The sequence below is a fragment of the Panthera onca genome, chromosome C1, assembly GCF_046562875.1.
Source record: "Panthera onca isolate mPanOnc1 chromosome C1, mPanOnc1 haplotype 2, whole genome shotgun sequence".
NCBI classification, from domain to species: domain Eukaryota; kingdom Metazoa; phylum Chordata; class Mammalia; order Carnivora; family Felidae; genus Panthera; species Panthera onca.
In genome coordinates this window covers 218764633-218836412 of record NC_138346.1, presented here as the reverse complement: position 1 = coordinate 218836412, position 71780 = coordinate 218764633, and the positions used below count along the sequence as shown (strand labels likewise).

The following is a 71780-nucleotide window of genomic DNA, read 5'->3' as shown; positions in this document are numbered from 1 at the left end:
TTTGTGCGTGATATAAAGGGTTAATGTAAAAATAGAAGTTCTCAAGGCATTATAGAGTTCTTCTTGGGTTCCCATGGAAACCGAGCAGTGCAAATATGTGAAGAATTTTTTTTTTTTTTTAAGTTGGCCAAAAATTTCATCCTCCGAAGATTCGGGGTCATTCTGCCTTATGGTCTGGGGAAGGTTTTTTTTTTTTTTAAAGATGTGTAAGAAATTAATAAAACTCTCTTCACCTATCCCTACCCTCCCACACGCATTCAAGCCACGAAATCTTTTTTTTTCCTTAAGTGTCCAACAGAAAGGGTCTTTTGGTGCCATTTCCCATACAACCCTTTGAGGGGTTAAAAAAAAATCCTTTTGAGACAAAGTTTCTTTCCTCCAATCTCAGCAAGGGGAAAGAAGATTAGTTCTCTCCTTCAGCTTCAAGCAATTTGGAACCAGGCTGGTCACCGGACCCTAAGCTGACGGCGGAGACAACATCCCTCGGGGGCATCCAGAACAAACATTCTGAGAGACCAGAGCCCCGAGTCAGGGCTGCATTTTGCTGCTCTGTCTCCCGGTCAGACAGATGGCACTTGGTCAACGGAAACCTCTTCAGGACATCGCTGTTGCAGCTGGAGAGTAGAAAAGACATAAAATGAGGGCTTTTGTCCTCGTTGCCTGATTTCTTTAGAGGGTGTTAGTTCTCCGCAGTTTGTATGGCCCAGCTCATGCAGGTTGCTGAGCAGCCCCCGCAGCTCCCTGGCAGGGACGCTGGTGCAGGCCTGAACCCCAGAACGTCATTTCCCCTGCTGTATCCCCGCCTCACAGTGCCTGGCGGACCCCCCTCCCAGGCCAAAGACAGGCTCCTGGGCTGTGTTATGGCTCCAGGCATCCCACGGCCGCCTACCCCCCCAGGAGAACTGCCCTCTGCCGTCGGAAGCCATATGATAAGGAGGTGATACCTACTCCAGGACTGATAGGTACGGGGACAGGGGCGGACCCTGAGTCAGGCCAAGGCCATACTCCATCTTCCTGTTCAGATCAACCTACACTGTGTCACTCCCTTCTCTCTCTTTCAGGTTTCTCCTGACTACTCCGGCCTGAGTTACCAATCCTTGCCTCAGGCTCTGTTTCTAGGGAATCCGAACTGCTGATAACCCTCTTAACATGGATTATTTTATTTATTTTTTATTTTTTTTTAACGTTTATTTATTTTTGAGACAGAGACAGAGCATGAATGGGGGAGGGTCAGAGAGAGGGAGACCCAGAATCTGAAACAGGCTCCAGGCTCTGAGCTGTCAGCACAGAGCCTGATGCGGGGCTCGAACTCGCGGACCGTGAGATCATGACCTGAGCCGAAGTCAGACACTTAACCAACTGAGCCACCCAGGCGCCCCAATGTGGATTATTTAAAAGGTAAGGAATGAGGAGCGCCTTCTATCTGGGTTAATTGTGTGTCCCCAAAAGACACCAAAGTCTTACTTGCAGGTACCTGTCAGTGTGACCTTATTTGGAAGCAGGGTCTTTGAAGATACCATCCAGTCGGGATGAGGTCACTGAAATGAACCCTAGCCTGGTGTCCTTTGGGCAGAGTCTCCTTCCTTGACTGCATTTCAGCTAGGTTCCTCTGACCCCCCTTTGAATAAGGCCTTGACCTTGAACCTCCATCCTGTCCTTGGCCCGCCCAACCCAGCTGAAGCAAGGATTCTGCTAGGTCAACTTAGCAAGAATCCCCTACCCTTGGTGTCCCTCTTAGTGATTTTCCATCCACCGACCCCTCCACCTGCTTTGTGCCTATAAATCCCCAGCTGTCTTTGCTGTACTTGGAGTTGAGGTCAGTCTCCGCCCCCTGTTGCAACGGTCTTCAACGAATCCTTCCTTACTATTTCAACAAGTGTCAGAATAATTTTTTTCTTGAATGAAACAACTTCTTTCAAGGGGACATTTGGATACACACGAAAACACAGGGAGAACACGGTGTGAACATGGAGCTGGAGAGCCGGGCAATATTACCCACAAGCCCAGCAACGTTGGAGATGCCAGAAAGCCACCAGGTGCGGGAGAGAAGCAGGGGGTAAATTCTCCCTCAGAGTCGCCAGAAAGAACCAGCCAACCTTGAGCTCAGACTCCCAGCCTCCACAACTGGGGCAGAACAACTTTCTCCTGAAGCTGCCTTGCCTGTGGGACTTTGTCTGTTTGTTACAGGGGATCCGGGAAACTAACACACCCCCACCCTTGCATCCTTGGCATTGCACGCAGCACCTGCCCCACTCATGCTCCCGGGAAGCTGGGACTCAGGGAGTCTGCTCAAGGACCAAGTTCACTCTCAGGATATGGGTATGGAGCACAGATGCTCGGGGAGGGCTGAGGTTGCATGGAGCAAAAGTCCTGGGCGGGAGAAGGAGTTGCTGACTAATCCACAACAGAGCCAGGCGGAGGTCCTCTCTGCGGCAGGATTCTCAGACCTTCCACACTGGGCGGCCACACCTGTGGGACTCTCACGTGCCCGGGCCGTCACGGGGAGTGCCTCCCCTGCCAGACTTTCACATTCACGTACTTTGCTGCTGGAAGAGGCAGCTTTCTGCAGGATAAGTCATCACTGGGCCTTTTTAATGCACTTTTCCCCATGAACAACAATGCTTCACTGGATGTCAGTCATCAGGCAAACGTAATTGGATTGGGAAAACGCTTTATTGTGAGTTAAGTTGACTGATGGGGAAATGTCAGTTTTATTAACAATCTTCCTTCAGATGATAATTTTGTACCCATAAAGATGAATGAGGAAAGAGCTACAGAAGGCGTCACCTTGGAAGATGGCGCCGTTTTAATCAAGTCTGCGTCTCCTTCCTTTCTTCTTCTGTCTTTAAATATTTTCCCTCTCTACGGGGAATTATTTGCGTGTGGTTTGGCTGTGGCTGGGAATACCAGAGAAGGCTGTCTGGCCTCAAGCCAGTCCACTGTACATTCTCCGGGGGCTGTGTGGGCTTGACGGGCACAGGCTCACGCCGAGAGTCTGAAGATGGCGGAGGGAATGGCACTCGGTGTTAGCAGCTTGGCTCACGGGACCCCAATCTGCCCCTCACGAATGTTATCTTCTGGGGAGCGTGCTGTCTGTAGGTACATGGTTTTCACACTGGCTTCCAGCTCCCTCTTCCTATTTTTGTTGCCTCATGGAAACTGCTGGAGGCTCTGGGCATCTCCTCTCACCTGGCCTCTTGCAAGGCCTCCTGCCTCTCCAGGTACACCTTCCTCTCAAAGTGGTTTGGCCCTGCTATTAAAGGTGACACTGTATGACACTTCTCAACGTCTAGAGGTTCCTAACTCCCCCCAGAATCACATCCAAACCTCCCCCTGGCCTTCAAGACCCTCGTGCTTCACTGCTGCCTTCTTCTGTGCTCCAAAGCCTCTGAGCCTTTGCCTTTCTGTTCCCTGCCCTACACCCCCCCCCCCCCCCACCGCGGAGCTGTGTCCCCTACAGGGTTCTTGGCTCACTCCCTTGGTTTGTAGATGCGTTTTGAAATATCACTTATGGACACGCCTTCCCTACCTCCTGCTTTCTCTCTTCCCTCCTCTGCAACAGCCTTCTCTCTTCTTACCTTGTGCTATTTTCTTACCTGTACCTAATCACCACTGAGCGTTCTTGTATTGATTTCTTATTCATTTAAATGTCTTGTGTGTTCTCGAACATTCCATGAGGGGAGAGACTTTGCCTCTGTGCCCAGGGCTTGGGCAGTTCACTGCAGGTTTCTGTGATGAATTAGTTTATGTACCCGAGCAGCCATTATAGACCTTATGTTGCTCTAGAGGTGTTTCTTAGAGTGATGAGAAACATACTTCTTCAGGGGGACTTGCTTCTTGGAAAACACCTGTCCATTTCCACAGGAGACTGTGCAGGTGTTTGTGATATTGGGAAATGCAGCCCCTCTGCATGTTGGTTCTAGGTCTGTCCCTTCTCCAGCCCTGAGGGTGAGGGCAAGGGACTCCATTCTCTGGGCCTCATGGGCTGTTGGCCTCAAGAACTGCCAACCCCATGTTGTTGTCCTTGCTGATCAGAGGGTTTTGGTGGCTTGCTGAGACTGACACATCTTACATTTGGTGGGGTTCAGGCTTAAACACGGAACAATCTGTCATTCTGGTGTTCAATTATGCAATCATCCTTGAGTGTGTTGGACAGAATATGTGTGCGCATGTGTGCATGGGCACATGTGCCTGACCCCGCGAGTCAGGGAGGCAGGAAGCAAGCGGGATTCTGTCCCTGCATAGAATCAAGTCATAGGAGAACCCCATGTAGGCAGACACCACTTGATGAGCCCAGAGTAGAACCCACAGAGCATTTGAGACAGGGTGTGGGTTTCCAGGGGGGCACACAGCACATTTCACCTAGATTGGTGATATTCCTTGTTTTAAGATAACCGCCAGGTTCGTTACCATATGCATTTGCATGTATGAAGTTTGCCTGTAGAAAGGGTAACTGGGCTACAGTCAGCGACGTGAACCGGCCACAATGGTCACAGTCCTAACCACCTTGAGAAGCGATTCAGCCCTTTGGTTGCAGGCACCCAGGCACCCAGGCACCCCTGGGCCCTTCAGCTTTTACCCGTGCAAGCACCCCCAGCAGGAGGGTCTGAAGTGATTACGTTGAAGTCCAGACGTCACTCACGGCGTTGGATGCTGAAATCAATACCCTTGCCAGGCACACTTTCTGGCCAGATGGCTCGAGCCTCTGGCCTGCAAGCAGAGAGCCCGAGGGCGAAAGCGGACTGGCTTCATCTTCCTTTTTATTTTCAGGGCATGCGCTGGGTTTGCTGGCTCCTCAGGCGTGATGGCAAACTGCTTGCTCTCTTCCTTTCTGTAGGATCACACACCCTTGCCATGGCTAGTGACCCCCGTGCCCTCCCAGGAGAGGCGTGCTCTACACCGTGCTGGTGTGGGATGTGGCCGTGTTGCACATGTGGTCAAGGGCATCTGAGCAGATTCAGGGGTTATTGTGTCAAGCTTTCAGGGGCACATGAGTTTCCAGCGCTGCTCTAGCTCTGCCCCGGTGCCAGGAGACCCATCAGGGAAGGAAAAGACACAGGAAAGGAAGGCATGCTGGCCCCAAAAGGGAAAGAAGCCAGTCTGGCTTTCTGAGCCCCTGAGAGCTGGGTTGTTTGTTATTGCAGACTTTCCTAGTGAGAACTGGCTAATGTGGCCGTCTTGTGCCCATGTCCTCATTTGGAACATGAAGTCTGAAAAACCCTCCTGTGAAGGTGCTCTGGCCCCATGAAGATCCAGGCTACGGGGTCTTTACAGAGACGCAATGACCGGAATCCACAACTAAGACCGAGCACCCCTGCTATTTGCTGAGATGCGGACAGCTTCAATAATTAGGTGCCCAGTGCACATTTCTCAGCCTGAATGTTTATGGAGTGTCACATACCCTATAAAGAGACTGTCACAATCTGTGGCATATGTGTTGGAATGTTGGCAGGACAGAATGATCAGAAACCAAGCATAGAAACAACCCCATTTGCTGGCTTTCTTCCTGGCGAGATCTTGGGACCTGTCCAACCCGGCCCGTCTTAGTTCAGACGTTGGTGTGGCGCACAATGACAGACGTGCCAAAGTCACTGTCACCTGTCACCTCACCCTGTCCTCCTCACACCCCTGGCAGGTGGGTAGGGCAGATCGCATTCCCAGTTTAGACTCGAGGGACTGGGGATGAGGAAGAATGAGTGGCTTTATGCAATCCAGGAGACCGTGGAGCTCTGGCAGAACTCTGTTTGTGGGTTATAAATTCCACATTATTTATATTATGTCCGTGCTTCTCAACGTGTGTTCTGCAGAGAGCTTCTTACACAGATTATAAAAGTTGTTCCCTGAGTACAGGACATATGTTTAAAAGTATGGGGAAAGCTAGGCTGCTTGAAACAGGGTTTTGTCACCGTGGGGCTTCTCAGAGCCTTCCCGGGCTTTGGTGTGTGTGGATCTCAGAGGAAGGGGCTGCCACACTCTGGCTGCTTGAATGTGGGTCTCAACTCTTACTCCCCCGCAGTACTGTCCTATGTCAGTGTGGCAGGTGTCATGCATGTCCCTTCTGTGGCCATGTGACTCGCTTTGTTTGTCCCACGAGATATTCCAGGACATGAACAAGTAGAGTCTGAAATGTGTTGGGACATGCGGGTTAGACCGGGACCCAGCCAGCTTAGAGTCCAGCCCAGCTGAGGCCAGGCTGGACTGGCCAAACTCGGCCTGACCTGTGGACACGTGGGCAGCAGATGCCGCTGAGCTTGAGTTCTGGGTGGCAGTCCATGCAGATTGCTACAGCAGTAGGTGGGGAGAGTGCAGTGTTTCTCTCTTCTTTGACCATGGAACCCTTGGTTCACTGAGTGGTTACAGAACAGGCTTGCAAGAAATCCTGCAATCCACCCTGGGGCTCTGCCAGGAAAAGTGTTCAAACCTGCTGGCCTCAATGCAGAACATTTTGAGGGCTTCTCAGCTTGCTGGCATCCCAGTGGCATGAGTACGGGGGCATGAGGTATCCTGGTAACACTGTGAAATGTTGGGGCACGATGTTATCTCCTGCCACCTCTCCTAAGGGCTTTTCACATCTTCCTGCTGTAAGCCTGCCATGGGGCGGGTCTCCATGACATCAGGACAGCCAGCAGAGAGGTGGCCACCCGCCTGCCACCGTGGTGCCCCCCAGTCCTGATGAGATCTGACCAGACAGTTGGCATCTTCCAAATTTATGGGGAAGTCTTTATTCCAGCAAAAGGCAAGTGTTTTCTTTCTTTAGCCAGGGTAAGAAATCATGGAAGAAACCCCAATAATTCAGAACAGATGAAGTCTGACCTATCTAAAATTTGTAATCCATCAACACTGCCCCTCCCCTGGTGACTTTTTCCCTTCTGGCTCAGAGGGAGGTCATTCTTCAAACACTCAAAGCACCTTCAGACTGGCTGTGTCCCCAGCTTTGGAGAAGGGCAGGTTGGGTTGGAAGACTGAGCAGGAAGAACAATGATGTCACTGCCGTTGTGTCCCCGTCCTTAACGAGGCAGGGAGCATTGACCCCCTGCACCCACAGTATCAATCCTGCATTCTGTTGTGAAGAATCTGTGGGATGTTGGAAAGAGGGCGGGGAGACCTGGATGCTTTATCCTGAGAACAACGTTGTGACGTAAGCACAGCCAGCTGGCTTCTCCTTGTGCTTATCCCCCGTTAAGACCCAGAGAGAGGGGCGCCTGGGTGGCTCACTCCATTATGCGTCTGACTTCGGGTCAGGTCATGATCTCGAGGTCTGTGGGTTCAAGCCCTGTGTTAAGATCTGTGCAGACAGGTTGGGGCTTGGAGCCTGCTTTGGATTCTGTGTCTCCCTCTCTCTGTCCTACCCCACACATCCTCTCTCTCTCTTTCAAAAATGAATAAACATTAAAGAATTTTTAAAAAAAGACCCAGAGAGAATAAGAACATGGACATGAGGGGCCGTGATGGGCACAGAGCATCCACAGAAGCTGGTGAAGAGTCTCATGTACAAATCCTTCAAAATGGATTTGTCCTGTCTTAAGAAAAGGCACTGTAAGATAAGTCTAGTGTTTCTGGGTAGGCTCTGAAATAAACAAACATGAGTGGGTTATTCTCCAAATCGCGGATAGCATTGCTTAAAGTCTGAGAAATCTAAAATGAGGGAAATGCAAGGTGCAGAACAGATAAATGTTTGGCACTTGCCAACTTGCAAGGGAGTATGTGATAAATACATAAACCAGAGCAAATCCAGCCCCCTCCCTGCTTGTGTAAATAAAGTTTTATTTAAACACAGCCATGTTCATTCATTTCTGGACCATCTGTGGCTGCATTCATGTTACAATGGTGAGCTAATTGCCACAGAGACCACTTGGCCTACAAAGTCTAAAATGTTTACCATCTTGTCCTTTGCAGAAAAAGTTGCTGACCCTTGATATAAACCAGTTCCTAAATAGAACTCCTGTACCTGAAGTGGGCTTCTAAGAGACATGGGATCTCTGAGGTCCATGTCAAGAAAGTCAGCTCACCAAACTTCTCACCATCTGCTCTCCCAAACTGGGTATGAAGCTGAGCCATGAATGAGGGAGCTGATTGAATCATAGCAGGTGCTATGGTGACCCCACCCTGTGGCCTCAGTCTAGCCAGGGACAGTTTCCAGAGAGCAGGAGCAAAGGGTCATTATGCCCCCAGGAGTAACCCTCAGCTCATGGCAGTGGTGGATGGTCCTCAGACAAGGTCCCTGTGGTTTCCCAGAGGCCCCTCTGCAGGACTGAGCCCCACAGTAGAAGCCACGCATTATCATACACTTTCTTTGGCTCTTGTCCTCCCCGTCTCTCCATTTCCCCACCTGTGCTTCTTGGTTTGCCTGGCAGGTCAACTATCAGTTCCTAAGACCTGTCTTGGGGTAACCAACCTAAGACACTAGTATTTCCTAGGCATTTACTCTGAGCCAGGTTGTGGGGAAATTGCTCTCATGGGAATATTGTGTGTTTTATTTTTGCTCTGCAAACCTTCACCCTGAAAACATCTCGGGGGTGGGGGAGCCAGTTGAAGGCAGAGTAACAGACAGCAGTGGGGGCAGATAGGGGTTTGCCAAAGCCTGAAACTTGTTCAATTTTCAATACCCTCTCTATTTAGAATAAGAAAATTGATCATGAAAAATTATAACATTTGAAAAGCTGATAAATGCAACAAACATCACAAAACTGGATCAATAATGTAGTTGTGTTACATAACCCCCTGACCCAGCTCTGGCTTGGTGTCCCCATGTGACAACTCCCTGTGGGATGCCTTGGCCCAGTGGGCTGTTGGAGGAGTCTGGGAGCCATTGCTCCATAGGGACACTTTTATGGGATGAGTCATGCCCCCCCAATTCATATGTTGAAGTCATTTAATATAGAGCTGATTAAGGTAAAATGAGATCAGTTAGGGTGGGTTTTAATCCAGTAAGACTGGTGTCCTTCTAAGATGAGGAGATCAAGACACAGACAAGCACAGAGGGATGACTGCATGAGGACATGGAGAGGACAGCCATCCACACGCCAAGGAGAGAGGCTCAGGAGGACCCAGCCCTGTGGACACCTGGACATTGGGCCTCCAGCCTCTAGAACTATGAGAAAATCGCTTTGTGCATTTTAAGCCACTCCGTTTGTGGTTACAGCAGTCGTGGCAAACTAATATTCCAGCAACAAGTACACAATATGGGGAAGTGAGTGCTCTGTGAGATCTGGTCACCAGAACAAAGTACAGGTCTCCCCAACACAGCATCCCCTTGATGGATTCCCAGCCATGGTCCCCCCATCGAGACCTGAGGCAGGGTCAAGGGTGTGACGAGGAACTTGGATGGAAAGAGGCAGCCGAGAGGGACCCAAAGCTTTACCTTCATTGGCTCGCTGGCAAATCCATCAGCCATCCCAGCTCAGAGGCCACCTCAGCCATTGCATTTTCACGAGACCTTGGTCCTTGAAGGACTAGTCCCAAGCAGACACCACAGTGGGATGCTCTGCTTCCTTCCCAAGGCGTCACCCAGGCAGATGCCAAACACAGTGTAGCGTGTCCCCCAGTTCTGGACAGCGTCTCAGACCCAGTCAGCTCTAACCACACACCTGCTTACGATCCTCAGGGGTCCCCCGAGAACACTTCAATTCTGTCCAAGACTCAGACTATTTACGGGATCCTTCAAAGATGACAGATGCTAGACAACCTACAGAATTATAGAAATATAGGTACTGTCACCTGTACGAAATGAAGGGGAAGAATAATTTTTAAAAATGAGTGGAAAGAAAGGTCAGAAATCCAAAAGCACAGGAATAAAAAAATAACAATAGCCCACCTATTAGCATTCCACAAAGCACTTTCCCAGGCTAAGGGCATAAACAGATTTCAGAAGGCTTTGCTTAAATTCACTGGGCTTGGGAGACTATTATAATAACCTTATTCTGTAATCTCCCTTCCACAGGCTTAGAGAGATCAGATAACTGCTCATCATTGGACATAGCTCATTGAGAGACAGAGCTTTTTACTTTAAATGTCCTCCCCACATTCCTGTAGCAGGCTCTGTGGTGCGATCCATGGGACAGGGGAGCAGAGGGAAAAGTCAGTGGGCAGAGGGCTGACTCCAAGGAGGATGTGCCCAGAACATGGGAGTTGAGGGACGTGAATTGAACAGGAGCCCCAGGGCTTGACCCATATAGGTTCTCATCAGTAAGCTGGTTGTCAAATATCTTTTGGGATGTGAGCATTGTCCCATGGGTGCTCTGTGCCAACTTCTGACGAGAGACTCATTCCTCCCTGGATGATCCCATGTACTTAGTAGCCTATCACCCCCACAGCCAGATGGCTTACTCCAGACCCCTCTGCCCATTTGAATTTCCATGTGGATGACTCCCAGGCAGCAGACTTCTCAATGCCTCACCATGTCCTTCCCACTCATCCCCATAGGGCATCTACCACCTTCTCCTTCTCCAGTGGGCTCCATGCTGGGAAATGACAACCCACCCAGGGGCTCGTTCAGAAACCTGGGAAGTACCCTTGATTCCTTTATCTCCCATATCCCATACACCTGACCGGCCTTCAGATCTTGCTGATTCTACCTCCAATTATGTCTCTGTGATGACTTAACTTCTTTCCGTCTTCACAGCCAGCCGCCGGAGTAAGTTTGATATTTGTCGTTAAATATGCATGAATCTTTGCCAAGAGCACATCGTTGTTTGATCATGCGCTATAAATTTCCTTTTGTTTCTTCCTGTCCCTCCCTCCTGGAATGTCAGTGTTTAAGACCTCTGACTACATTGCCTGCAACTGAGGACTCCCACCATCATTTACTTATCTGTTCCTCTCATGATGGACATCTAGTTTTCTTCCAAATCCCACTACCACAGACAACTTCTCAGTGACAGACTTCTGAGACCTTACTCCTGGTGTGGGATGGCTGGGTCATAGGTGACCCCTTTTCCATTGGGTGGTTTATCTCCTTGATTTGTAGAAGTTTATACTGGTCTGATATGAGCTGTTTGGTGGCTGCAGTGTGGTAGACTGAGTCCACTCCGGCTGATGTAACAGAACACCATAGACGAGGACACTGATAAACAACAGACATGTTTTCCTCACCGTCATGGAGGCTGGAAATCTAAGATCAAGGTGCCAGCAGATTTGGGGTCTTTTTGACGACTGTCTTCTGTGTCCTCACTTGGTGAAAAGAGCAAGGGAGTTCTCTAGGGTCTCTTCTATTGAGGGCACTAATCCCATCCATGAGGGCTCTTCCCTCTTGACTGAATCACCCCAAAGCTGCCAACTCCAAACACCATCACTTCCAGAGTTAGGTTTGAACATACGAATCTTGGGGAGAAAACAATCATTTGGTCTATACAGCGGACTAAATGTGTTCCTCCCAAATTCATATGTTGAAACCCTAACATTCAGTGTGGCTATATTTGGAGATGGGGCCATTAAGGAAGTAATTAAAGTTAAGTGAGGTCTAAGGGATGGGGCCTGATGGTAGGTTAGTGTCCTAATAAAAAGAAACTCTCACATTGACACCGAGCTCTCTCCCTTCTTTCCTCTCTCTCTCTCTCTCTCCCTCCCTCCTTCCCTTCCTCCCTGCCTCCCTCCCTCCATGCATGCACACACACCAAGGAAAGGCCATGTGAGGACTTAAGTAAGAAAGCAGCCATCTACAAGCCAGGAAGGGGGCTTTCACCAGAAAGTGACCACGCAGGCCCCTTGATCTTAGACTTCCAGCACCCAGAACCATAAGAAAATAAATTGTTGTTATTTAAGTTCTCCAATCCCTGCTATTTTGCTATGGTAGCACGAGCAGACTAAAGTAAGTGGGTTACAAATATCTTATATTCCCACTTTTATGATGGCATCGATTATAAGATTATTTTATAAGGCAGTATTCTAAGAAATTTCTTACTTGAATGCATCCAAATATATCGATCTCTTCCTTTATGGTTTGTCATTTGCATCTTGTTTAAAAAAATCCTTACTGATTGATGTCATATAGATATTCTCTCATGTTTGTTTATTTGTTTTTAGAAATTGCATTATTGGGTTTTCATACTCAGGTGTTTAATCCACTTCAAATTCATTTTTGTGTACATGTCACAAAGGAACTCTTCTTCCCCCCAGACCGACGAGTTCTTCCCACTGGAGAAAACTCCACTTGGGGACCCTCCACGTTCTTCCACCCTTGATGTCCTCCGCCACAGGGAGAGGTGGGTAGGCTGTGCCTGATAGGCAAGTCTGGGGAGCAGCCCGGTTCAGCAACTTCCTTCTGGATCTACTGAGTTATTTCCTGCACACTCTGTGCTCTTCCCTGCATATCCATCTGTAACCAGAGGGAGGCCTGTCCTGTCCAGAGGTCTCTGCAACTGGATGGGAGGCCTGTCCACGCCTGGCTGCAGGGGCAGAACTGTTTGTTCTGCACATGCTGCATGATAGCCCTTAGCAATAACAAAGGTGCTATTCTAGCCTTTAAAAAGCTAGGCTCCCTAGTTTGCTTTCTATCTTGTTGTGTTCAGAAGCCAGGAGAGAAAAGAGGGGCTGCTATTGTGTCCTCTCAAAGATCCCCACGGTTGAAGGGAAGCAGTCGTGTGTTGCTGGAATTACATCATCTTCTCTCTTGGCATCGTGACAAGACCCTTCCTACCCGGTGGAAGGTGGGGGTGCTTCTGCCCTGTGCCAGCTTCCCAGCAGCTGGCAGGCTTGTTCCTGGGTTCTGTCCTCTGCACCATGTCTCACAGTGACGGGAACGTTGATCTGTGCATCCAGAGAGAGCCATTCCCAACCTTGTCCTCTTTCCCTTCTGAGAATGTTCTTGACTTTTCCCACTCTTGACTCCTCCTTAGAAATTACACTCTAGGTTCATTAGGTTCTCTGAAAAACCCTGTGTTTTTGTTGAAATTGCCTTGACTTTATAGATTAATTTGGGGAGGATTGACAATTTTTATGACAGTCTATCTTTCTTCTCTATTTATTTAGGGTTGCTGTCATGTCCTTGACCAACAAAAGTTAGTTATCTTTGTGAACATCTTGCACATCCTTTGCGGGATGTATTCTCAATACCTTCTAATTTTTTTCCCCATTGTCGATGATTTTTCTTTAAAAGCATTATGTCTGGTTATTGTTTGTTACTGGACTAAAGGCACACTGCCAATTTTGAGGGATGAACCTCAGAACAAGAAGCTGTACAGAGGTCTCTCACTTATACTCTGAGTTGATCTCTGTTCTCCGGAGCTTTCTGTGTGCCGGTCACCACTATGAATAATGATGGGTTTTGTTTCTTCCTTTCCAATCCTTGTCACATTTGTTTCTTTTTCTTGTGTTACTGTGCTGGTCAGGACTTCCAGCCCAGTGTTGAATACTGATATTCTGAGTTCTGATAAATATACTCAATCACGGTGCCTTTTGTGACTCACTGTGTATGCACATGTGTGTACATTCACACACAACTCAATTCTGTGACCAGTACCCAGATGCATGTGTAAACACACATACACTTGCTCTCAACCTTGCTTCCCCTGGCTACATGTGATTCATTCTGATATTTTCTATTCTCTTCTATTCTGCTCTGCCCTATCCTACCCTACCTTACCCTTCCCTACCCTACTGTACCCTAACCTACTCTATCCTACTTTATCCTACCCTACCCTACCTTGTCCCACCTTACCATACCCTGCCTGACTCCATCTTACTCTACCCTACCTTGTCCCACCCTACCATACCCTGCCCAACCCCATCCTACTCCACCCTACCTTGTCCCACCCTACCATACCCTGCCCGACCCCATCCTACTCTACCCTACCTTGTCCCACCCTACCATACCCTGCCCGACCCCGTCCTACTCTACCCTACCTTGTCCCACCCTACCATACCCTGCCCGACCCCGTCCTACTCTACCCTACCTTGTCCCACCCTACCATACCCTGCCCGACCCCGTCCTACTCTACCCTACCTTGTCCCACCCTACCATACCCTGCCTGACCCCGTCCTACTCTACCCTACCTTGTCCCACCCTACCACACCCTGCCCGACCCCGTCCTACTCTACCCTACCTTGTCCCACCCTACCATACCCTGCCCGACCCCGTCCTACTCTACCCTACCTTGTCCCACCCTACCATACCCTGCCCGACCCCGTCCTACTCTACCCTACCTTGTCCCACCCTACCACACCCTGCCCGACCCCATCCTACTCTACCCTACCTTGTCCCACCCTACCACACCCTGCCCGACCCCGTCCTACTCTACCCTACCTTGTCCCACCCTACCATACCCTGCCCGACCCCGTCCTACTCTACCCTACCTTGTCCCACCCTACCACACCCTGCCCGACCCCGTCCTACTCTACCCTATCCTATCCAATTCTCTTTCATTAGTATTTTCACCAAAATGACCTCACAATACTAAAATGCATGACAGTCCACAGTTTAAAAGCAAGACATTATTTTAGAAGGTTTGCAGGACCAAGTAGGAAACATTTTATTTTATTGCTTAATGATGAATGAGGTCAGGTGTGAAGTATGAGAAAGAGGGGGTTAGGGATGACCACAGACATCTGGACAAGTGGCCTTGTTACCTCCTGAAATGGGCACTGGAAGAGGCATGTGCTGGGGAGGCAGGAGGTCAGCAGTGTGAAGGACCCATCAGACCCCCAAGTGGAGGGCTGAGGCAGCTGGATACAGCAGCCCAGGAGATGAGGGGCACAGGCCCTGGTTCCTCCCAGGGTGTCTGTCCCTTCATCCATCTCTGTCATGTTAATGAAGGTTAATGAGCCTCCAAGGGTCCTGGGTTACTGATCAGACACTTGTCTTTACCACGGTTTTCTATTTCCTTTGAGCTTGCTCTGGACGGGCGAGGAGGGAGTGTCCCTCCAGGGCGGGTTTGGGTTTGCTGGTCTCAAACGTTGTAAAGACATCATAAGGCCATGTTGATAAGTCCTGACACCTGAACACAGCTCCAAGTGAGTTTTTGCTCATACGGATTTTTTTTTCATTCTGAATCCAGGCAGAGGCATCTGAACTTCCTCACCTCTCCTCATACACATGGGAGTTCCTTCCATCTCCGAGGTTGCAACAATTAACAGATTTTTATTTAGGGTCTTCCTTCCAGTTCCCCCAATTTGCATGGGTTTTCAGCCTCATCTGCTGCTGACTTCTTGGTGTTAAAGCTGAAGCTTGTATTTCCAAGTCCACCTGTCCCCCTCACCTGCCCCCTCACCTGTCCACCTCACCTGTCCACCTCACCTGTCCCCCTCACCTGTCCCCCTCACCTGCCCCCCTCACCTGCCTGCTTCACCCAGAAACATCAGCCTTAGCTAGGGGCTTGTCACTCTGGCTTGCAAATCTCTTGTGATGCCTGAAACCAAGGGTGTTTCTTTTCTTAGAATCTTAGAGATGCACTTAAAATACATTTTGTTATATTTTATCCAGTATATCTGGGATTAATTCTTGGGTTTTTTTTTTTACTAAGGTCTGGATGTTTGTGTCCCTCTGCTTGGAGGTGTGGCCTCCGAGAAGTGATTAGGTCATGGAGGTGGAACGCTCATGAATGGGATTCGTGTCCTTATACATAGAGACCCCAAAGAGCTCCCTCACCCCTTCTGCCGTGTGAGGACACCGTGAGACGATGGCCTTCAGGAGACACCAAAGCGTAGACTTCCAGCCTCCAGAACCGCAAGAAACAAATGTCTGTGCTTTATGAGCCAGCTGGTTGTGGTGCTCTGTCACACAGATGAACTAAGGCATATCTCGTCTGCCATCTTGACAGCATCCCAAGTCCTCCAGAGTGATCTTGCCACACACACACACACACACACACACACACACACACATGACTACGTACAAAGGTTTTCCCTTTTTTTCCCTTTGCCCTTAGGATAAGGTCCCAGGTCTTCAAGTGAGACCCTCCCTCTTGCCTCCCACCCCCCGTCAACCTTCTCATTCTTTCTGCTTCTGCCTCCCAGGACCTCCAAACCTCTAGATGTCTGTGGACCCTTCTCATCTCCAGCTTCTCATCCTTGCTCTTCCCTCCACCTCTAGCTCTAGCCTCACCTCCCGTATCTGGTCCTTCACCCGGTTAAGCTTGTTCATTCCTTACATCCCGTCTGGGTATCCTTTCCTCGGGAGAACCCTACATGTTCCCCAAGACTGACATGGTTCCAGTTTCTCCTGTTATATATAGACTTGCACCACACTCGGCACCTTTCCCAGAGCGCCTAACACAAATTATTTAATAGTAATTTGTATATGTAGTAGTTAGTGTTATAGCATGTATCTGTGATAAGGGTGTGATAGTCAGTGATTTAAAGTCTGTCTCGCCCACCAGACTCCAAACTCCAGAAAGGCAGGGCCATCTCATTCTTTGCTGGATCACCATGCCTGGCACTGTGGCAGGTACTCTGAAGGCTGGTGACACGTTGAATATGTGTGTGCATGAGGGACTGAACGAAATGCAAAGCTGAGTGAGTTTTTCTTGCCTAAAACCTTTCCTCTGCATCACCATCCACAGGATCCAGTCGGAGACACTTAACATGGCATGTAGATCAAAGCTTCATTGAGATACAATTCACATATTGTCAAGTGAACAAGCATATCCAGTGTCTTTTAGTGAAGTTAGGGAGTTGTGCCACCATAACCACTATTTAATTTTGGAATATTCTCATCACCCCCAAAGGAGCTGTGTACCCATTAGCAAGCATTCCCCAGTCCCCTAGAACCCACCAGCTTACTTTGTTTTCTTATGGATTTTCCAGTTCTGGACATTTCATGTAAATGGAACCATAAAATATATGCTTTGTTGTCTGTCTGAGTTTTTTTTTTTTTTTTTTTTCACTTAGCATAATGTTTTCAAACATGTTTCCTCCATGTTGTACCTGGGATCATTGCATTCCTTTTTATGGCTGAATAATAGTTTACTGTGTGAATGTAAGACACTTCGTTTGTGCATTCATTGGTGATGGACATTTGGGCTCTTCCCACCTTGGGGATCTTGTGAACAGTATTGCTGTAGATAGTAGAAAGCTTTGGATTCAAATCTGCCTCACCTCTTACCCTTCTGATGTGTAAGACGGTGACACCCCCAAACTCTCTTCAAGTAACACAAAACAGCAGATCACCACCGAAGGTGATGGAGTGTGTTAGGTTCCTCCTGTTTCATTTTGTGAGATTGTTGGTAGAGGTCATGTTAGTAAATTAATGGTTACTGTCTGTCTGCTCAGTTATAGCCTTATTCGCTACCAGATGAAGAGTTAAGAGGTTTGTAATTAGATATTAAACTACTAACAAATTAAATGGAAATGATGAGATCTATTATTAATAAAGAAGAATCCAGGATAGTGTACAAGAAGCGTTAGAGCTAGAGAAGTGGATGTGTGTGTATTTGTGTGTGCGTGCAGGCACACACACACATATTTTCTTATTATATATTTATTTATTTATTTTACTGAAAATCTATGCTTTCCAGCAGCACCAGACTATAGGCAGTGCTTTCCTCACTCTGGAACTTTCTCAGCTCTGGAACTTTAACATTGCCGTCCCTGCTGCTAGAAGGTTGCACTCTGGATTCTTCTCTTCTTGACTAACTCCTCTTCCTCCAGGAAGCCTTCTTTGCTTACTTCCATGGCACTGGAATTTCCCCTGCCACGGTGCTTGTGTTTTCTCCTGCCTCCCCACCAGGCCACCAGGGCTACATGATGTAAGGGTCGTGCATATATATATATATATATATATATATATATGGAATATACATTATGTGTGTATATACACAATACTGCATATACATTGTGTACATAGATCTGTATATATTTATAGACAATATTGTAGATACATTGCATATATGTGTATATATATAATATTGTATACACACAGTACACAGACACATACAGACAGGGTATATACAGTACACATTTATCTTACTGATCTTTGTCCCCCCCAGAGCCTGATAGTATGCTGACACATAGGAGGCCTTCACTGAACCTGTGCTCAGTGTATGAATGACTGGCCCTTCACTGCACGGTTACAGGGTGGGAATGTAATTCATCACCCCAATCAGGTCTGTTGAAAGTGAATAGAGGGCTAGTAGTCCCCTTGCCAAGAACCACGGGCCTGTTCTGAGCCTGTCCTGGACAATTTGAGATGCGTGGCACCTTACATGTAACGATGGGAGGCCCAGAAGGAAAGAGAGGTAAGACAGTGTGAGGGCTGGCCTGCGGGAGTCAGATACGGGATGAAGGTGAGCCAGTCCCTCTGAAGCCATCTCATTTGCAGATGACAATTAATCCATGTAGAATATAAGCTTAGCATCTTTGGGAAGGGCGTACCTTAGGGAAAACTTGTAAGTAATTTGTTATCCACAGGGATGAAACACTTAGTTTTATCATATTGTTCTCTCAAAATTTGCTATGATCCACTGAACGCTCACATCTCTGAGCACTGTGTCAGCCTACAGGTGAGAGGCTGGCAAACTATCGCCCATGGGCCACGCCCGTCATTTGGCCCACTACTTGCTTTTTGAATAAAGTTTTATTGAAACACAGCCGTACTCGTTTGTTCACATATTTTCTGTAGCAGCTTTCAAACCATAATGGCAGAGTTGAACCGCGGTGACAGGGACCTGGATGGCCTTCAAACCAAAAATATTTATTATCTGCCCTTTTATAGAGAAAGATTGATGATGGTACAAACCTCTAGAAACACAGAATGCACTCTTCATATAATACCGGCCCAGAGAAGCTGATCCCAACGCATTTGGGTGCTGGCTGATAGTGCCAGGGTCTGGTGCTTGTAGGCAACAAAACCCTTTTCCTCCACCCTGTGAGGTTGGCTTAGGCCTGGGACCCATGAATCAAACTGATAAGACAGATTAACAGGGGGAAAGGTTTATTACGTATGCGCACAAGAGCCTCCTAGAAAAGCAGCTAGGACCCAATGAGGCGGTTAGACCCGGAGGCTTACATACCATTTTAACTGAGGGTGACAAATTGTGGAGAAGAAGGGACGGGGCAAAGGCAAGGGTTCAGTGCATTGTGGGTTGGCACGCAGGAGTAATGGAGGACAAAGTCCTATTAGCAAGCTCTGTTCACACCCCTCTTGGTGTCATCTCATCTCTGCTGATGAAGGTTGTCCTTCCCTTCCAGGTACAGGAGAGGAGGACACCTTCCAAGGGAAATTTATGTCCTGCTTTGAGGCAGGTGAGGGAGGGCAGAGCGTTTCTGCTGCATCTGTGGTTTCTTCATTGCATTCAGCTCAAAACACTTTTTTTTTTTTTTTCCAAAGTGGCATATTTTCAGGTGGCTTATTCTGGTCCCCTTCATCCTAGGACTTCCTGCCTCCAATAGGTACTGATGGTCCGCTGTGGCCGAGGCAAACTATCTGCCTCTTCCTGCCTCAGTTTCCTCATGTGCCAACACAGCTTACACTGCTTTCCCGGTCTACCAGGAAGCCTGCTGGGGCTATCACAGGGGATGAGGCCATAAACCGCTTTGTAAAAGCTGGCGCCACAGAAATGCAGTGGAATGCTGGCCCTCGGTGGGCCCCAGGGAGGGGCGGGGGCAGGCCTCCCACAGCTCCATCCAAATGGGTAACTGCTCACTGCACTTAAGTGCCCCCTTGTTCCAACTGAAGATAAAAGGAAAGTTTCCAGGGACCCTTTGTTCACGCAGTGAGTCTGCATTTGCCAATGGCTGAATTTCCCCATGGGACACAGGACTAATTGTGAAATGGCTTTGGAGTTAAATGTTCAGTTACTCTTGAAGATTGTGACGGGATTTGCATTTGAAATGCATTGCCTGGCTGTGAATGTGAAAGCTTGGAGGGCTCGGTTTCAGCAGTTCTGGGCTCTGAGTAGAGTCTGCAGTAATTTTCCATTTCTGCAATGCCCCTCACCCCCTGGGGTTGGGGAGAACTTTCTCCAGCAGCCTGGACTCACTGGTGGGTCTACAGAGAATTCTTGATTTGGAAACAGGAGAAAGAAAGCCAGACTAAAAATAAAGCCGCGTTGTTAAGTGCACACGGACTATTTGTGAAGAAGTCCGAGTCTTTTGAGGTAAAAATCAATTTATGAAGAAAAATAAAGTTCATCCTCCAGAAAGTTGCTCCCTCCGTTCACTCCAGGATTATGTCTGCACGGAAAGCAAGCTCCCCAATAGCGTTTCATGAAGAGTGGAGATTACCATTGGATTTGCATGCTTTTTGTACATTCAATTTCCAGAGACATTTAAATGAATTGCCTGATTAAGCCTTAGTCAATTTATTTTTTTTAATTCATTTGATTTCACTATTTTTAAGGTGGAAAACATCTAGCTTTGGCGTGGAATCGTGACTGCTATGGCACTTCATCTATCGTCTTTAACCGTGGATGTCAATTTTCCCTATGAAAGGAAAATTAAAATGGATTGTATAGATATTTTAAAACTATGTATGAGAAATTATTTGCAAATCATACATTTGATAAGGATTTAATATCCAATATATATAAAGAACTCAAACAGCTCAACAGCAAAAAATAATCCAATTAAAATGACCGGAACCACTGAATACACAGGGGCGCCTGTGTGGCTTGGTCGGTTGACTGTCCAACTTGTGATTTTGTCTCAGGTCAGGATCTCAAGGTTCGTGAGCTCCAGCCCCACATCAAGCTCTGTGCTGATAGTGTCGAGTCTGCTCAGGATTCTCTCCCTCTCTCTCTCTCTGCCCCTTCCCTGCTGGCTCATGTGCACACGCACTCTCACTCTCTCAAAATAAATAAGTAAACTTGAAAGCAAAAACTGAATAGACATTTTCCCCAAAGAACACACACAAACGGCCAACAAATACATGAAAAGGTGCTCAACATCCTTAATCATCAGGGAAATGCAAATCAAAACCATGGTGAAATATCGCCTCACATCTGTTGAACCACAAGAAGACAGGAGATAACAAGTGTCGGGGAGGACGCAGAGAGAAGGGAACGCTCACACACTGTCTGTTGCAGCCACTGTGGAAAACAGCCCGGACGTGCCTGAAAAACTTGAAAATAGAATCCAGCAATCTCTCTTCTGGGGTATTTATCTGGAGGAAATGAAAACAGGATCTTAAAGACACAGTTGCACCCCCATGTTTATTGTGTCATTATTCACAATAGCCAAGACATGGAAACCACCTGTGTCCATGAGTGAATGAATGGATAAGTAAGGCGTCACACACACACACACACACACACACACACACACACACTGGAATATTATTCAGCCACAAGAAAGATGGTAATCCTGCCATTTGTAACAATGAGGATGGACCATAAGGGCATTATGCTAAGTGAGATAAGCCAGACAGAGAAAGACACATGCTGTATAATATTACCTACACGTGGAATCTAGAAAAGCCAAACTCAAAGGGACAGAGAGTAGAGCTCTGGTTAGCAGGGGCTGAGGGTGGGGGTGGGAAAATGGGGGTGATGTTGGTCAAAGGGTACAAGCTTCCAATTATAAAATTAATAAGATCTGGGGATATAATGTAAAACATAGTGATTATAGTTAACAATACTGTACCATGTACTTGAAAGTTGCCAGAAGAGTGGGTCTTAAATGTTCTCATCACAGAAAAGAAATGGTAATTGTGTGACGTATTGTTGGCATTAGCTAAAACCATGGTGATTCTCACCTTGCAATATGTAAGTGTATCAAACACATTGTATGCCTTAAACTTACACAATGGTGTATGTCAACTATATCACAAGAAAGCTGAAAATTTTTTTAAAAATGCATTATTACTTTATCTCCAGAAGGCTAGCCCCACTGAGAGGTCAACTGGCCCCAGACTATAGTGGAATCTAGAGGTTGTGGGCCAACTATGGGATGTAGTGCCTGGACTTAAATCCACTTCCTGGAAGCTAGACTGCTGTAGACTAAATGTGTCCTTCTGAATTCACATGTTGAAATCCTGACCCCCCCAATTTGGCACCTGTGGGAGGTGATTAGGTCATGAGTGTGTGCCCTTGTCCCAGGGACCCCAGAGGGCTTCCTTCCTCTCCTACCACTTGAGGATGCAGTGACAAGACAGTTGTTCATGAACCCAGACAGGGGCTCTCACCAGACACCAGATCTGCTGAAGACTTGATCTAGGGCTTCTAGTCTCCAGAGAAAGAAATGTTTGTTGGTTTAAGCCATTCAGTCTGCAGTATTTTTGTTACAGCAGTCGGAATGGACTGAGAGCATGACCTATGCCAGCTACTCAACCTCTCTGTCTCAGTTTCCTGTTTTGTACATTGTGACAGAATGCACCCACATCATAAGTTGTTATAAGGATGGAGTAGGAATATCTACATAAAAGTGCTAAGCAAGAGACCTACTGTGCACCAGGTGCTATGCCAAGCTCATCCTGATTCCATCACCCCTGCCCCCCAATCCTATGACAGAGGAGACTGGAGGAAGAGCTGTGCTGTGTTGATCCCTGTAGCCCCGAGGACTGGCACACAGTAGGCCTTCATAAACTCTGAGAAGTTGAAGTGCATGGGCCACTTTGTGAGTGGTCTCCCTCCACAGTCTCTTAGGATCTTTGCATCCAGATAACAGTTAACCCAAGTCTCACTGGGACCAAAGTTCATTTAGGGAGCCATTAGTTGGTCCTTGCAAAGCTAGGTGGCATTAGTTCTCAACACCTGACTGCCTGGAATGGGCTTAAAAATCATAAACCGGGCTTTCCTTTGGTCTGTTTTCTTGATTCAGCACTGTCCATGGTGCTGTCCATGATCAGGACTGAGCCTTTGCCAGTGATGAGGCTGTGAGCACCTCAAAGGAAAGACTTGGCCTTCTTGTCTTCTGTTTGCATGCCTTTTGGTACCCTCAGAACTTGTCTAAAAGGGGGTCTGTGCACAGAGCACATGCTGGCAACATGATTACTAATTGAATTCAGGCCCATCAATGAGTAGAAGAAAAAGGTGTGAGGATTTGGGAATGGGCATAGGCAGGGACTGGGGACTTCCCCCAGGTCAGTGAAGGGCTGGAGGCCATGCTAATCTCTGCAGCCTGCCAAGGTGTCATGATGAGGCCAACGAGGTGTCTGGAGCCCTCGGGCTGGGCTGGGGCAGCAGGCTGCCTTTGCAGCTTCTGCCCTCCCAGGCTGGGTAAGCCTGAGTTCTCTGCACACATGTGAGTGCACACTCACAGGGCTCCCTCTGGACCTCTTACCAGTCCTCCTTCTGTTGTTACCCACTTGGTAAATGCCAGGGTTCCTTACGATTTGGGCCTCTGGGCTTTGCTCTTCTCACAGGACACATGCCCCCAGTAACCTGTCCACTTCTAGCCTTCAGTTACACAACTGACCACTGTTGTTTGCTGTGGATGCTGTACTCTTGAGGAGATGAGAACAAGTGAGAAGTCTTTACTCAGGGTCTGCTATAACAAAAGGGTCAGCCACTGTCACCTGTATTTGTCAGAGACTCAAAGCCAGGCAGGGGAGGAGGAGAGCTTCATGGGGGAGCAGGGAGGTTGTGGGCCTGGAAAAGCTGGAGGTGGCCAACTACAGAGGATGAGTGTCCCATGTGATTAGTTAGGTGAGTGCATGTGGCTTTCTGTGGTTGGCCCTGAGTTGGGAGAGGGAGCAATTGTTAGGGAAGCTGGCAGTTACTGACCACATCCTGGCTATTTGGGGCTGATTGCTGAGGTTTCAGTGGACTTTTTCTTGGACTTGTTGCTGAGGGCTGTGGGCCAGAGTTCTGTGTTCATCCATGGTCTGGTTGTTGTCTGGTTTCAGTCTCACTGCCCACACATTTGGATGCCTGTACTGTCTGGTATCCCAAGCTTCAGATAGGGACTCTATTGACCTGCAGAAAGTTCCACCTGGGTGCCCTCAAGTACCATCTGCCATCCTTCCAGATCTTTCTATGTCCTGATCTCAGTAAAGGTCCCTTCCATCACTGCCCAGTCCTGATATTCTGTCCCTGCCTCCTTCCCTGCCCTCCCCAACCAAGCCTTCAACACCAGCCCCTGCTGAACCCTCCCTTCCTCATATCCCTCTTGACCCCATCCCTCTTTCTCCTAGCTCTCTGTCTTCATCATCACCCAGGAGCCTGATGGCAACTTTCACCTGAACACCTAAGCCAGGTCTCCTTGACCCAATGGGTCTCCCCTCCCCTCCCCTCCCCCCCAAAATCTAGTCTCCCAAGTAAGGGGGCACATATCCCAAACTGCAAACCCAATGTGTTATTGTCCTGCCCCACGCCCCACTTAGTACATTAACCCTCACATGGCAGGGTGGCAGGGGACACTCTCGCTGCTCAGGAACTTCACCTGCACAGAGGTTGGGGCTGGGGGTGGGTTTCCTGAACCTTCTCTTCCCCACCTGTTTGGGTGTGGATGATGTGGATGAAAACTCCTGCTCCTTTAAGAAGTTTGGAGGGTCACCCTCTGAGACCCCTCCCACTGATCTTGTGGAGCCCCACAGTGTGCACTGTTCCAGATGTTACATTATAATGGCCTCATTAGGAAGCCTGCCTCTGGTATTAGGCTGTGAGCTCTCTGCTCTGGGGTGCCAGATAAGACCCATTCACCACTGAGGTCCCAGCATCCAGCATGGGGTCTGGACAGGAATCCGTAATGGGCATTCAGTAGTTACCTGTTGAAAGAATGGGGTCAGTTTCCAACCCTCCACACCATTGTGGCACCACCCACCAGCCTGGGTTATAGCCAAATGGGTGAAGTGCATTTAGAGCTCTGGGCACCTTGTTATCAATTGGTGAGAGCCTGGTGCTGTGCATTTGGCCCCTGACACCATAAGCAGCCTACCTGGGCCACGACCAGATGCCACTGTCCCTCCACAAAGCCAGGAGCAACCGCTGGCATCAGCAAGGATCATGCTCCAGAGTGAGAGGATGGACAGCTGTCTGGTGGAAGGCAGATAGGAGCCTACCAACCCGGATCCTACTCCTGGTAGATCAACTCCAGAAAGAGGGCAACGTTTGCCCTACAGATGGGGGGAGAGGGGACTGAAACAAGTATTTTAAAATATGAAATGCTCTGTGATTCCTATGTGTGGGTTAGGTGAACATTATTCCCCTTCTGCGTGTAAATGTTTTGGGCTTTTTTGGTGAGCTAAAATTCACATAGCATAAAATTAATCATTTTAAAGTGAACAATTCCACATTTAAATAAAACCATGACATTCAGTGAATTCACAATGCTGTCCACCCACTATCTACTTTCCAAAACATTCTTATCACCCCAAAAGGAAACTCATACCCATTAGCGATCACCCCCAGCCTTCCTCTCCCCCCAGTCTCTGGCAATCACCAATCTTGTCTCTGTCTCGAAGGACTGACCTGACCTATTCTGGATGTGTTATATACACACATGGCCCTTTGTGACCGGCTGCTTTCATTTAGCATAATGTTTTCAGGCTTGTCACATTGTAGTGTATGTCAGTGTTGAATTTCTTTTGTGACTGAGCAATATTCCACGGTACGGACACCCATGTTTCAACCTGTTGGTCCACTTGCCCATCAATGGGGTTTGGGTTCTTCCCACCTGTGGCTGTTGTGCAGAGTGCTACAGGTGTTAATTTTATGTTTGCATAAATATGAAGACAAAGTTGCAGCTGGGTCCCACAGAGACACTACCGTCTCTGGGCACGCATAAGGAGGAGGAGCAGGGATGTCCTGGATCCCCTTACTCCCTTATCTTGCTGATAGCATCTTTCCTCATTTATTTGACACAATGGCCTGCTGCACTGTATGACATTTCAACAAAGGGGTACCCTCCCTTAAAAGGATGCCTGAAACCCCTACTTCTCTCCATCTCTCTTTGTCAGTCAAAGAAGCTGAAACTTTAAGAACAGTGACGTGCCCAAGGTCAACTGATTCTTTAGTGGCAGAGGTGAGACTGATTTTCTGAGTATTTCTTGATCTCTGACTTGATATCAGAGATGTCTCCATAAGTTATACCGTTTGCACCCTGCTTTAGTGGCTCTGTTCAGCTCCCTTTCCCTAACCAAGACTACTGGGCTAGTCTACAGATGGCCCCAAGACAATTCACATGGATTTTCTGGGAATCCAGATAAGAAACCTAAGCCTCACAACAACTGCATGTATGCATCAAATGCCCACTGCCCTTTTATTAGTCATAACAATGAAGTCATAACAATGAAAACACAAGTCCCAGCCTGGACAATGTAAGTTTCAAGGTGGGTTCCATCCATTCAATGAGTAGTTTGTGGTTAGAGTTCTTCCACTTATGGCCAGTATGGGAGGTGTTGAGGGACCCATTCATCAGAGGTATCCAAATAGAGATTGAAGAACCATCTGCCAGGTATGCTGAGTTGAAGGAAGGGGAGGGGATTTTGCCTGGGCCCCCTCTAAGGAGAGTATTATTATAATTCACATTTTGCAAAAGAGGGAAGTGAGGCACAAAAGTTAAGTGTCTTGCCCAAGGAACATGGAAGAACCAGGATTCAAATCTTTCCACTTCCACAGTCTGCATTCTTCCCTGATAGTTGTTTTTCCTCCACAAACCAAGATTATAATTTTTCCCACACTGTTTTCAAATTTGCTTTTTTATTTAACAAATATATATCATGAACATTTTTCCATATATTTGAATATTCTTCAACAGTATAATTTTTAAAGCTGTATAGCATTTTATTATATAGATATAGTATAATTTATTTTACCAAGCCTTTATTCTTCAACATTCAGGTTGTTTCCAATTTTTCAACTGTTATAAATATTGCTGCGAGAAACATCCCAGTAGATAAATCTTTTTGCTTCTCTGTGGTTATTTCCTTCATGTAAAATCTCAAAAGCAAAGTTGCTGGGTCAGAGACATACCATTTTAAAGCTGCGCACATATTTACAAGGCTTACTGTGAATTCTTATGATCAAAACCATTTGTAAAACCTGTGTGAATTACTGTATCAAACTAGCATTTACTGAACCTGATGTAGTGATAAATTAGGCTTCTGTTTGCATTTGAATTCTGGAAGTGAATGGAGGCAGAAATGATTAGAAAAATATACCTGTGACTAGAAAACAAGAATGTTAATATAAGCCCAATTATTGTTCTTGCTGGCTGGAGCTGATGAATAAGATAAATGATGATGGCAATGACGATGATGGTGATGATGGTGATGGTGATGATGATGGTGGTGAGGGTGATAATGGTGATGATGGTGATGATGATGGTGGTGAGGGTGATGATGGTGGAGGTGATGGTGATGATGGTGGTGATGATGATGGTGGTGAGGGTGATGATGGTGATAATGATGATGATGATGGTGACAATAGTGGTGATATTAATAAAACCATTTCAGGAGGTTTTAGCAAATGCCACCTATTTATACTCAAAGCTTTATATATGTGTGTCTCATTTAATCTCAGAAAACCTTTGGGGTCCAGGACCATCACCTTTGGCAGATTGCTAATTATATCCCAGCATCTATTTCCTCCTTTTTCTTTTAGCAGTAGAACTCTGCTGTGGTATTGTGATTTATAATAAGAAACAGATACTTGGTCTTCATCCCAGTTCCTGGCACAGAGCACTTAAAACCCCAGGAATTTCCTAAGTGATGAATGATAAAGGTGTCTTTTGTTATGTTAATGAGGTGGCTTTTGGAAAAGTTCCTAGGTTACCAAAAGATGCTAAGGGAACCAACCATGAGTGGGAAGTTGAAACTTTCCTTCCTACCCCTGCCCTCCTGGGAGGAGAGAGGGGCTACAGGTTGAACTGAACATCAGTGGCCAACAATTCAATCAATCATGCCTATGTCATGAGGCCTCCATAAAAAACCCAAAGTGTTGAGGTTTGGAGAGCTTCCAGGCTGATAAACACATCTGCGTGCCAGGAGGGTGGCACATCTTAGTTCCCCGAGGACAGAAGCTCCTGCTTTGGGGACCCTTTTGGGCCTCTGCCCCAAATAGTTTGCCATTTGGCTGTTCATCTGTATCCTTTATAATATTCTCTGTAATAAACTAATAAATGTATGTAAATGTTTCTCTGAGTTATTTGAGGCACTGTAGCATATTAACCCTTGAGGAAGGGGTCATGGGATCTCTGATTTATAGCCAGTTGGTCAGAAGCACGGGTGACACTCTGGACATGCAATTGGCCTGTGAAGTGGGGGACAGTCTCGTGGGACTGAGGCCGTCACCCATGGGGTCTGGTGCTATCTCCAGGGAGTGCAGAACAGAACCAGACTGTAGGACATTCAGCGTGTGTTGCATCACCTGTGCTTCTGACTAACTGGGGATTATTGAGAAGTGTGAAGAAGAACCCCAGTCTCCAAATGAGCCCTTAGAACAGAGCTACCTACCTGCGAATGGTTGTATGAGAAAAAAGGGAATGTTTGTCTTGTTGAGATCATTGTGGGTTTGGATCTTCTTGTTAGAGCGGCTGACCTTATTGTATATTTTTAAATTTTTTAAAAATGTTATTTATTTTGGGAGAGAGCGCCAGACAGAGAGGCAGAGAGAATCTCAAGCAGGCTCTGTGCTGTCGGTGCAGAGCCTGATGCAGGGCTCAATCTCACGAACTACGAGATCATGACTTGAGCAGAAATCAAGAGTTGGACGCTTAACCGACTGAGCTGTTGAGTCGCCCCTAGCTGAACCTATCTTAAAGATGAAATAACCAGGACCTGGCAAAGAACCCATAGCTAATAAGATGCGGGACAGGAATTAAATCCAAATAGCCAGACTCCAGAATTTGCCCTCTCGGGATTTCCTCAAACTAGTGCCCTAAACCTACTGATGACAATGAGTCACCCTTGAAAGACAAATCCATAAAAGGGCTGGCCAAACTGTAATGCTTCTGGAACAGTTACCCTGGAAATATCAATGAGGCCTCCTTGGAGAAGAAAACCAGGGACAGATGGTTTGACAGAAAAAGAAAAAAAAAAAAAGGATAAGGCTTGAAGTTCTGGTGCCACAACCTCCTGGGGACATTACCGGGCTCCTCAGAACATCATCAGTTTTCTCTTCTTTAAACTGGTGACAGGAATGCCTACGTTTCAAAACTCGGAGAAGATTAAGATATGATAGGTAAGGATTTAAAGCAAAACCTGACCTGGAGAAATACGTCTTAAATGACGCTCTTCTTTTCATGAGTGTTACTTTTCCATCAAACCACATGGCTCCCCCTGAAAACTCCCCCTGAGAGAAGCACAGCCCCTGGCACCTGCCGAGGGCGGGTCTCCGAGGCTGGAGCCTGGGGGGTCACCCCAGCTTGCACAGGCGGGGAACCTCATGTCTGGGCCCGCCGCACTCACCAAGTGCGGGGTCTGAGCTGGCCTGAAAAGACTGCGGGCTCCCAGCAGCTGGGGTCCCAGAGCTGCCGCCTCATGACCATCCTCTGGCCGCTGACAGCCAGAGACGGGCAGATCTCAGGAGCCAGGGATGTGGGAGTCTGCCTGCAGCTTTCACTCTCCAAGACAAGCTCGGCTGCCTTTGAGATCCCACCTCCTTCTGCCAGCCCAGGACCGAGCCCGGGAATAATGCAGGTGCGCAGTCAAGGCCCTGCCAGCCTCATCAAGGGGTCCGAGGCCCTCAAGACACTCAGAAGCACTCAGGGAATGAGATGTAGAGAAACGAGAGGTGAGGGGGAGGAGAGAAGGCCAAGGGAAGAGGCCATCCTGTTCCCCGATCACTATTTATTATCCGGTGTGAAACAGGAAAATTAAAATGTGCGGCCGCTAGCAGCTTAATTTAATTGAAAGCCGAGGAAAAACGAAACTCGGGACAGGGACAGTTAAGGAACAATTTTAAGGATGACTGAGCGGCAGGAGTTATCTTGAACTCCCATGGGAAGGAGCTGTTCATCTGTGTGAAATCGATGCTCGCGGGCGACCTGGGTGCAGGGAAGGCGCTGAGGCCCGGGGAGTGAGGGGGCAGGTGAAGCCGGTCCATTGTCTCTTGCAAGCAGCTCTCAGGATGCGTAGGAGGGAAACCAGACTTCGGCAAGCTCAAAGGCATGTTCCCAGGAAGGGCAGAATGTTCCCGAGGGCAGGGACAGACGCCAGGAAGTTCTGCTGTGCAGAGCCAACCCGGAGTCAGCTGGCCTGCAGGAGCGACGATAAGGCTGTGGGCGCGGGGGGCAGCGGGTGTGGGTGCAGCCTGGCCAGCCGGCTCATCACAGGTCTGCAGAATTGTTTGAGACCCGGAAAAGAGAAAACAAATGGCTCCAAATGGACAAAGAAAAGTGTAAAGTCGGTATTAATAGTACTTCCAAAGCCAGATTAGGATTCTTCCCCCAGGAAATGTGCAAAGCGAAATGTGGTACTGATGGACGGGAGCTGGGGCGGGGGCAGCGTGGGCCCCGGTGGGGAGATGCAGCTCCTGGACGTGGTGGCCGTAAGCGCACATGTGGTGAATCAGGTCAGCCTCTCTGGTGCCCCGTTGTCCTCACCTGCAGGATGGGAATGACGAAAACCGCAGGCTATGCTGGGGCTGAGCTGGCCGAGGTTCTGCTTCCGCGTGCGTGCCCGGCGTGGTTGTTGTCAGATGGAAACCCTGGTTTTGGCCCTGGGGATTCCAGAGCCCTTCAGAACTGGCCCCCTGCACCCCCCCCCCCACCCCAGGGGACCGCCCGGCTCCCCTCTGATCTCCTCTGAGGAGTCTCCTGGAAATGATGGCCTTCGATGGTGGGGCACCACATCCCCGAAGACCTACTTGCAGAACCGATGACGAGCCAGCGTGAGGCTTAGTGAGACTCCCCTGTCCTTCGGCGGCCAGGGCATAAGAGGGGCCGCGCCCCCGACACGGGCTGCTTCAGGCGTTACTTCGTTCCACGAGGAGACAGAGCCCAGGAAACAGCTGCAAAAGGGCCACCAGAAGGCAGAAAAGGCAGTCTCCCCGCCCCCGGCAAACCGTGCAGGGCTAGCTGGTCAGGGTGGAGCTGGGGTTGCAGGGCCTGGACCCCGGGCAGCTCCTGACGGATGGCACACTTCCGCCCGGGACATCGGCAGCAGGTGGAACGTTCAGAAGTTTGAATCTGCTCCTGTGTTTCCTCCATTGGCCCCTCGGGGGGTTTCCATTTCACCTGGAATGAAAACCGAAGGCTTCTGATGCCGCCCTGCTGTGGGAAGGGGGCCTGGTCCCCACCCTCTGTCCTCTGCTCACCAAGAAGGCTTCCCTGCTGGCCCTTTGGCCCTGCCTCAGGACCTTTGCACATACACTCCCTTCCACTTGGAACTGTCTTCCCACAGGACTGTCCCCTTACCCTCTTCAGGTTTTGCTCAGAAGCCCCCTTTACTGGGAAGACTTCCCTGATAGACATATTTTGAATCTCAACTTCCCCGACCTCAGCTCCTCACCCCTGATTTGTACTTTCCTTTATAGAAGCAGTTTTAAAACAGATGGTATATTTTAGTTATTTATTCTATTATTGTCTGCCTCCCTGACAGAATGTAAGCTCCGTGAGGGCAAAGGTTTTTCTCTTTCTCTCTCTTTTTATTTGTTTGTTTGTTTGTTTATTGTTTAATGTTTATTCATTTTTGAGAGACAGAGACAGAGCACGAGTTGGGGAGGGGCAGAGAGAGCAGGGGACACAGAATCCGAAGCAGCTCCAGGCTCCGAGCTGTCAGCGCAGAGCCTGACGCAGGGCTCGAACCCAGGAACTGTGAGATCATGGCCTGAGCTGAAGTCGGATGCTTAACCGACTGAGCCTCCCAGGCGTCTCTCTCTCTCTCTCTCTCTCTCTCTCTCTCTTTCTCTCTTTTTAAACTTTTATTTTCCTAGAATTTAGGACAGTGCATGGCATATGGTGGTTAATACATACCAGTCGAATGAATAAACACCCTTGAACTTTTGTCCCCAAGACAAATCCTGTTCTTCTAAACACATTGGCAACGAGCGTTCCCCACCTCTGTGGAGAAGGGCCCGTGTTTGGTCATCAAGACCATCTCTATGGGTCAGGAATTCCCGCCCAGGAAGGCATCCTTGGAATGTTAGAGAGAGTAGAGCCAGCCGGGGTTGGGGGAGGGGGGGTGGCAGGGCCCCATGGAAAAGGCCCTCGAGCTCCAGCCTGGGGTAGACAGGGCACACAGTGGTGCGGGCTTGTGCAGGAAGGAATCTTACTGTCACTGAAGACAAATGTGCCCAAGCAGGATGGGTCCTCAGGTCCCTGTTCCCATATGGTCCAGAGCTCCTTGGCCACACCGGGCAGGGAACAAACTCAGGACAGGCTGTGCGGGTGGGGAGCCCAGGGACCCCAGCTGAGGGGGGTGAGCAGGGGCTCCACTGGACAGCTGCCTGCAAGCCCAGGCAGGGGTGGGGGCAAGAAGGCAGCACCAGCCCTGGGGTGGGAAAGATGGGGGCTGCCTGAGTTGGGACCCAGGGAGCTGATTTGACACAGGGTGGACGGCGGCCAGTAGGGGACAGAGGGATTCTAGAGAAATGCATGCGGCCACCCAGTCCAGAGGGTTAAACACAGGGCAATGCCAGAAAACCAAAGGTCCCATCAGGGGGGGATCCTAAACGTTGGAGCAAAACAGTGTCCTGGGCAGGCCCAGGGTGGCCTCTGGAGGTGTCTGGGAGGGAAAACGTTCCTCCCGGCCCTCCTGCGTTGGGATCATCACCCATGACTCCTTCCCGACCGGGCTGGGGGGCGAGGCTGTCACCGCAGCTCCAGGGCAGCTGACCCTCCAGGGATTAGCCGAAAAGCCATGATGACAGAAGACCTAAAGACTCCTGTGCTGTCTTGTCATCTCTGGGCCTCAGCGGCCCAGCTCTGGGCTTCCCTGCTCTTGGCACACGTGTGTGCCCACCGCCCGGCAGGGAGGCCTCCACATGCTAGCCCCCTGGCTGGACAGCTGCCCCCGCCCAGCCCTCAGCCTCACAGGCTTCACCCCGTGCTGGCTGGCTGCTCCCATGGGCCGCCCCAGGAGCCCCGCGTGGCCAGGTCTTCCTGCTGGCCTGTGATGCGTGTGGCCGCTGGAAGCTGCTGTCCGTCTCCTCTGTCTGCTGTCAGTGCCGTGCGTCTGCTTTGGGTCGGGATCCCTCCTTCACTGGCAGGGTGACCAGGAGGCCTTCAGAGAGCCTGCAGAGCGAGGTAACAGCAGACTGACAGGGAGGCTGCTCCCCTGACCTGCTTTCTCCAAGGAGAGGGGACCAGAGTGACCGGCCTCCCCCACGTGACTCCAGGGCCACACGCTGCTCCTGCGTCAGCAAGGTCCGGCCACGGCCTCTCCTGCCTGCTCGAGTTTGCAGTTTTGAGGGCAGGACTGGGTTCTCCGCCTACAATCCTGGCACGGGGTTGGGCACGAGACTATCGTCTTAATTAGCAAACAAACAATGAATGTGGAAGCAATTGTCGGACCCCCTGTCAAGTGCCCTCTGGAACCCCCACCACTGCGATCTCTGGGGGAGGTTTGAAGTCACTGAAAACAAAATAGCAATAGAAAATGCCAGAAGGGGCTTGTATCACCTTTGTTCTCCCAACTCACCATTATAGTTTACAAACACGCACACACACAAGGGTAAAAATAATTGGATACACTGTACTCCCCTGGGGGGGCACAGCCTGGTTAAGGAGGGGCAGGCAGGAGGTCAGGTTACCATTGAAACCTCAGGGTGGCCCCTTAGGTGCTGTCAGCTGCCAGAGACAGGAGGTGAGGCTGTAAGCGGGGGCGGGCGCATGAAGCCACAGCTACTGGGGAGAGAGAGGTGAATCGCGGCGCAGGCTAAGGTTTTCTGCTGATGGGAGTTTCCATTTTCCCTTGTAGGAGCAGAGAGCATATGCGAGAAAACTGGGAGGGAAAATACCTGAGCGTTCATTTTTCTCCTGCGTGGGCCACAGGAAAGATGCGGCGTAATTCCCGACAAAACGTGGCTGGCAATCACAGAAGATCTCTTGCCTCGCTGGTCGATGAGGATGGGAACCTAATTGGGGGACATCCTTAGGGCATTCAGAAGACGCACAGTGGCTGAGCCCCTAGGCACCTGCCCCGGGGAAATGCAGATACTGTGCACACACAAGCTGGCGTTCAGGAGAGCCTGAAGGAGAAAACAACCAATTCAATCATCAGTTGGCGAATGAATACACACAAAGGAGGGATATTCAGCCATAAAGAGGAATTTGGATACAAAAACAAGGAAGGACCTTGAGAATATGCTGAGTGTGAGAAGCCAAGCACAGAAAAGCCTCAGGACACAGGATTTTCCCTGTATGTCAGATCTTTGTGGGTGGGACAGAGGTTAGCGGCTGCCTGTGGCTGGGGGCAGCGGTAGCTGACAGGCACAGAGTTTCTTTTTGGGGGTGATGCACATGTTTTAAGATGGGTGGGGTGACGGTGGCACAATTCTGTGACTGTGCCAACAGCCACTGGCCTGTGAGCAGGAAAGCCCAGAATTATATGGCGTGTGGATTCTATGCCAATAAAGATATTTAGAATTAAAAAAAGGGGGGGCGCCTGGGTGGCTCAGTCGGTTGAGCGTCAGACTTCGGCTCAGGTCACGATCTCACCGTTTGTGAGTTCGAGCCCCACATCGGCTGTGTTCTGACAACTCAGAGCCCGGAGCCTGCTTCGGGTTCTGTGTCTCCCTCTCTCTGCCCCTTCTCCACTTGTGCTTTGTCTCTCTCAAATAAATAAACATTTAAAATAAAAATAAAATGGAAAGGAAAGGAAAGGGAAAGGAAAGGAAAAGGGAAAGGAAAAGGAAAGGAAGAGGAAAAGGAAAGGAAAAGGAAGAGGAAAAGGAAAAGGAAAAGGAAAAGGAAAAGGAAAAGGAAAGGGGATCAAGGTCTCCTAAAGTCTCCGTGGTAGCTGTGTGCGTGCTGGCGAAGGAAGGGGTCTGGCTTCCCAGAGGTGGTCATTGTCCCAAATGTGGCCCCCCTGCTGGCTGCCTGCCTGATGTCCACCTCTGCCTTTCTGCTGACTAACAGCCACTGCTTTGGCCCAGGGATGGCAGGTGCCCGGGAACAAATACTCCCGTGCCACGGGTTCTCTGGCAACCCCCTCGGTGGTCAGGTGACACATTCTGGCCGATGGGTTTTGGAAGGAAGTCACTGGCATACAGGGGTCCCTTCCCAAGTGAGAGAATAACCAGAATAAGGAAGGCTCTGGTCTTGTGCTTTTTTTTTTCTGCACAAAACGTGGACACAACACCGACTATCTTTCCATTGCTCATAACCTGTCCGCTCCGTGCTCTTGGAGGTGGGGGAGCCCTGGGGAAGGGAGAGGACGGGGTCTCCACTGCAGACCTCAGCACCCCTCCCTACAGCTCCTGTGGGAGTAGCAATACCTCAAGGACCATGCTCTCATTTCCCACTCCCCAAAGCTGGGCCTGGCCCTACGGAGCCCCCCTCCCCTTCCTCTGCCAGCACGCCCTAAGCTGCTGTATTTGTGGCACCAAACAGAGGAAGCAGCAGCAGAGGTGGCTGGAGGAGGGGCACAGGGCCCTGGGGTCCCTTCCCGACTCCTTCTCGACAGGCCATGCTGGGCAGGATGGCATGCCGGAGCAGTGGGACAGGAACTCGTGGATCACAGCTGTGAGCCTGCTGCATCCAGGAAGCTGGGGTCCTGGGCAGCACCAGGGACAAGTGTGAATAACTCCAACTGAAGTGACAAATGCTGTCCTGGTGACCGAGCGCTAACATTGGAACACCTAGGGCTCGCTCGCCGGACCACAGCCGTCCTGGACGGGCTGGGACTAGACTAAGAGGAGAGAACGTGTCTCTGGGAGCTGGTGCCTCACTTGAGTGTCCAACCATGTTCTGACCTTGGGAGAAAGAGTCCTTTCCTCAGTACACTGGAGTCCTTGCCCCCGGGACCTCAGAATGTGACTGTATTTGCGGTTCTGGTCTTTAAAGAGGTGATGAAGGTAACAGGAGATCATAGGGTGTCAGGTGAAGGAGAGGAGGGGATGGGGACACAGACACATCCAGAGGGACGCCGTGTGAGGACACGGGGACAGGATGGCGGTCCACACGCCAGGGAGAGAGGCTCAGGAGGAACCGAACTGCTGACGCCTTGATCTGGGCCCTCCAGCCTCCAGGACTGTGGGTGGGGAAACAAATGTCTGCTGTTCAAGCTCCCAGCTGGTGGTACTTGGTGCGGCAGACCTCACACGCCGATGTGGGGGGTATAGAGAAGCACTGAAAGGTCTCCAAAGGGGGACCGCACCCAAAGCAAACATACCCCACAGAGTCAGAGGCCGTGAGCTCAGGGTTCCAACAGAGACCACAGAAGAATCCAACGCCGAGTCCCCACCTGCACCCATGTGCCCCCAGCCCTGTCCAATGTGGTCCGGCTTTGCTTCCTGTCGGTCTAGGAAATTTGGAGCCACGAGTCAGGGCCCCTAAACCAGCCCTGGTGTTTGCAGCCCACCTGAGCCAAGCCAGGTCCCGGAGGGAGGTCCACGATGGAATGAATCACCATGTCCCAAATTGAATGACCTTCCAGAGGACGGGGCAAGGGGAAAACGGAAAGGAAATCGCCCATCAATCGTTTGGAGAGCTGGGGGTGGGGGGCTTACAATGCCGATTCCAAAATACCATTTGTGACACAAAATACCATTTGTGACATGTTTTCAACCCCATCAAAGAGGAGGGGTTCGGGGGCAACTGAAAGGAACAGCTTTGAATCCAAATGACAGCCCCGCCTTAGTTTAAAGCTAGGTTCTCTTTTCTGCTTATTATGGATCTTTGATAAGAAATACAATTGCTGAGAAGTTTGTTTTGCTTGCTGTTTGCTACGAGCATTGTGAGACCTTTCCTGATTGTAACCCACTGTAGAATGGGCTGTAAAACTTCCTAAATGTAGTCTGATATGTAATGGAATAAGTGATTGTATACAAACTAACCGGCATTTCTCGCTTCTGTAAACCTGCTTGCTTAGCACATTCCTCACCTACCCCCTTCCCCCTTTCTTCCTCCCGCCACAAGTAAAAAAAACCTCCCCTGTGCTATTTGTCTCTGTCTATAAAAACGCTATACCAACCCTAATCGTGGCCTCTTGTGTCACCGGCGACGAGTGCGCAGAGGACCAGGTTCGAACCTGCAATAAACGACCCTTGCCGCTTGGCTTTGACTTACGACTCTGGTGGTCTTTTGTGGGAGGTTTTGGAACTTCAGGCATTACACAACCAGGAGGAGGGGAAAGTAAAGAAGAGAATTCATGTGACGGAACCAGTCTGTTTTCACGCATCGTGTTTCTGACTATAAGGTAGCAGACAATTCCTTCAGAGAACTTGGAAAGGACGGTGAAGATCAGGGATGGAGGTAAGATTTCTCACGAACCCACCGAAGACGGCGGCGTGTTTGGGTGCGATCCGCGGTCTGGATAACCCGTGCACGTTCCCGTCACCGAGAATCACGTTGTGAGGACGTCTCTGCCTGGTGATGAAAATAATTCCTCCGAACGTGGGTTCCGCATCTTTGCAACAGCCCGTCCGTGATGGAGCCACAGTAAATGCTTCGTCTGCTTATAGGAACGAGGTTCCTCCTCCGTCTAGGTAAGAATGCCGTTAGTGTATTTGTGGTTGGAACTTCACGAGCACCTCTGATCTGTCTGGCAGGGCTGTTCCCAGAGCGGGAGTCGCTGAGCGGCGGACGCTGTGGGGCGCCTCACTCACACGGTCAGAGCACTGATTTGCCCAAGCAAACTCACGGTGTGTGACCCCACTGTGCACACTGTGTCTGCGGCCCCTCAGCGGACAGCACATTGACATCATGAGCGTGCCATGCACCCCTGCTGGCTGTCCTGCTCGCGACCATTCGGTCACGTGAGAAGGGAACAGGATATCTGATTTTTGGTAAACTGTCTCCTTGGGCTGCCGTGGCAAAGTACCAACACCCGTGTGGCTTAAAAGACAAGACTTTATCTCTCCTGGTTCTCGAGGCTGGCAGTCTGTCTATTCTCCCCTGGTTCTGGGGGCCGGAAGTCCAAGATCTGGGTGCTGACAGGGGCACGCTCTCTCCACAGGCTCCAGGGTACCATGCTTCTCGCGTCTTCCAGCTTCCGGTGGCTCCTGGCATTCCCTGGCTTGCGCATGTGTCGCTCTAGTCCCTGCCCCGGTCTTCACTGGCTGTCTTCCCTCCGTGTGGTCTCTTCTTAGAGGGACACCAGTAACGGAATTAGAGCCCGCCCTAATCCATCATGACCTCATCTTAGCTTGATCACGTCAGCAAAGATCCTGTTTCCAAATCAGGTCCCGTTCACAGGCACCAAGTGTTAAGGCTTCAGCGTATTTTTCAGGGGGGGACACACGTCAACCCCGCAAAAGCTGTCTGGTGATCTCGCCAGCGCTCTAAAGGAAGAACTCACTTTGCTGTGTAACCCAGACCTTAGCACAGCTGGGAAGTGCCAGCCAGAAAATCCCACCGCTGGCATCTGGACTGCAGGAGGCCAGCAGGAACTGGGGAAATCTGTCTTATTACCTTGCTAGTCCCCAGAAGGCATGCCTGTATTTAAATCCACTTAAAACCAAGCTACCACAAGCTTTCCAGATGATATCCAGAAGGAAGGGTCTGCTCTAAGGAGTAGTTAAGAATGATGTGCACTGAACACATGAATTATGAGTATGTAAATGATGCTCCAGAAGGAGAGAAGGAGAAGGAGAGAGAGGAGGTGAGGGATTCCTTCCCCTTCCTGGGGCACTATGGGAATCCTGATCAGTGCATTCCCTGCTTTGGGGGACATTCGTCACAGACTATACAGGGGGAGCTGGTGCCTGTGCAAATAAAGAGGTGCTCTCAGGGAGGTCAAATGTGTGCATTTCAACAATGCCGGCCTCCAGGCTTCTCTCTGAACCAGCCCAGGAATCTGATCTTCCCACCAAACCCATCCGCAGATCTAAGAGAAGGCTAGACATCAGACGCTGACCTTGGTGCAGAGCCTGTTACCAGCAGCCTCCAAGCACATTTGGGACCCAAGCCATTTGCCACACGTTTAATTTGCAGCTGGAGCAGCCAATTCATAATTCAAATGTTACTGCCCTAAATTGCACACACATTTGAGCAGAGTGGAGATGGAGAGATTTGGGTGCTTTTAAAGAAAACCCATAAAGCCCCCATTTCTCTCCTATTCTAGTGAGTTCTGCTCTCCTGAGCAACTTTTCAGCTCCCTGAGAATAGCATGTTTTGAGCAAAAGGAGACTGCACAAATGAAAGAAGAAAATTAAATATGAAAATTTAATTAAATCCCTCTTTGATCATTCTTCCTAGAACTGACGGAGGGGCTGTTGCCACTTAGCCACAAATAAGATAACCTCGAAGGCTAATTAGAATAAGGGACCGGCCTCTGAGGTGGGAGGGAGCCGCTTATCACCCGCTCAAATGGGCCATTCTGATGAAAGCGATACTCCGGTCTTCAATTACTTGCCATTTGTCCTTTGTCAAGTCTCATAGATATATAAAGTGTTCTTTGTGCCTCCTATAAGAACTTCCAGCTTTTGTAGGACTCCCCAGAAAGGGCTGGGCGCCGTCTACGGGGTGAAGGGCCTCAGCAGCTACATGGGAAGTTCTACTCCTTATTTTCCAGGGCTGCGGGGGAACTTAGCCTTTAAAACTAGCCCTGCCCCTCCCATGCCTGGGAGCTGCATTCTTGAAGGGAGACAATGACATAGGTAAATGAAGGACCAACAAGTCAGGGGGGAACCGGAAGCCACCCCATGTGGGTCGGGACACTAATGTGGCCCCTGCACTCTGACATCCCATATGACGGTAGTCACCTTCCCAGTTAGATGGAGCTTAGGCCAGTGTAAAAAGTGGTGTGCATCAGGGCGCTTGGGGGGCTCAGACGGTTCAGCACCTGGCTCTTGATTTTGGCTCAGGTCATGGTCTCATGGTTTGTGAGTTCGAGCCCCATGTTGGGCTCTGTGTTGATGGTGCACAGCCTGCTTGGGAATTCTCTCTCTCTGCCCCTCCCCTCCTTGTGCTTTGTCTCTGTCTTTCCCTCTCAAAATAAATAAACATGAAAAAAGTCTTCGCAGAAAGTGAATATGCCTCTGTATACACACATGAACACAGGCACAAACACAGAGACACATACATGTACACACATATGCACACACGGTAGAAATCTGTGTCTGGAGAATATCTTTAGGAAGATACCAAAAATGGTTTGTGTGCTGTCCCAAAGTTAGAAGTCTGATGTGAGCCCTACATTTTGGGAAATATGCTAACTTAACAAACTTTGTTCTGGGATGAAAACACCACCCCTCCCCCCCCCCCCCCCGCCCCCCGCCGCCCCCGGGGGCAGATAAAGGAAAAGAGAGGAAGAGGAAGCTGAGTTCAGGGTCAAACACAGGAAAACATCCCTGATTCAGGCTGTGGTGGTGTGGAATTCCCGATGGCATAATTTATGGGGTGATCAAAGCCTTCCCTGGAACGATTTATGAGGAAGTATTTTGCTAAGCAAATCATGTTGCAAAGGATTTCAGGGGCATTGTTTAAATTATTAACAGAATCCATCGTTTCGCAGCGTTTGGGGAAGAACATTTTCATACAACTAATATGATATTACAAACTATTTTAAACAATTGCTTAAGGACCCTGTCTCCCCTCGCAATTTATTGAACCACATCTTTGTTTAACTTGCTTGAAAAATTACATAATAATTTTTATTATATTTATATTATTATAAATAGATCTGTCTTTAATTCTTTGAAGTTAATTTTTCATTAACTTCGGACTGGTCTTCTCTCTTTGTAGCCCAAGAGGCAGAGAAGTGCTCCGGTGATCCCTCCATGTGCCAAACCACCCCAAAATTTGCGGCTTAAAACAAAGATTTAATGCTGGTTGTGATTCTCTGAGCTGACCAAGCAACGTGGTGGCTAGGCTTGCTTGGGCTCGCTTGTAAGGGTGGGCTCAGTTCTGGGGTCTTTTGGGGCCAGGATCAGCTGGGACATCTCCATGTGGTCTTCTGTTCAGGCTTCTTCCTGGCATGGTGGTCTCAGGAAGCATTTCAAGAGGGTGGAGGTAGAAGTTCCAAGGCATCTGAAGGCCAAGGATTCTATAATGGTTAATTTCATGTATGAACTTGACTGGGTCATGGAGTGTCCAGACAGCTGGTAAAACATTATTCCTGAGTGTGTCTCTGAGGATATTTCTGGGTGAAACTAGCGTTTGAATGGGAAGAATGAGTCAAGCAGGTGGCACTCCTCACTGTGGGAGGGCATCACCCAATCTGCTGAAGACTCAAATAGAACAAAATGGTGGAGGGACATTGGACTCTCTCTCTGCCTGACTCCTCGAGCTGGACATCAGTCTTCTGCCCTTGAAATGGAGCTAGAGCTTCTCAGGCCCTCAGACATCATCTCTCTGTTTTCTCACTGCTTGTCCTGGGTTTCCAGTTTACAGATGACAGATCATGGGACTTCTCAGCCATAATCACATGAGCCAGTTTCTCATAATAAATCCCTTTTTTCTTTCTTTCTTTCTTTCTTTCTTTCTTTCTTTCTCTCTCTTTTTTTCTTTCTTTCTTTCTATCACCTACCTACCTACCTACCTGCCTGTCTCCTACTGGTTCTGTTTCTAATACAGCTCCTAAACACACACGTCATTTCCACCAAACTCTATTGATTAAAGCAAGTCATGAGATCCCTCCCACCCCCAAACCCAGATTCAAAGAGAGTGGAAATAGACACCAACTCTTGATTGGAGGAGTGGTCTTATTAATCTACTATAAAATATTACTAAAGATTGTTGATTCCTGTGGTGGAATAAAAGAACTGTGGGGGCATTTCCCTTTTCTGGAAGGCAGAAAATATATCAAAGGAAGTCATGCAGACACCTCTTCAAGAGCAATAGGAAAAGAGATTTCAGATGAATTCTAATAAGCCAGAATGTGGACATTTGACAGAAGGATTCAAATACAATAATTTAAAGAAAAAAATGTAGGTCTTTTTGCAAGAAATGATCTTACATGTCAATTCTTATCTCAAATTCCCTCTGTGAATATTGTCAAATGACTACAGAAGACAGACACGTTGAGCACTTTCTGACATCTTCCTTAACCACAAAGAACTCCATCCCTAATGCTCCCTCTTGGATCCACTGGTAACAAAGAAATTTGGCTGAGGTCAGGGGTGGGCTAAGATACTATATTAGTTTGCTGAGGCTGCTGTAACAAAGTACCACCGACAGGGTAGCTTAAACAACAGAAATGCATTCTTTCCCAGTCCTGGAGGCCGGAAGTCCAAGATCAAGATGTTGGTAGAGTTGGTTTCTCCTGAGGCCCCTCCTAGGTGTGCAGATGGCTGTCCTCTCCCCACAGGGACCTCACAAGGTCATCCTTCTGTGAGTGTCTGTGTCCTGATCTCTTCTTGTAAGGACCCACCCATACGACCTCATTTTAATTTGATGACCTCTGTAAAGACTCTGTCTCCTAACATGGTCACATTGTGAGGTACTGGTGGTTAGAGATTTAACATATGAACACACTCAACATCTAAATTCGGAGGGACACAGTTCAGCCCTCAACAGACACTATCTTCTCTGCTGGAAAAAGTAAATTAGTCAACCTTACCTTCTTCTTTCCTTAGAATTGAAAGGATGTTCACAGTCCGGGGGAGGACCCACAAGTGAGCAGATTGATTCACGACCTTCCTAGTGATGACAGGGTAGGGGCTACAGCAGCAGTTAGGGTTCTGGTTGACAAGAAACAGACTTCTACCTCCATCTTCGGTTTGTACAAAAGTGTTTTGAATTTTTATTTTTATTTGGATGGCTTCATCAAAGCAATAGGATTGACATGCATCCATTTAACTTGGAATAACTTAAAAGGAGTTTGTTAAGTGTCAGAACAGCATGGATGAGCCCTAAAACGAACAGAGAATTGTTCTCTCTTTTTCCCTCCTGAACCAGGTCCTCATCACCACCACTCACATGCTTTCATCCTCTGATATCAAAGACATTACAGGATGGAAAACCCTTTACAAACATTAATTAATTCTCACAATCCTCCTGTGAAGCATGGGGGATGATTTTTTTCTCTCTTTTAAAGAGGAGACCTGAAACCAACAGGCTAAACGACTAACCTGGATGGAAGTTGCCGGAAAGCTAGAAAATGGAATTTGGTTGAAAATTGGGTATAGAAAATTAATTTTTTGTTCCAAGAAGATGGGAAGAAGTACAAGTCTTAGTCCAAAGTGGACAGTTCATGGAAGCAATCAGGTGGAGCAAACAGAGCTCTCAAGATTTGGGGATCAAAGGGATTTGGGATCTGAGTTATCACAGGGAATCTGAAAGATAATCTAGTCGAAAGCTTTCTCATTATCAGCTTCCCAATCCTGCCCTGGGCCATCTGGCCAGAAAGGCACATCCTGATTCTACTCATGATTTAGACCCTCAAATCCAGGTGGTGATATATTGGTCAGTGATGTTAAAAATCATAGAGATAAGGGCAGGGAGCTTTTTGAGGGTTCGTTTTGGGGCATTTCAGACCCTAGTTCTCTGTGGGGTGAACGGTAAGCTCACAAGAAGCACGCTTGCTTTCCCCATGCTGATAAAATTCTGTGGCAACTGTGGATCGCAGTTCAGGCACCCTCCACCTCCATCTGAGGACCAGTGGATACGGCAGCCACTGTCACATCCTCCTCCAGACCAGACCCCTTCTGAGAGAGACTTAGATGCTCATAAGGTAGAGAAAGCCTAACTCAAAGTGGCTTAAACAAAAAAGTCAGTACATTGACTCATGCATCTTAAAAACCCATGGTGCCAGCTTCAAGTCTCAGTGATGTCACAAGAACACCTGACCCAGCTTCAAGTCTCAGTGATGTCACAAGAACATCTGACCTGCTCATCTCCACTTCCCTCTGTCCTGAATTTTTTCTCAGACAACTTTGTTTCCCCTGTGCAGGAGCAATGTTTGATGGCTCTCCAGAAATTTCTAGCCTGGAGGCATTTTAGTACAAGGATGAAGAGCAGAGATACTGGCCCCAAACCACTACTTGGAAACTGTCTGATTATGGACAAGTAGCTTCACTTCTCTGTGTCTCATTTTCTTCATCAGTGTAAGGGGATGATGAGAGCTATCTCCCTCATAGCATTCATAGCTGATTAAATCAGCTCATGTGCATTAAATACTCAGCATGGTGGCTTACCCTACATGAGAAAGTGCTCAGCGATGGTCAGCTATTATTATTACTGTTGATGCTGTTGGCTGATTCTTCAGAACTAGAAGCCCATTGCCCCATAAAACATAATGGGGATCAATGGTGAAACTCACATATTGTTCTGGCAAGGAATGAACACTGTCATCTTGAAAGGGCTAAGAATGTGGGTGCCAAGGCAGGCTGTGTTCCATCAGAGTGGCCCAAGCCTACAATTTCCTGCTCTGTGGCTATAGCTCCATCTGTTAAATGAGAATAATTGTACCTACTTTGTAAGGAGACTGATATTTAGAGAGTGACCAAATGTGAAAAGTTTAGAACAGCCCCTTGTCTATGACAAAACTCCAATAGTGTTACTAAGAGCAGTTTACAAGCTTTTCCATGTGTGTCATTGGAGAAAACTAGTCATTCTGCTCTTGCTGGTGCTGTGTTCATTTGCACATTCCTGGCTGTGGACCTCCCATGAGTCCAGTCCCGTGCTGAATGTCGAGCCCACTAGGGACAAGGTAAAAAAGACACATTCCCTGCCCTCCAGAATAACAAAACTCACAAATGCTGAGCACTTAATGCATTACGGGCATCATTCAAGTTCTTTACATCAATGACATTTCATCTCTTTGATCATGATTTTCATTTCCAGCATTTCCATTTGGACCTTACTTATACTTTACTTCTCTCTGCTGAAATTCCCCATCCATTTATGCATGTTGTCTACCTTTTCATTAGATCTCCTAATATATTAACTATAGTTATTTTAAAGGCCCTGTCTGATAGCTGCAAAACATAGGTCACTTCTGGGTCTCGTTCTATTACTCTTCTGTCTCTTGACAATGGGGTGTTTTATTCTTGCTTTTTTGTGTGTCTCATAATTTTTTAAATTAAATTACAGAAACTGTGTGTAGAGAAACAGTGGACATTGAAGTAAATAGTATTTTACTCTCAGAAGTGAGATTTACTTTTTTCCTGTAAGGCCATTGGTGTAAGAGATTGAGGCAACCTGGTCAAGAGTTGAGTTGGGTTGGGTTTTATTGTTGCTATGGTTACCTTTAGTGAGCCTGAGAGCCCAAACTCCTCCTTTTGTGGGCTACTATTACCTTGTGCCCCATCTCAGCCTCCAGTGATTTCTCCCTGCCTGTATCATGGAGGAGGCACCCTTCCCACACTCTGTCTTCTCTCTGTGGTACACTGCCATTTCTTATTGCCTGTTCAAGATGATGGTGTGGGTATGGACTGGCTGTTCCTTCTTCTCCAGTCTTAGGCAGGCACTGTGAGGCTGGGCCTGGGGGCAAGGGAGGGGGTTCCTAACCCCTTGATCCTCCTCCCTCCATAGCATACACTCTGCCTTGTACCTGTGTGTGGGGGTCTAGGGTAGGAGAACATCTCCCATCTATCCCCCAGGGATGGCAGAACTCTGTTTTATACCAGTTTAGGATCTTGGGTCCTATCTAAAGTCTTTTCTGCCCTTCCCTCATGGATGCATAGCTTTTTTTCTACCCTCTGCATTGATCTACCTTGACTGGGACTGGAGCTGAGGGTTCCTGCCCCCACAGCTCCAGAAGATGAGGGCTTTGTCTCATAAGAGTGAAGGGGATGCCTGGGTACCACCAAGGTGGGCATCTCTCCTGGTCTCTTCTTGTCTCCATGACCTTCACAGTGGAAGACCAAGGCAAAGGTCTTGAGAGTTAATATGGATGCTCCTTGTCTCTGGGCTCCCAGATTTTATACTAATCATGCTAGCTCACACTCACTTTTAAGGATTTATTAAAATTTTAGCTATCTTCTTCCCAATCAATTTTATGGTGGCCAACCTTTCTTCCTGCATGTTGCCAAGATTAAAAAGTTCATGGGCCCCATCTCTTCTCTGTCACCTTTTGGAATTTAGTTCACCTGGTTGCCTTGCCACCTCAGCTCTCTCATAGTTTCAAGAAAGATAGATTATTATTTGGTTAGATTACCTGGCTCTTCATGCTTTTCAGTGGGGGAATCAATGCTCTCACACAGCTTTATCTTTCCTAATCAAAGGCAGTGCTTTTCACAGCTAAATACAAATCTATAAGGTCAACAAATCTTTGAGGTCACTATTCTCATGACTCCCATTATACAGATGGAGAATTGGAGTCACTGAGATGTTCAATTAGTTGCCCAAGGTAGCCAGGATCTGATGGGGGACCCCGGACAGGCTGGCTCTGGAGGGCACACATCACTGACCACTACACTGTGCTGCTTCTTTGGGGGCATGAAAACAGCCAGAGAGACTTAACAAGCTTCACTAGTTTAAGGGTCAAGTGCCAAGTATGGTTAAAGACAAAGAATTAAATGCAACTCTAGGGAAGAGGCAATGAATCCACCAAAACACAAGTATTCACGTGTATATGGGTCTGAGCTGAGCAGGGAGTTAAAATACTCTCAGCCATGTGTTTGAGTCACATGACCATCCCTGAGTAGCTGAGTGACACTGGAAAAGTTAATTAACCCTTTAAAGCTCTTGTCATGTCATTTCTGAAGTGGACAGAGCATCATTACTTCTATCCTAGAGTTGATTAACTTCTCAGGAAGGCTGGGGAACATCAAGGACCCAGCAGGTGAGTGTGGCTGTGCTTGTTGAATGCAGGTGCATGATGAGAATATTACCCTTCAGGCGAAAGATAAACACAAAGATGCTGAACTATCTCCAGATGTAACAGACTCACTCCAATGATGCCTGTGTGCTTGCTGCGCTGATAGCTCATGATGAATATGGCGAATATTCATGCAACAATTATTACTTGAGCATCTGCTATATGCCCATGGCTGAAAGGCTTGGGGATATAACAGTGAAAAAGGCAGAAATGGCCTCTCCCTATGAAGCATACATTCCAGCAGGGGAAACAGATGATAAACAGATCAACACATAAATTAGAAAATACCAAGAGTTACTCAGAAAACAGAAGAAGATTCCATAGACTGGATGCTTGTGTTTCTCCCCAAATTCATATGTTGAAATCCTAATGCTGGATATGATGATGTTAGGTGGTGGGGCCTTTGGAAGGTGATTGGGTCGTGAGAGTGGAGCCCTATGGATGGGATTAGTGCCCTCATTGGAGACCCCAGAGAGCTCCCTTTGCCATCCCACCATGTGAGAACACAGCAAGAAGACAGCTGTCTACGAGCCAGGAAGCGGGTTTCTATCAGACACCAGATCTGCTGGCACCCTGATCTTGGACTTCCAGCCTCTGGACCTGTGAGCAATAAATGTCTACATGAGCCCCTGGTCTGTGGCAGGGTGTGACAGCAGCCTGAATGGACTGAGATGAGGTGAGGAGGTGGGGAGTGGAGTTGGGGCAGTGGTGAAGGTACATCTCCATAGGAGTTGCAGGAAAGCCCATGTAAGGAGGTGGTTGAGCTGAGCCTTGGGTGAAGAAGGACGCATCTCTGCCCCCCTGGTGCCAACTCACCTGTCATAGTGACTGGCTTGCTGTCTACCATGCCCCACATCCATTTTCTCCTCCTGATCTCTGCACTTGCTGTTTTCTCCATCTGGGTTTCTGGTTCCTACAGCTGCCTGCCTGCCTCCTTCTTGTCTCTTAGGACTTGGTGTCATCTCCCGCACGAACCCTCCGTGACCTCCCGACCCAACCGCCTTTCCTCACAGCCCAGATAGCCTCTGTCACCTCTTCTGCTTTATTATTTCGCAGCACTTCTCACTCTCTGCATCTACCCTGGCCGCAGATTGATTTACTTGTTCATTGTCCATCTGCCCCCTAGCTCTGAGGTCACATGGGAGATGGACTTTGGTCATGTACCACTGAACCCAGAGCTGAGCTTGGAGCATCCCCCGTTGGGAGATCTTGACCAGACACATGACCTGGCACACACTGCACGTGTGGAGTTGCCAGCAGGCATGGCTCGCAGAGGCTGAACTCAAGCAGATCTGCTTCTAATGGCCTGGGAGGGGGCAGCGATTGGACCAGTCTAGAACATCAGACCACCAGTCATGTTCTCTGTCTGCCAGCAGGCAGTGAGCTCAGTGTGAGCGGGGAGGGGGAATGCTCTGAGGAGCCTGCCATTAAGAGTGACAACAGAGGACCAGCAGAGCCAGACCTCAGCGGGTGCCAGCTCCCTGCCCCCACCCCAGCCAGGCAGGAGCAAAGTGCCCCGATTCCCCCCAAGGTACCAAGTCCCACGGGCAGGAGCTGACTGCTGTTGAATATGACGATGTGAGACTATCTTTGCACAGACTGGAAAATGACAGTCAAGACCACAGCACTTGGTGGCCCATTACACAAAGCTGATCCAGATTAAAGCCTGCCAACAGTTCCCGAGGTGTCATGTGATTGAGAAGGCAGTTCCCATTGGTTCTGGAGGTGTCATGCGACTGAGAAGTCAGTTCCCATTGGTTCTGGAGGTGTCATGTGACCGAGAAGGCACTTCCCACTGGTTCCCAGAGCTGTCATGTGACTGAGAAGATGGCGCCTCTTGGGTCCTAGGGACTGTGAGGATGGTGCCCCCACTTGCTGAGCCTCAGAGGTGGGGCTGTACTGACTGACCCCTGGCGGTGGTTGGGGGTGTGTTTCTGATTGGGCTCAGTCCTGGGGTTCACTGCGAGCTTTGATAACAAGCCACTCACCCGGGACTCGGACCGTTGCCCGTCTGTGTACCACGTGGCTGGTGTTTGAGCCCCTGATGCTGACGCAACCGCAGGGAACAGCTTTGGCACACCCGCCACTCGAGGGCCTCATACACCCACCAGAGCCTTCGTCGTCTTCCAGTCTCGTGTCCACGATAAAATGTCAAAAGAAAAAAAGGAAGCCGATGTCTGATATTACTACTTTGAACTTTCTTAGCTACAGTCTCTGGAAGCATGACATTTACGGGGGAAAAAGGATCAGAAGGAGGGGGTAACCCTGAGCGTATTGTTCATCATCTTTATCTCTGGGATTTTTGCTTTAATCTTCTGAGCGCCCTTGCACACCAGGAGTCTGGGCCCCGCCTGTGGTTGTCGGTCGCTGCATAACAATCCACTCTGCAACCAGAGAGGCTCAGAATTTTGTTCCTCAGACTGTTCTGGAAGACTTCAGTTGGGGGTCTGTCTCCGGTCCATGGGAGTGGCCAGAGCCCTGGTGGGGCCAAAGCCCTGAGGTTTGATCTCGCTCCACCGTGACTGCATCCAACAGGCGGCTTGGGCTTCCTGCAATACAACAGCTTGGTTGGCGGTCAGCTTGATTGCAAGGCGACTGGCTTCCCTCCCAGCCGGAGTCCCAGAGCGACTCTTGTGCACAGCCAGGCAGCTGCTTAGAAGGCAGAATACCCCTTGTGCTGCCTTGGACTGGTCAGGATCAAAGGGCAGGAGCTAGATCCAGCCCTCCGTGAGACTGTGGCCAAGACAGGCAGCCACCTTTAATCTGCCACAGTGGGAGGACTCCTTTCCATTGCAGGGGACTGTGCCCTGGGAAGGCAGCTTCCGGTGGCCCCCTCGGGACCACGGGGAATGTGGCCCACTCTTGTTGAGGGCAGAGATGCCACTGCCCTCTTGTGCAGCCTCTTAGTCATATGCCACATCCAAGAAGAATTGGGTGCTGTCTTCTCTGTTACATGCCCCTCCCACCTGTAACAGGTATTCTCCAGGATGAGCATGGAGAATCGGTGGCATCTCTGAGACCCAGTGCACCTACAGCCTCCTCTGTGGTCAGCACACGCCTGTGACAATGTGACAGACCTTTTGCCGCCTTGGGATATACTGAGAGCTCATCCGTTAGCTGGTCTGCTGCTACTTCTCCCCGGGAATTCACCGTAGGAAACTGTCTCCATCTGGACGCCCTGTGGTCCCCTCTGCTCACACCCTGCACTCAGCAGGTGTGGGTTTGGCCCAGTCTGAGCAGCTGACCTGCAGACACAGCACGGATGCCCAACAGCAGCGTGGGAGGTGAGACACAGCCACCATCGCCCCCGAGATGCATGCCACCAGTGCAGTGGGAGGCAGAGGGGACATCCAGGGACTCAGGTGGGACAACTCAGGAGCTCATTCTGCCCCAGTGCTTTTCTCTGACCTTCGGTGAACTCCTAACTGTGCTCCCTCTGGGCCCCCGCTCTATACCTGATGAGGTTTTGGAGTGGTGGGGGTTCAGAGCTGACGGCCAAGAAGGAATTCTGGAGATGTCTTTGGTGCAAAGAAGGTGATGTTATTAGAGCACGGGGACAGGACCCGTGGGCAGGAAGAGGGGCCCTGGGGTTCTGAACACTGACTGGTTATATACTAAGGAGTCGGGGGAGGTAAAGACCACAGGGAAGCCTCCAGAAGGACTGTGATGTGCTAACCAGGACTCCTAAGATACCCGAGGCCTTGCTGTCCTCAGGCTGAGGCTGTTTTCCCTCTGGTGAGACACTGACATTAGGACGGTGGGGGGTCCTGGAGAAACGTTCTGCTCTGGATTTGCCTCAAGGATCTGCCAATGGGCTGCAGGTCATAAGGAAATTTAATGTCACCTGCCACTTCCTTCTCGCCTCTGTTCCCACGTCACCATGGAGGGGAGGGTGATGTTGGGGCTCCAGGGAACTGAGCCTACAGGTTTCTGGAGATCAGGCTATTGGCAAGATTGCCTTTTTCTTGGAATTTGCTGAGATATTTGTAAACTGATGGAAACTCATGTCCTGCAGGCCTGTGATCTCTATCAGCTACCATTGGATTTCTGTCCTCTCCTTTGTCCTCGGGTGGCCGGGAGAGCCTGAGGAATGTCACACATATCCCACCCAAGGCAAGAGGGGGCTTGAGGGGGTCTCAGCTGGCCTTAATCATCCCTCGTCATAACTTTAGGAGGTAAGTGTTCCTTCAGAACATCTCGAGAGGTCGAATTTGAGGTTGTTTTCCATCTACCAGTAAGACCAGGCCAGCCCCTCCACACCCCTCCCCCTCCCCCAAGGAGACCCTGGAACCTGCATCCCGCCCCTCAGCCTGCCCGGCAGCTGTGCTGTTGGGAGGATAGGATGAGACCTTGTTGCCCAGTTCAGGGGCTGGGCCCACTCCTCACGTCATGGCAGCTCATCACACTCCTTCCCAGCCACCTGGCGTGTGTGCTCAGAGTGTCAGGGACCACACCGGCCTTTCACACTGCCTTTGTATTTCTCAATCCATGCAGGAAATAAGCCCACCGACCCAATCCAGGAGGGACGCGGAGACCCGGAGCAGTGAGGCGAGGTTGTTTAATCAACGTTCTTGCGAGGGTCGGGGGGGGGGGGGGTGTTGGATGGACGTACACACCCCGGGCAGTTACAGCAGACAGTTTATGTCCTAGCACGTAAGTCCCGCCCCCGGTTCCTCATTGGCTGATCCTGCAGAGGCTGCAGCCTGACCCGGATGTCACCTGTGTCCCTGGAAGCACAAGGTAATATGACTGGAACAAGTGTGCATCCTTTAGCTGATGCGGACACTTTCGGTCCCCCCTCCCTCTGTTCTTTGGCACATGCTCCTTGCAAAGCCTGTGCAAGTAAACCCGTGAAACAGAGAGGGGAAGGAGAACCAGGAAGTGGGGTGTCTAAAGGTTTGGGACTCCACAGTAGGGTGGGGGGCGGGCTCATATATATTCCCAATAGGTTGTAAACCTGTTAACTGGACAACACAGCTTTCATTTGGTATTTCTGAAAATGAATCATCTCCCTTACCTCTCAGTCTACATTCCTTTTCCTTCTTCAAATCCGTACCCCACAGAAGAAACCCATCCCTCCCCGGCTCTGGGTAGGGCCGTTTCCCTGTCCGTTGGGGTGCAGCCATTTGATCTATATAAGTGAATCCAATTTAGCTGATTCATCTCTCGTGTTTAATTTTTATGTTAACATAACAAGGTTATACAGCTGAACAGGAGAGAGGCCGGGGACGGAATTCATAAGTGCCAGCTTCAGTTTAAAATAAAAAAAGAAAAAAAGTTCCTGGAGGAAACAGGTTGAGAAGGCGAGTCCTCAGACAAAGGTTTTCTCTTAGGAGCTCCGAAAGCTTTCAGCTTGATTTAAATATAAAATCAAAGCTATTGGCATTTAACAACCTGTGTGTAAAAGTCAGGATTGACTTGTAAATAAGGCCCCGGCTGGAGCAGAAAGATTTCCGAAATAAATACATCATTGGGCTTTATGGATGGGTAGAAAGGAAGGCGTGCGTGTAGTCAAACCTGGGAGGACAGAGCGATTTTTGTGTTGAGTGGATTTTCTAGAATTCACTGTGCTGTTCGTGTGAGTCTCCAGGAGGGAATGCTCATTTGCTGCTCTAAGAGGTCATTTGTGGGTCTTCTCAGGCCAGACTCACCTGCTATTTTGCATCCCTCTTCCCACTCGCAGGGATGGTGGCCGCCCAGTCCTTGGGTTCTTGAGTTCTTGGGTTCTTGGGGGTCGCCTGCTAATTTGGAAGCAGGCCAGGTCTTGATGTGGGGAATGAAGGCAGAAGGAAATGGCGGGTAAAATTAAATTTCCTTCTAACCTGCAGCCCATTGGCAAAGACTTGAGGCCAGCAGAGTAAAACCTTCCCCCAGGAACTCCCTGCCGTCTTCATGTTTATGCTCTGCCAGAGGGAAAAACAACCTGAGCTTGACCATGGTCAGGCCTCCAGGATCCAGGGAGAGTCTTCAACCCTCAAGTATATGGTCAGTCACTCCTCACCATCCGGTCCAGTGCAGTTCTTCCTGACCACGAGTCTTGTCCCTGTGCTTTCATAAAATCTAACCGTTTTGCACCAAAGACGTCTTCAAGAATTCTTTCTTGGCCGTCAGCTCCGGACGCCCTGTCACTGCAAGACCGCACCGCTGAGACCTGCAGAGGTGGCATCGTGGGCTGGCCCTGTGTCGTCACCAGATTGGGCAGCGCAGTCTTGTGAGTCAGAGGCAGTGCCTCCCTCGAGGCCAGTTTTCCCAGTGGGAAAAGAACCATGCGCTGCTCCCACGACTCGTGACTTCTTTAGTCTCCTTACGACTGAGCGGCGCTGAGCTCAAGGTGGAGGGACACGGACCTCTGGGGCTCTGGAGGAGACCCAGCCGCGGGATCCCTGAGAGCCGCCCCGCTCAGACCCGGTGGGAGGGTGTCCTCAGCCCTTACCTGGGGACCTTAGCTGCTTGGCATCTTGAGAACAAGAGGACGCGGGCCTGCCACCCCTTGTCCCTCGCTGAAGCCACTTTGCAGGGTCCCCTGAGAAGAAGCAGCTGAGGAAGCTGGTGTTTAAACGTTGTGGAGTGGGAGAGACGGTTGTCATGGCAACAGATTGCTCTGACTGAAGAGGCTGGGTCCTGGCGGCACAGGAGGGGGTGCCGGGGAGGCAAGACGATATTTCAGAGGGGCTCTAGCCAGACAGGAATCGCACATTTGCATTTTGGCTCTGATGTCTGGTGGGACCGGGGAGGGAGGTGAGTCTGGCCAACACCTTCCAGAGGGTCGGGGAGTCCGGCCCCCAGACCCACACGTGAACCTCCCAGAGAACGCTGCACCCCAAGTTGCTGGAGGCGAGGCAGGCAGTGCGGGCAGTGGTTGGAGCCGGGCCCCGCCGTCCACCTGGTCGGCCTGATGCCGTGTGTCTGGCTGTCGGCCGCCTAAGGAGACCAGCACCAGATGGATTGGCCCTCCCTGCCTCCCTCCCTGTGTTAGCACTGGATGAGCAAAAAGCTTTGTATGTCTAATGGGTCTGGGGTCTCCTTGGGGGGATGCAAATACCGTGGAACGTGCTGGAGACGGTGTTTGCACAGCACCGTGAACGTGCTGAGTGCGAGCTTGCGCATTGCAAAATGGTTCATCGTACGTCGTGAGTTGCACCTCGAAATAAAAATGGCAACGGAAGCCCTGGCAATCCCTGCCATGCCGGGTGTGGTGGCACGTGGACCCCTGGCGGCCCCCAGAGCCTTCCTTCCCCTGAGCCCTGCCCCGGGGGGGGCGGTGGGGGCCCAGAGCCGGTCATGTTCCAGGGACTCTGAGCGTCAGTCTCTAATCTTAAAGATCTTAAAGAGCACTCACTCCTGGAGTGCCAGCCCCCCTGTGCTAAACCCGTCAACGGACCGACTGACTCAGCAACCCCCAGCATCTCCCCATCCTCCCAGGCCCCGCAAGTTAAGTGACAGCTGAGAGCTCACATCTGGGGAGGAGATGGCATTAAGTCGGGGCCGGGGGTGGGGGGGGGATCTCCAGAGTCCTCCCAGTGTGTCCCAGGCACAAGACCCATGAGGACATCGGACCCAAAGCAAATTGCAGCTGGCTCGCTGTGACCCCACCAGTGAGGGGTGGCCTGCCCACCACCCCGCCTTCCCAGCAGGACACCACATGCTTTAGGTAGACGGGCTTCCTGGGCTAGTCTGGCCTTGACTCTGGCCATGCCTGGGCTGAGGCTGAGGGAGGCAGAGCCAGGCCGGCCACTAGGGAGGCCACGGGCCGCTGGGCATCTGGACCATTGGGCAGCAAAGGTCTGAGGGTGCTTCCCCAGCGGGGAGGGGACAGAGGAGCGATGGGAGGGGAGGGAAGGGGAAGCAGAAACCAAGGGAGAGACATGGTGTGTCACAAGGTTGGTGGTGGTGGCTTCCTGTGGCCCGGGAACTGGGGTCACCGGTGGCGGCCTGTTGCCCTTCCTGTGGCACAGTCCCTGAGAAGTCACGGCTACCACACTCCCCACATCACCTGAGGGGGGCTTCCCTCTCGTCCCAGGCGTCTCCCCAGCTCCTGCTCTCCTACTTGGCTTGTAAGCCTGTCACCCCAGTCTCTGCCCCCGTCGTCACATAGTGGCTTCCTGGTCCCTGGGTCTGTGTCATCACGTGACATTCGACTGTCTGTGTGTTCTCTCCTCTTTTTATCAGGTCACCTGTCATTGGTTCGGGTCCACCCTAATGACCTCGGTGTAGCTTGTGCAAAGGTCACATCCACAGATTCTGGGCATTCAGACTTGAGTGTATCTTTTTGGAGGACACAGTTAGATCCACAACGTAGGCTTTAAATAATCAAAAAAGTGAATAAATGCCCCTGGCACCTGGGAGAAGTGAGGTGGGCCCAGGAGTACCGGAGGATGGGCTTCTGACAGGTGGCCTGTCCGCAGCGGAGTCTGAGAGGCCCCCCAGAGGAGGAGGCATTTGGGATGAGACCCCAAGGAGCTATGGGGATGGAGCAGGGCAGGCTTTCCGGGCAAAGAGAAGGGCATGTGCAAAGGCCCTGTGTAGGAGGCAGAGCTGAGGGGGAGGGAGAGGAAGAGGACGGGAGAAACCAGTGAGGCTGGGGCTTGCTGCCGGTGGCGGGGGCGGGGGGGGGGCGGCCAGGCAGGGCGCAGATTTGGGCACTGACCTTGAGAAAAAAGAGCGGTGTATGCAGTTGGCTTGGCTGCCTCGATAGAGACCAAACAGCAGTGGTTTAAGCCTAGAAGAGGGTCTATTTGTCTTTTCTGTAAGCTCCGGCAGGCAGGTGCCCAGGGGTGTGAGACAGCTGTGCTCTGAGGACCACCTGGAGGCCCAGGTTTCTTCCAGCTTGTGGCTCAGCCACCCCGGAAGTGCCGGGTTGTCCCGGGCGACCCCACCCAGCAGCTCCTGCCAGCTGCAGGGGGGAGAGAGGAAGGAGAGAGGAAGCGACGGGGAGGCACTGCCGAAGCAGGGCTCTGTGGCCTGAAGTCAACTCTGGTGCTTGCCGGATGTGCCCGCCTGGCTCTGGTCTGTTCTCCAAGTAGCTTGGCCTGCATAGGTTCCCCCAGGGTCAGGGACCTTGGCTCCCTCTGTCGCCTCCCCAGGCCCAGCTCCAGGGAGTGCTGCCTGCCGAGGCTTCTGGGTTGTGTTCCTGGCCACCTTGCAGCTGGTGACTGGGGTAACCAGCATTGCCCCCCAGCAGCGGGCAGGCATGAAAGGCAGGGGGAGGGCCGCTGGGCCGGGGGAGGCCAGCGAGCAGGTGTCTTGCCAACTTTCCTTCAGGTACCTGGGATCACCGTGGCCCTTGGAGATGCCGGAGCAGGACTCTGTATGTATCACGGCCAGTGACATCTGTGTTGGGTAGAAGATGGTGAGACGGATGTGTGCCTTTGCTCTGAGTCGGGTGCGCAAGGTGACTCCAGCCCCACAGCTTGATTCCCAGGCCCTGGAGACGGTTTAAAGCTAAAGGGGGTTCTTTCAGATGTGCCGTGGCAATCTGCTCCTGCCCCACACGCCCTCAGTCTGTGAATCCATCACACGTGTGGGCCTCCCCCTCCCGGTACCTTCACTTCTTCTTTATTCGTGTATGTCCCCCCGCTTTATTGGGATCTCGTTGGCAAATAAAAATTGTGTGTATTTAAGGTGCACAACGTGATATCCTGACATACACTGTGAAATGGCCACGACAGTCAAGATAATCGACATCTCCCTCACCTCCCATAGTTTCTGCTTTGTGTGCGTGACATCCTGTGAGATTTACCGCGTTGCAAATGTCAAGTGCGCGAGGGTGTGCTGTGATCTGTGGTTCTCCTGCCGTGCACCAGACTTGCTCATCTGAACACCAAGGCCTTGTCCACTTTGACCAGTGTCTCCCCGTTTCTTCCACCGCAGCCCCTGGTAACTCCCTTCCTGGCCTCTGTGTCTAGGAGTTCGGCTCTCTCCGATTCCGTACGTAAATGACACCATGTGGTCTCTGTCGTCCTGTGTTTGGCTTCTCTCACTTAGCACAACGTCTTCCAGATTCGTCTGTGTCGCACAGGCCATGATTTCCTTCTCTTAAGGGAAATTCTCAGCAACACTTCACCGTATATTTACGCTGTCTGTACCGATCCATTGATGGACGGGTGTTTCCGTGCCTTGACTACAGTGAACGACGTTGCCGTGAACACGGCCGGCATCTCTTCGGGATCTCGTTCCATTTTCTTTGCATCTGCTTCAGTTTTCTGAATTTGTTTATGTGTTCATTACGTCTGATGCTAGAAAGTAAATACCGTACAGACGGGGGCTTTGCTGTTTCTCTAGGTCAGGGCCTAGCACATAGTAGGTGAAAGGGCGGGCCTACACCGGCCGACTCCATCTTGTTCTGTGTCCTTCACCTTGACTACGCCTCCTCCCCTTGAGTAACTTCCTGCTCACCTGCCTTGTTAGGCAGGTGACTCCGACCCTTCCCCAGCCAATCGGCTGAGGCCACAGCCATTACCTCACCAACTGCCCCTAGGCCCCAATAAAACCTTTGTCCTTTTGAAACTCACCGCTGTGTCGGTGCTGGTAGGGGATTGAGCTCGGGCTAGCTCGAATAAAGGCTCTTTTGCTTTTACATCGGACTCGGCTCCGTGGCGGTATTTGGGGATCGCGACTTCTGGGCATAACAGCAGGTGCGCACTGAGTACCAGTCACAGGAGGAGATGAGTGTCTGATGGAAGAGGCATAGTGCCCCCTACACAGGCAGACTCTGAATGCCGTATGGTTGCTGGACAAAACACAGAACCCCCGGCTGAATTTGGGTTTTAGATAAACAGTGAATAATATTTTAAAGTAAGTATATGCCAGATATCGCGTGGAGACACAGTTACACTAAAAAAGAAATTGGTTCTTGGTCTAAAATTCAAATTTACCTGGGCGTCCTGTGCTTTTATCTGCTGGAGCCCACAGTCCTGGCCCCGGATCACTTCTGCCCGCGAGCGGTGGGTCTGCCCTCCCGCTGCCTTGTTCTTCTCTAAAGTACCAGCACCCAGCCATGTCCTGGGGCTGCTCATCTTCCCTTCCCTTCCCTCACACTCCCTTCCAGGCCTCTCCCTTCTCTCTGCTCCCCCTCGCAGCCAGGCTTCCCTCCGGAGTGATACTCACATGTTACCTCTGGCTGCTTCCCTCCCACTTGCTCTGACACCTTCCGTTTCCAAGTCACCTCCCCAGTGGTTGGGGGACAGCGTGATCCCACGAGGCCCGAGCCAACAGCCTCGCTTTTGACCTCTCTGCCCCAGACAGCACAGCTGTTATCAATGCTGCTGGCTACCCTCTCCCCGTGCCCCGTGGCCGCCCAGTCCCTGCCCGTGGCCCTCGGGCCAGCTCCCCTCTCTGTTGCCAGCTGCTCTTTCCTCCAAATTCTAAATGCAGAAGGACATTCGAGGTCCCGGGGCCCACTCTGTGTGCACATCCTCACCCTGGGGAATGCAGCCCATGGCCCTGAATTAAACACCATCCCAGATTTACACCAAACGTCCGCATCAGTGCCTCCAACCACCTCCAGGACACCTTCCTTGAGAGTCTCACCCTCACGCTCACCGGATTCAGAGGTAAGCCTTCCACATTCAAACATTTAAACTGTCCCCATCTAAGGTAGCGACATCCAGGCCCCCAAATGCTCCTATAAAAAGCTTAGCCGGGCTTCTTCACCCGCACATCAATCTTTACTGCCTCTGTGTAGGCTGGGTCATCCAAACCTGCACGTGGCCGTGACACTCCCCTCAGGCCTGGGGTCTGGAGTCTCAGAGGCTAGAGTCCTGCGTCCCTTCTCTTTTTGCCCCAACATTGCACATCTTTGCCCAAAGTCGGGGAAACGTTTCCCTGGACTTCTGGGTGGAAGTCTGCACCAGGAGCTGGGCAGGGGCCCCAGGGCTCCCGGAAGGCGCCTCTGTGCCCGTCCTGGGTACTGCTTCCCATTGGCCTCCGGGCTTGGGGAGCGGCAGATACGACAGCACGATTAACGATCCGCTGTTTCTTCTCCCCCCGAGGCCCCCAGCATCTGGGACTATTTCAGTTCCAAGGCTGGGGCGGGGGCGGGGGCAGTGGAACAGACATCTTCCTTTCTGCTCTTCCGTCTAGAATGTCCATCTCACTTCCCCCAGTATGGGCAGCCTTATCTTCGTTTATCTTGATCCTTCTCCACCTCCGGGCAAGGCAACAATGAGTCTTTCCTGCTTCCCTCAGTTAGAATGAACTGCTGCTTTCTCTACGTTTCTGCGCATTTTCAAGAATGAACAACTTTGTACGAAGCTCAGACAGACATCCTTGTGGTCCCCCCACCAGACCTCAGGTTTCTTGAGGTGGTGCTGGTCCAGATTCTTCCTCCCCCTCACCTGTTAGCCCAGTGCTTTATACCAGGTAGGGGGACGTCATGATGGGTAGAGACTGGAGGGGAAAAAAAAGAAAACGTCATAATGGGTAGAGACTGGAGGGGAAAAAAAAGAAAACAAAAAACAAGCGATGCATTTCAAAAGTAGAAACAGACAGAAGAAGCGATGCCCTGACTGAAAGACACGCACGGAATGAACTGGCACAGGCTCGTTATATTCACGAGTGTGTGTCTACAGTTATAAAGTAGGCAATACATACGGCATCTATTATAAGACAGGGGCTATAATAACGGGATAGTATACATCATAATAAGTGCATAAAATTATCGTGTGTATGTGCTTGAGAATCACTAAGTGCCTTTGAATGGGATAAGCGAGGGAAGATGATATTGATGCTGGGACCAGATGCTGGGAAGTTGATAAAACACACACCGTGGGTAAACTCAAGGTTGCCGTGGCCCTGTTGATTTCCTCTGTTGCTGATGGATCGCTCGGCGCGGGGGGGGGGGGTCGCAGAACTCATGACAAATTGCTGGGACTTGTCACTCACCGGGTCCAGCAGTGGCCCCAGCTCGGGGAGTAAGGACAACGTGAAATGCTTGAAAAGTCATCTTGACACATGAGCAGATGAGGTTCTCCTTCAGTGAGGCTCCCCCCTACACAACCCCAAGGGAGGCGGGGGCTGCTGCCTCGCGGCCCCTTCGCTGACAATACGGAGAAGTGGAGGGCAAGGTCTTGTTGGATGTGGGAGAATTTCCCCGCCATCCCATTGCAGGTGTGAACACATAACGCAGGATCGCTTGTTGCCTTCAGAATTTTGGAACTGATGTGCCAGGAGGTACCACGGGAGCGCGGACCCCCCGTGCGGTCCCGGGTTACATTAGAGCATGCCGCACGCTGGCCCGGAGGGAAGGCAGGGCTGTGCCGGTGTGAGGAAGCCGACACATACGTGTGTGCACACGTGTGCGTGCACGCTCTCTCTCACACACGCGTACACACTCCCACTGGCAATGCGGCGACACGTGGAGTGTGCTACGTGCTCACAAGACGGGGCTTGGCAAGCAAAGGGACGCCAGGGAAGGGCAGCTGATTGGCTGGTCTCCTCGCCAGGGTGACTTCCTGTGTTCCAAGGCGAGGGGCAGAAATCCGGGTCGCGGGGACGCGTGGACTCATCCTCAGTGAAGCTTTCTAAACCCAAGTGATTTGGGGGGCTCCCTCCCCCCACCCGGGATTGCGTTCCCCTCCACGGACAGTAAAGGTGGCCAGACGTGTTCCGTTTTTGTCCTGGAAAGCTGTCAGCTTGCTGTTTGAGCGCTCTCTTCTACCCTGGCCTTTGTGATCACACGATGAATTGATTCCGACTTGCAGCCAATCGTTCCAGGTCTGTGCACACAGCTCCGGATCGTGTCTCCAGCCCGGGTTCTGGAGTCCGTGCAGACATTGTGACTAAGTTAGCGCACTGACTCACGACCAGCACCCGGTGGGGACACGCACGAATGTCCAAGACACCTCAGCTCTGTTCCCACCCCGGCTGCTATGCTGCAGTGCAGGCTGCCACTGACCCCCCCAGAGCTGGTGCGGATCCCACAGGTCAGGGCTCGTTCTTGCATAAACTGCTGTCTGCACGATTATAGTTTTAGCATAAAGGAAACAACTCAGGAGGCAAATGAGCCACAGAGGGTGAGGTCCGGGAAGACCCCAAACGAGCAGCTGTCCCCATGGGATCAGGGAGTGTCACTCCCCTGCGACGTCAATGGGTTGAGCAAGCGTGAAGCTACACTCAGCCTTGGTGTCCTGAGTCTTTGCCGGGATTTCATGACACAGGTGCAGTGGCTGACCACATGGCTGAACCCGGTCCGCAGCCCCCTCCCTCCCCAGAGGCCAGGCTGGTGTCACCGGACTCAGAGCCCCATCCTCTAATCACTGGCCTGGTCTTCCTGTGTCCAGCCCCCACCCTATACCATCTCATCTCTTAGCCTAAATTTAGGTGTGATTCCCAGAGGCTCCTAGATAGCAGAGACTTCAGCTACAGGGGAAATTTGAAGGATTTAGTCTTCTTCCCAGAAACTAGAAACAAAGGTGAGCCAAACTCCTTATTATACAATACTCTTCTTAGGAATACTTCTTTTTTTAAAAAAAAAAGTTTTATTTTTGAGAGAGGAAGAGAGAGAGAGAGAGAAAGGGCAAGCAGGGGAGGGGCAGAGAGAGAGGGAGACACAGAATCCGAAGCAGGCTCTGGGCTCCGAGCTGTCAGCACAGAGCCCAACACGGGGCTCGAACTCACAGACCATGAGATCTTGACTTGAGCCAAAGTCGGATGCTTAACTGACTGAGCCACCCAGGCACCCCACACATTTTATTTTTGAGAGGGAGAGAGAGACAGAGCATGAGCGGGGGAGGGGCAGAGAGAGGGAGACACAGAACCCAAAGCAGGCTCCAGGCTCCGAGTTGTCAGCACAGAGCCTGACGCGGGGCTCGAACTCACGGACCACGAGATCATGACCTGAGCCGAAGTCAGATGCTCAACCGACTGAGCCCCCCAGGCGCCCCAGGAATACTTGTAAAGAACAGAATTGTCGATGTGACAATTGGGAACAGCATGTGGAGCATAGATCCCAGAGACAGTGAATGGGATCGATTTTGCAGGACGACCTGATGTCCTGTCTCTGACTGTGGAACTAAACGTACCTCCCAGGGGCCTCTGCTGGTCTCCCTACATCCACGCCGAGCAGCAGGGCAGGACTCCAAGCTCCCTCGAACAGCCTGCTAGGACTCTGGGGCCCCTTCATTGATCAAAACTCCTTCTCTGGCCCGTTTACTTTTAGTACCATTGCTTCTGTCAGTTAATGGTCTGAGGTTGAGTGGGAGCTACTTTTTCCAAGATAGCCTCTTAAGGTCTGGTGGACACCTGCAAGAAAATAGTCCGTAGTTAGCACAATCCGGGCAGAGACGCAGAGAGGGAGTGTTACAGGAAGCGTCTGTCCTCCGTGGCCTAGCCCGTAAATATTTCTATCTTCCCGCGGAAGCCCACTCAGCCCCTTTCCCGTTTGTCGTTCACGCTCTTGGACCTCTCCCCACATCTACGATGGTTTTTCTCAGAGTTAACAAGAACCACTACAAAGCGCAGACGTCAGAAAAAGCCGTGACCTCCAGGGATTTAGAAACAGGTTAAAATCACCCACGACACCCAGATGAGCACAGTGGACGTGTTCGGCAATCAGAATTAATGTAAAGTAAGGCTTTCGCTGCCTCCCAGAATAGCCCCTTCTGCCCCTGGAGGCTTGCTAACTCTGAGGTCTGTGCGTTCTCGCTCAGACGGCACTTTATTGGCTCTCTCCTCTGAACTGCTGGGGTACACGCGGCCTCGTGCTGTACCCTGCCACCTCACTCCGCCTCATCCTGCTCCCAGCCACCCACCGCCACTCAGTATCCACCCTCTTCTCTTGGCTTTTACGTGTTGTCAGCCTCCCCTGTGAAGGCACAACTGCATGTGAGCCTGATTTTATTTATCCCCGGGTCTCTGGCAGCTAGTGTAGACATGCGCTGCTCAGAAAGCACTTGCCAATTCACACGGGACAAATACACCCTGAGCATCCACTCCAGGTCAGGCAGCGTGCAGAGGCAGGCAGATGAGTTTCTTTGATGTCCTGGAGGAAATTCTGAAGTCAGGTCCTGCTTAGAAAACATGGTGTGTGACCCCCCCCCCCCTTTTTGAGGTGCTGAGCTCCCCGGGAGGAGCCTTGCACTCCTGGAAGTCTCGATGAGGTGGGCTAGGACTGCAAAGTGCTGGTTCAATTACCTTATTGGACTTCTATGGAAGGGTCCATCAGAGATGGAAAATCAAAGGATGCTACCCACCGAGACAAGGGGAAGCAGCTGGGTAAGTTTCCAAATCTGGGGTTTCTACTCAAGATGGAAAGCACCCAGACCCCAGTGCCAAGATACGCTTTAGTCCCCATACTTATGACCGCTCTAGAGGAGGAAGTGCATGCTTGCATTTCTAAGGTTATGAAGGCCCTCGAGCTCTACCAGGCAGTGGGACACAGAGTCAAGGAAAGTGACAATGGGGGGATCTCGTAGGTGAATGGATGCGCATCTCCGTGGACTTAGGGATGATTCATCCCAGCATGGCAACTGGGTTCTCGGAGAAGTGACGTAGTGTCGTGGGGAGAGCTAGACTCTGCAGGCAGAGTTTGAGCCCGGGTTCAAATTCAAGTTCTACTGTTCAGTAAATGGGTTCTTGGGAAAGTTCTGCCCTCTTTGAGCCTCTGGAAATCAGAATAATTTATATATGTATGCAAACACATATAATATACATATATACCATATTATAGTATACACTGGATACCTACTTTATACATACATATATATTGTATGTATGTAATATATTATATATATTTAATCTTTATGAAATCTTTACTTTTCCCTAAAACAACTGCTGAGATTGTGCACTTATTTATTTGTTTATTGTCTCTCTCACTGTTTATTTTTGTTTTCAATGCCTTTGCTTTTGGAGTCAGATCTAAAATGCCATCGCCAAGGAGCTCACATCTATGTTTCTTCTAGGAACTTTACAGTTTTGGGCCTTACATTTCGCATTCAAGTCCTTCATGCATTTGAGTTCGTTTTTGTGTGTGTGGTGTAAAATAGTCTGGCTTCACTCTTTTGCACGGGGCAGTCCAGTGCCTCCAACACCTCTCGTTGAAGAGACTGTCCTTTCCCCATGGTGTAGCCTTGGCTCCTTTCTCATAAATTAACTGACCGTGTCTGCACAGGTTTATTTCCAGTCTCTTTATTCTGTTCCACTGGTCTGTGTGTCTGCTTTTATGCCAATAACATAGTGTTTTCATTACTATAGACTTGTAATATCGTTTGAAATTAGGAAGTGTGATCATCCAACTTGGTTCTTTCTCAAGATTACTTTGGCTCTTCAGAGCTATCTGTGGCTCCATACAAATTTTAGGATTGTTTGTTCTGTGAAGAAAATGTGATTGAAATTTTGAATGGCGTTGCATTGAATCTGTAGATTGCTGTGGGTAGTATGGACATTTTAACAATATTAATTCTCTCCGTCCATGAGCATGATGTATCTTCTCATTTATTGTGTCTTCTTCAATTTCTTTTATCCCTATCTTACAGTTTTCAGTAAACAAGGATTTTATTTCCCTGGTTACAATGATCCCTAGATATTTTACTCTTTTGGATGCACCTGTAATAGAGTTATTTCCTCCAGTTTTCTTTCTGACAGTTTGCTATTAGTGTATAAAAAGCAACAGATTTTTGTATATTGATTTTGTACCATGAAAATTTACTGAATTTGTTATTAGTATTTATAGTTTTTTTGTGTGTGTGTGTCTAGAGTCTCTAGGGTTTCCATATATAATATCATGTAGTCTGAAGGTAATGACAGTTTTATTTCTTCCTTTCTGATCTGGGGGACTTTCATTTCTTTTTCTTGCCTAATTGCTCTGGCTAGGACTTCTTATACTATGTGGAGTAGAAGTGGTGAGTGTGGCCACCCTTGTCTTGTTTCCGATCTTATGGGGGGAAGCTTTTAGCTTCTCACCATTGAACATGAAGTTAGCTGTGGGTCTGTCATATACGGTCTTTATTACCTTGAGGTATGTTCCTTCTATACTGACTACGTTGGAAGTTTTTAACATAACTTGATGTTGCGTTTTGTCATGGTTTTCCGGCATCTCTTGGATAGCCATGGTATTTGTCCCGCATGTGTTAATGTGACACATCACACCGACCGATCTTCAGACTTTGAGCTGTCTTTTCATCCCTGGAATAAATCCGACTCCATCTTGGTGTCTGATCCTTTTAAAACATTGCTGAATTTGGTTCGCTAATAAAATACTGTCCATTTTTTCTTTTGCCTTTAACATAATTCCCTATGTACAACAAAAAGTTGCTTCTAGGACGCTTTAATTCTTTTGTAACAGCCTTTAACAAGCCTTGGTTATGAGAACTCTGAACAATCCAGATGCTGTCCAATGACTCCCCCAGAAGTACATGGTCCTGAAAGATCTTGGAAACCTAAAAGAGCCAAGTGCCCAGATCTTGGTTTCTAAATACTGTCCCCTGATCAAAGGAGTCAGGGCCCCTTGGGGAGATGTCTGATTCCAAGTCTGTGGCAGGTGGAGAACAGGGGCCCCTGATTACCTTGCTGTGCAAGGAAATGCATTGTGTCGAAAGGACACCAGTTAGGGTTAGGGTCGAAAGGACACCAGTGGGGAGGGAATCTTACCAGCCAGATGTAGGACAATCTGAGCATCAGAAAGAATAATGGTGGTGACAGATTATAAGACACTGAGATGAAAAAAAAATCTATGCATCCATAGTGATTCTCAAAAAAGCTGTGGGGGAGAAGTGACAGAAAAACATATTCTTGCAGAAAAAGATATCTAATCGGTGTTAGAAGAATAATCGGATCAAAACATAACCCTCTTGCAATCATTGATGAGAGCAAAGGCCAACTATCGATGCTAAAACTGGGCGAAAGTTGCTGGTGAATGGCACGTCTGCTCTCTCAAGAAGCATCCTGTACAGATTGACTGTAATCACCAACCAGGAGGTGCCTTTATGATGGAGAGATCCAGGGGCACCATTTTAACCAAGAATGAGACAAACTAATATTATGTGCACTAAGAGGTACTCAGGATTTGGACCAAAAACAAACAAGAATGCTTAACCTGACTTTAGCCGCGAGGAAACAGCCCAGAAAAATCCCAGTTGTGGGATATTCCACGAATAACTTCCTGGATACTTCAGAAGTATCAATCCTAAAAAGTGTTACTCAGCCTTTAAAAGGGAAATTCTGACATGTGGAACAGCGTAGATGAAACTTGAAGACATTATTAAAACATTTTTTATGTTTATTTATTTTCGAGAGAGAGAGACAGAGAAAGAACATGAGTGGGGGAGGGGCAGAGAGAGAGAGGGAGACACAGAACGCGAAGCAGGCTCCAGGCTCTGAGCTGTCAGCACAGAGCCCGACGTGGGGCTCGAACTCAACGACCGCGAGATCATGACCTGAGCTGAAGTCAGACGTTTATCAGACTGAGCCACCCAGAAGCCCCAGGAACTTGAAGACATTATTATTGAGGACATCACTGAAGTGAAATAAGCCAGACACAAAAAAGACACATACTGTATGATTCCAGTTATGTGTGGTATTCAAAGGAGTCAGATTCATAGCGACAGAAAGTAGACAGTGGTGCCAGGGGCTGGGGACGGAGATTCAGGACCTTGTGCTTAACAGGGACAGAATTCCAGTTTGGGAAGACAGAAAGGTTCTAGAGATGGATGGTACTGATTCTTGTAACACTATGAATGTACCAATGCCCATGCTAAATTTTTTAAATTATGGATCTGGTACTACAATAAAAATAGAGATAATAAAGCAAAGGAATGTTCTAGACTAACTTAGTAAAAAAGAGATGTGTCAGTGAAATGCGATGTATAATATTTAGTCAGATTCTGATTTAAAAATAAGCTATAAAGGGTATTGGGGAGCCACTGAGAAAATTTAAATTGGAACTATCTGTAATTAATACTTTTATATTCGTGCCAAAAGTAAAAATGACAGATGAAAACCAGTGCAGCTTTGGAGCAGACCCAGCTATCCTTTGTCATCATATTCTGAGCAGGTGACATTTGCATATGTGTTAATGACTTTACTGCTCGTTTTAGGGTCTATCCACCTGCGGGAGCAGAGGTGAGAGCTGTTTTTTCTCAGTCTCCTTGGGAGTGAGACCCCGGGAGGGCCAGGCCATGGCGTGATGACAGGACCCTCGGATCTTCTTGTTCAGCGGTTTCTCTATTCCACCCTCCCCTCCCCCCCCCCCTCCAGGGGCTGGTGAAGCGACGGGAGGACCCTGCTGATGTCCATTTCCACACCTGCCCCTGCCAGAGTGGGCCTGTTTCCTTCAGAAGCGCTGGAGGGTTTTCCTTCCACATTCCATTGGAGCAGCCTGGGCCCTCTGACCAGGACCAGCTCCTTACTGGGGGGGGGGGGGGGGTCTTTTGTTCACCACTTTTGCAGACTTTCAAGCCAGTGTCAGCAGAACACCACACTGGGGCTTAACCCCCCCCCCCCCCCAAACAGGGTGGCCACAGGTCCCTCGTCCATCCGAGAAGCCATCTGGCCTCTGAAGATAACGCCTCCCAAATTCCCTGGCTCAGGTCTCCAGTCACTTCTCCGCGTCTCTGTGAAGTGAGTAGCAAATAGAGCAGTGAAGAAGGACAGGCACCAGCTCTCATGTCTCTCTGCCGTCCTGGCTTTCAAGATTTGAAGTGTGATAAAGACACTAAGTGACAAATGGCGAGAGATAGAGAGAAACCTCTTATCCCCTAACAGCTGCTGCTCAGGGATCCTCAGAACCTCACGGAAGAAATATCAGCTAACCTTCTCCCCCTGAACTCAGTGTCAGCCACAGGGTCCCCCCGGGGGAATAAGGAGCGCCTTGAAGACGGCTCTCCTTGAATGCCTTGTCACATCTAGAGCGCCACCACCATGAACACCCTCAGCTTTGTCCGCAGGGAGAGGGAAATGAGGCAGGCACAGGTGAACAGCTGAGGATTTCATTTCCTGAGATTTTCGGGTCATGAATATTCAGACCCTCCTCCCCACCTCCCCAGCCTGAACTTGCTCTAGACCGTGTGTGTGCTGTGATGCCCCCACACACAGGTGCTCTGGCTGGGAGGCGTGTCCCCTGACTATAGCTGGGACATTACCTTCCCTGATGGGTGGCCATTTATTTCAGTCAGTAAAGGAACATTTTCTTAAAAAAATTTTAATGTTTATTTATTTTTGGGAGAGAGAGACAGAGAGTGAGCAGGAGAGGTACAGAGAGAGAGGAAGACACAGAATCCGAAGCAGACTCCAGGCTCCGAGCTGTCACCGGGCTTGAACCCATGAACCGAGAGATCATGACCTAAGCCAAAGTCAGACACTCAACTGACTGAGCCACCCCGGTCCCCCTAGTAAAGGAACATTTTCTTAAGTGACCTGGTGAAGAGTGCACATCAGGGGCTCAGATATTAACTAAGCGGACAGGGACCCCCATGGGTAAGGTGTTTCCTTCCTAACACATTGGCTCCTGCGGGAGTGAGTGTCTCAGCCGGTGAGTCAAAGAAACCAGGCAAAGTGATTCAGACTTTGTATCAAAGAGGAGATGATTGTGAGAGTCTGATCTTTCAGTGGCGGTTGGAAGTTAACCCACAGGCTCAAGGCTCCGGGCTCAAGGCGGTGACTCTTATGTGGAGAAGGAAGCTGGTGCCCAGGGGTTTCCTGCTGGGGACTGGAGGAGCCTGGAAATCTTTTTACTTTGATTTTTATCGTGTTAGGAACACTTAACCATGAGAGCTGCCCTCTTAGCAGACTGTTGAGTGCACACAGCACCTCGCTGACCGCGGTCAGCGAGCCGGACAGCGGGCCCCGGGGCTCATTCATTCTGCGTGACCCCTGTGCCCCCTCCCCCAGGCCCTGAAAACCCGCCATTCCTTTCTTTGCTTTGGTGAGTTTGACTATTTCAGATCCCTCGTATCGCAAGAGCCAGTTTGCAGAAACAATCCAAATGTCCACCGACAGGTGAAGGAATGGAAAGGAAAAGCGGTCTGTCCGCACAAGGGGATACTATTCATCGCGAGGACACGATGGCAAATGAAAGAAGTCAGACACAGAAGGACAGATGTCGCATGATTCCACTTGGGTGGAGGAATCTGCATCTATGGTCTCCGACTGAGAAACGATAGAAAATCTGTGTTTTGGGCTCTACGGCTCATTTCTGGCAGCTCCCCCAGTGATGAGAGAGCTGGGAACCCCTCCTTTCTCATATTTGTACCAGACCCAAAGTGCCTCGGTCCCTTGGGGTTTCCTGGGTGACAAGAGCATCTTTTGTTCTAATGAGGTGACTTCGGGTGGGCTCCTGGATGGGGGTGGCCACCAGAAAGCCAGGCCTTGATTCTCAGAAGCTTGGAAGTGTCATCCCAGCCCCCAGCCTCCGGAGAGTCACTTGTGGCTCATGCCCACCGATGAGGCCTCCGGAAAAATCCCTGAAGTGTAGGGTGCGGGAAGTTCCTGGTGGGCAGACATGTCCACGTGGCAGGAGGCTGACGCTTTCCACCTCCACGGGGACAGACCCTCCCAGACCTCGTCCTGTGTATCTCTTTGTCCGGCTGTTCATCTATATCCTTTAAACCCTTTTGTAACAAACTGGTAAAAACAAGGGTTCCCCTGAGTTCTGAGAGCTGTTCTAGCAAATTGTCAAACCTGAGGATAGGGTCGGGGGAACCCCAGGTCTTTAACTGGCCAGCCAGGGGTGCAGCACAGGTGACTACCAGGGCCTTGCAGCTGGCGTGTGGGGAGGGGACTGTGTCTCGTGGGCCTGAGTCCCTAGCTCGTGCCGTCCAGCACCACCTCCAGGTAGAACCAGAACTGAGCTGAATCGCAGGACGGCTCAGCCGGTGTTGCAAAATCGCTTGGTGTGGAAAACCCCCGGGTCTGGGGTCGGAAGTTGCCAGTGAGCAGGGAGCAGAGGCAAAACAGGGAGCGCCCGCTGGCACTGCCCACGGCCGTGTCCTCCCGTGTGGGCCTCATCGCCCTGCTGGTGAGGGAAGGAAGTCAGCGTAGAGAGAAGGGAGGGGTCGCAGGAGGTCAAACCGTCCGGGACGCCTTTGGACACTCCTGTGAGTTTTCCCCCTGCTCGTCTCCCATCCCCGTCGGAACTGAGCGGTGTCCTTCCTGCCCGCCTGCTGGGGTGAGTGGGGACCGGGGCCTCCCCGCCAGGGCACCGCAAGAGGCTGTTTTGCCTCTTGCTTCATTCCTGTGACACCTTTCGGGGCTGATGACAACCGTCTTGGGGGGGGGCACGGGGTGATAGGCGGGCGGCAGCATTATCACCCCTCGCAGGAGGTGCCACAGAGAATTCACCTTCCAGGTGGGGAGCAGCCTGGAAGCTGACACCAGGGCCGTGCCCTCTTGTCTGCAACGTGGCTGGTGTGAAAGGCGCAGGTAAACAGCCGCGTCAGGACATTTTCCCCCAGACAAAAAAGAAAAGAAGAGAAAAGAGGAAGAAAACCAACGTTCAGCAAACTCTCTGCTTCCAGGTCTTAATGCTGATCCCGACGCAGCCAGCTAGGGGTGTCGAATTGATTTGGGGAGAATTATCAATGGGGCCGCAGAGTCTGGACTCCCAGTGATAAGAACGCCCTTTCTTCTAGGAAACCGGTGGCGGTTCGCACGCATCAGCTTGTCAGAGCCTCCGCAGGCAGGAAGTCAGACTATGAGTTTTCACCCCACGTTACAAGGGAGCAGCCCAGGGGACCTCGGCTTGCTCCTCTAAGTCCACCACTGGGACCATCCCTCTGGGGCCAAAGGTCGGGGCTCTGACACCTGCTGTGTGCAGAGAATATTCTTGTGAGCGGCAGAAACCCCCTCCCGTCAGCTCAGGCCAATTGGGAGGTTCGCTGGGGCAGCTCTTCAGGGAAGCAAGTGCGAGAACCCCCGCCCCCCTCTCCTGCCTCGCTGCCCTCTCCCCTGCCGCACTCCCGACTTTCTCCAGCCACCCCAGAGCTGCCTCCTCCTGTGGGTACCCCCGTCAGTGTATGAATAATTTCCTTCTCCCCTGACTTCCTCGCTGGAACGAGGGTGTGAAATTGCGTGGCAACCCTCCCTGTGCATCAGACACGCTGCTCGGTACCCAGCGCCTGCTATCTCACTTCTCTCTCTGGAGAAGGCATTATGGAGGATGGCTCCAGGGCCCAGAGAGGTGCAGGACTGCCCGGCGTCACACAGCACACGGGAGGCAGCTTGGCACGACTCTGCCTTCCTTCCAGGCTGGCTGCACCTCCTGGGGCCCAGGACGTGTTTAATTACCGAGAAGGAAGCCTGGGAAGCTGCCCACCTGCCTGTGCTCTGGGCCTGGTGAGTCAGCTCTGGACAGGACACCAGTCTGGACTGAGTTCAGAGTTGCAAGGTAAATAAATGCCCTGGAACTGGCTCCCGTGGGAAGGATCAGGTCGGGGTTTGGAGGTCGTCGGCACGGCCCAGCCGCGGGAGCCCTGGAGCTGGGGAATGGGCATCGTCTGGCAGTCTGCTCGCCTGAGGTCCCCCTGGCTGGCTTCCACCTCTGCGTCTCTCAGCTGGGACTTTTGAGAGAGAATCAGCTGGTCTCTGGCTGGTCAGTGGGGAAGCTTGCACGATGCTGTAGCCTGAATGTTTGTGCCCCCCAGAGCTCACAGTGAGTTCCAGCTCTCAAGGTGGTAGTAGGGAATATACCCATTAGGAGGTGGGGACTTCAGGAGGGCTGCACCTCCATGGAGGGGTCAGTACCCCCCTGGGAGACTCCAGAGAGCTCCCCGGGCCCTTCCACCATGAGGACACAGCCGGAAGATGCCGTCTATGAACCAGGAAGCATTTCGTCACCAGACACCGGATCAGCCAACACCCTGATGGGGACTTACAGGACTGTGAGCACGAAGCAAGTGTCTGCTGTTTATGAGCCCGCGGACTGTGGAGGTTTGTGACGGCAGCCTGAACTAAGGCACGTGGGCTCAGGTGATGTCGCAGGCCCGGGGGATGGGGGCGTGTGGCACTGTGTAGCCACCTCCGCCGAGCAGTGGGGGGTGGGAGATGGTGTGGGGGGCTGGGCAGAGACCTTGAAACAGGTCCCCAACACCCCACGGTGTTCATTCCAGGTAGAAGGCTTCTCCCATCCTTCCTCAGGCCAGAGGAGCCCCGGGCCTTCTTCCTCGCCCAGAACGTTTTACTGGGAAGACTCCAGGACCTGGGGACAGAGGGAGAGCCCAGGCAGCGTCCCCAGGTC

General features: G+C 50.1%; 1 long non-coding RNA gene across 1 annotated transcript; it reads right to left on the bottom strand.

Moving 5' to 3' along the window:
* Positions 1-29673: 29673 nt before the first annotated feature.
* LOC132673054 (uncharacterized) lies at positions 29674-53479 on the bottom strand. The gene is made up of 4 exons (XR_009607853.3): positions 53049-53479; positions 33708-33938; positions 30615-30984; positions 29674-30351 (listed from the first exon to the last, which is right to left on the bottom strand). It is a non-coding gene; the product is annotated as an uncharacterized LOC132673054 (long non-coding RNA).
* Between the last annotated feature and the right edge of the window lie 18301 nt (positions 53480-71780).